Raw genomic sequence first — 72,089 nt, 5'->3', positions numbered from 1 at the left:
CTAAACTCACGAACTGATTAGCCAAAGTCTGAACATCTGATGCTAGCGGTCTCTCACCAATTGGAACATATGCAAGGCTACTCATACTGACAACCTTTTTTCTCAAGGCATCGACCACCATATTGGCCTTCCCAAGATGATACAAAATGGTGATATCATAGTTTTTTAATAGCTTTAACCATCTCCGCTACCCTAAATTTAGATCCGTCTACTTAAAATGGTATTGTAGACTTTGATGATCAGTAAATACCTTACAAGACACGCCGTAGAGATAATGCCTCCAAATCTTCAATATATGAACAATGGCTGCCAACTCTAAATCATGAACGTGGTAGTTCTTCTCATGGGGCTTTAACTGGTGTGAAGAATAAGAAATCACCTTACCCTCCTACATCAAGACACACCCAATACCAATTTGAGAATCATAATAATAAATCGTATGTGAAACCGATGCTGAAGCCAAAAATAGAACTAGAGATGTGGTCAAGGCAGACTTGAGCTTCTAAAAGCGCTCCTCACATTCATCAGACCACCTGAATGGGGCACCCTTCTGGGTAAATCTAGTTAAAGGTGCATCAATGGACGAGAAGCCCTCCACAAAACAATAATAAATATCCCAAACCAAGAAAACTCCAGATCTCAGTAGCTAAAGACGATCTGGGCTAACTCTGAACTGCCTCAATCTTCTTCGGATCTAACTTGATCCCCTCACTAAACACCACGTGCCCCAAGAATGTCACATACTCAAGCCGTATGTCACACTTGGGGAACTAGAGTTTCTTATCCCTCAACGTCTGTAGTACAATCCTCAGATGTTGCTCATGCTCCTCCTGGCTGTGTGGGTACACCAGTATGTCATCAATGAATACTATGAATAAACAATCAAGATATTGCTAGAATACACTGTTCATCAGATGCATAAATGTTGCTTGGAATTGGTCATCCCAAAAGACACCACAAGGAACTCATAATGACCACACCGGGTCCTAAATGTCCTCTTCCGAATGTTAGAATTTTGAATCTTCAACTAGTGATACTATTTACCATGAAAATGGTTACAACAATTAGATTTAAAAATGGGATTCTAAAAATACGTGATCTATTCTCAAGCTAGTTGTTTAGAGAATTTGATGCTAAGAATGTAAAGTTTAATGATGAAATTCAAGCTTAAAACGAGGCAGTAATCAAATCGATGGGTCTGCTTCCCGGATGTAGGACTGGTCGATGGGGGACCTTGGGGTCGATGTCCGGGCCGAGCTCAAGCTATCGGGGGCAATCGGGAATGGGATAACAATTAAGATATGATTAAGAAAGGCTCTTTATGGCCAATAACAGGAAATATAATGAAGAACAAGTAAGAAAGCGATAGATATTGAAGTGGCCTCGGGCCACTGAGAACGAGCAAGTTATAAATAAGAGAGAGAGAGAGAGAGAGAACGAGAGATTATTGCATTTGGAGAGAATAGTTGGAGCAACATCACCCTTTACAAAGTGGCATGGATTCCCCTTATATAGGAGAGGGAATACAATATAGTACATAGTGCATTAAATGTAAAGATACGGGGATGGGATGGCTAGGAATGGTACTAATGTTTACTAATTTTAGTTGCTCGCCTCGGGAATCCCCTATCCTCGGAACCTTCATTGGGTCACAAAAAAATTCATTATTCTCATAATCTTTGCTAGCTCGCGGAAGAACCTCGAGGGAGGGAGCTCGATCATAATCATGCAGCCTCAAGATCCTAATATGACTTCCTGAATGTACCTGAACCGTCGTCTCGAGGTCATTACTGCTGTGACGTCAACCGTCTAAGAGAATTAAATGCCATGCCCTAGAGAATCGTGCAAGGCCGCCATTAGATGCAGTAATCGAAAAACCCACGAACTGCCATCACCTCGTCTTTTCTTCTTCCCCAACAATTCCTATAAATGTGCTGGTTGCTAGATACTTCCCATTTTCACCCCACTTACAAGCCCGCGAATCAGAATTATGTGTTTGACACTCTTTCTTCTTTTCACAAAAGGGGTTTTACCATTTGATATGGCTAGGACTTCTAGGACGGTTCCCCGACGGAACGACATTGCATCGTCGTCCCGATTACCTGAGGAATAAACCAGATTGATTCTCACCTTGGAACAATGTACCCTGTTTATACCAAATTTTCCCTATATATTTTCAATACGCAAAATACCTTCAAAATAGCATATGTATGCATATATAAGCATGTCCAAGGGTTTTATTATTTTTCCATAATTTTAAAGGTTTTTAATTGATTTATTTCCCTTTTTTATTCATAAAATCCCAATAATTATTTTCCAAAATTATTATTTTTGATAATTTATCTATTGGATTTTTATATTTATGTCAAAATATGGCTAAGGTATTTTTATATACTTTTACAATTTTATTTAGTATTTTTAAAGCTAAATTGCACATAATTGTAATATTAGCCATTTTACGGTTTAATTGTGTTTTATACACATAAAATCGGATCCTGTATTTTTAAATTATTAATTGGGTATTATAAATCACATTAGTACTTTAAATTTATTTTCAAAAACTATTTGCTATTTTTATAAATTAAAAAGGAAAAACTGGCTATTTAAATAACAACCCTTTTTGTATTTCAATTGTAGCCAAATCAAACCCCGTTCCCAAAAGGAATGAGTTATCCCGTACGCAAAATGTCATGAACCTGATTATCCGAGGAAAAAAGGGTGCGCGACAGCATGGCGACTCTGCTAGGGATATTTAGGCTTTTACCATTTTATACCGTTTTGTGAATTTGTACCTTCCCTATGTGCAATTACATGTTTAATTTATTTAAGCATTTAATTTCTTTTTCAAATACAAAACTGACATATCTTTCTTGTTTCCTTCCTTTATAGCTGCTTTAAATTATAAAACTACTGTATTTATCGCTTTCTTAACGTGCAAATACATGCCAACATGCTTTTAATTATTGCATAATCATACTCAACATCATACTCCACTCGTTCCAAACAAATACTATAGCAATACTTGATGAGTGGTTGCGCCCTTTCTATATCATTACCCCTAAATTTGGAAAGGCATATTTGCGGTAAAACTAGTCGATCAGCGGTGCAATCGACAGTTCCGTGCCTTCCCCCTTGAGTTGTCCGCTCAAGGGTACCAGTATAAAACCCCATAGAAACCTTACTCTGTTTAAATTATGCATGCATCATGGTCAAACCTAGTTGGGTCAGTTATGTTGTCCACATAATGATCCTTTAAGATAGTCTTGTCCAAAAGTCCATTGGGTTTCCCTAGACCCAAACGGACGTCATCACGTTCTGTGCATTTATTTGGAGAACTAAATGTTTCATGCTAATTATTGATATTAAATAGTCGAGTCTGGTGGAAGTAAAGGCCTAACCTTATTTAACTTGCAGAAATATGAGGCACGAAGTCCCCAGATTCGGCATGGTCACCAACAGCCACCCAAGATTGCAAAGCTAGTGGAGAGAATTACATTCTAGTGACCAAACTCTCGTCAGAAAATATCTGGGCAATCTGCCATCTCTCCTGGAGATCCAACCTAACAACATGATCATAGAAGTTGCTACATTGTTTTGGGATTGTGAAAGGGTCGTGTTCCGCTTTGGGGATATCGAGATGACACCTTTGCTAGAAGAGATAGGAGGACTGGCCGGTCTAGTGTGGGAAACTCCGGGTTGGCTGATGCCTAAGAACCGCAAAGGCAAGAGTTTCCTTAAAATGATGGGTTTGAAGAAGAATGCAGAATTGGTATGCCTGAAGGAATCATACATCCCTTTTGACTACCTATATGAAATGTACGGTCACAGCAAATCATACCGTACCTACCCTCACGTGTTTGCCATCACGTCCTTGGGACACATTAATCGTAGGGTTTTTGTCTTCATGTTTTGCTTCCTGGGTCTGATCGTGTTTTCGATGAAGAAAGGATAATCCATACTAGGCTGGCTATTGTAACCAAAACCCTAGTGGAGGGGATTGGTAGGCAGACATTTATCATTATACCCATGATCATTGCAGACATATACTGAGCCTTGGAGAAGTGTCAACGAGGAGCAAAACATTTCGAAGGATGCAATCTACTACTTCAGTTTTGGCTCATGGAACATCTCCGAAAAGGCAAATACCAACAAGAAATTAAGCAGTGGGACTGGGACGACCACATCGCTTTCCACCATCCAAAACGAATGAATTACATCCCCGACATGTTCGCTCAGCTTGAGAATTCCAAAGGGGGGGTTGAGCTCTTTGATAATATGACTGAAGAATAGGTTCAATGGATGTTCGAGTGGTTTTTGACAGAGGAATTCATCGCCCGATCCAGAGATGCACCTTTCCTAATACTGATTGGTCTAAGAGGAACCTACCCGTATATTCCTCTTCGAGTTATGAGGCAAGCTGGTAGGAAGCAAGTTATACCCAGGGTCGACAAGATGAGCCATTTCAGAGCTGACTTCCAAAATGATGAGAGTCCCTACAAGTTCCAAACCCAACATATGTGGCACTACAAGATCGTAATGGGGAAAGACACCGTCGAGGCAGACAGATATCATGTTGGTTGTACTCCTTTATATTCATGTTGGTTGGAAGACAACCATGATGGTCTGGGCCATCCAGGGTTTGCTCGAGGTCACAAAATTATAGATGAAAAGGCCGAGGCACAAGTCAAGCACGACCAGCTGTGCAAAAGGATCCGTGAGTGTTAGAGTGAACACTGCGAGATACAAGAGTCCAACCAGAAGCTGATTGAGGAATGGAAAGTTATGGCTGTCAGTGCCAACAAAAGGCTAGGATACTTGGAGCGAGGCATAGTAGAATTGGAGAGAAACTTTCTCAAGAGGGTTGAATATTGTCAAAATGCTGAAGGGACCGAGGGCGGACATTTAGCCAGAGCATACTTATTGCTGGGACTTCGTGAGTTGGAGAAGCTGTTCGACCAAGCCAGGGATGCTGAGTTTGGGGAAGGTCCTTGTGGGACCAAGTAGATAGGAGTTTATCTTTTTCGCTTTATAAATGTAATAAGGCCAATGGCCATTAGTGACTTTTATTTCTTGTTTATTTAGTGTCGTTTTGGGATTCGTCTATTTTTTATCGATAAAATGAGGCATTTAGCATTCTAAGTTCTCCAAATCAATTTGTCGCTAGGCCTACCTCTGGCACAAAAAAGGTTCCCAAATTAGGACACGTTTTACATTCTCACACTATGTGTTTAAATATTGTAATACTTTTTATACTCCCAACTGACTTGATTACTTATTGTTTTTATTTTTGTTTTATTATTCCCCTCCCCAAAGGTTAGTTCGTGCACTCTAGCATCATCATCTTATTCCACGAGATCCAGGGGCCCTCCACCCACTCATTCTCTTAGTTCTATTAAAAGCAAGAGTAAGGGCAAGATGGAAGATTTGAAACACATCAGGAAAGAGAACCCAGCTGAACGGGTTGAGGCCACTAATGGTCAGGGTATTCGAGTTCCTAACGAGAATGTGTCACAACTTGAACAGAAGCTATTGAAATTTCAGGAAGAGCTCGATTAGGTTCAGAATCTAGCGAGCCTGTCATTTTCCCTCAGCACCCCAGATGTCAACTTCCCCAGCACTCAAAACCCTACACCTCCTCAAAATATCCTAAAAACATAATCATCTTATTCCTCACCATCACATTGATCCACCAAATAACCAATGTAACAACTGTCATACCGCAAACAACACTACACTGCTCATCCCAGAACCTCAGAACTCCACAAACAACCATTTCCACACCCATACATCAGGCCACCACAACACTCCTATCTACGTGGAGACCATGCCACACTCCACCCAACCTATCTCATGCACAACGGAGTTTCATGAAAAGGATCTGCTTATCAAGAACTTGGCCGAGGAACTTAAGAAACTGACCAACAAGATTTAGGGCATCGAGGGAAGCAAATGAATCGAGGGGTTGAACTATGAGGATCTTTGCATACAGCCTGATATCGAACTCCCCAAGGGGTACAAACCTCCTAAGTTTGAGATGTTCGATGGTACGGGTGATCCAAGGGTCCTTCTGAGGACATATTGCGGCAAGATGGTTGGAGTAGGGAAGTATGAGATGATCCACATGAAGCTGCTCATGAGGAGTCTGAAAGGAGATGAATTATCTTGGTACATCAACCAAGATCCCAAGACGTGGTCAAGTTGGGTAGGCATGGCATCTGACTTTATTGACAGATTCATGTTTAATACAGAGAATGCACCAGACGTGTTCTATATTAAAAATTTGAAGAAGAAGCCTACGGAGACATTTCGCGAGTATGCTACTCACTGGAGGTCTGAAGCTAATAAGGTCAGAAGAAGCTTATCAAATTCTCCGACATTATCAAATTGGGTGAAAGAATTGAAGAAGGTATCAAAAGCGGTATGGTTACAAACTTCGAGGCCTTGCAAGCTACAAATAAGGCTTTATAGTCCGGTAGTGTGTCCAAAAAAGGGACGTAGGGGCCGTGATGGTTGCACAAAGGACCAAATCGGCTCTCAAATACCAAACTTACCCAACACCTCCACTCACATCCCAGCCAACCCCAAACTACCAAGCACTTTCACCATCATACCAAGCTCCACCACCAACTTATCAGTCACCTCCACCTCCTACATATCAACCTACTTCACCCAGATATTCGCAACCCGCTCATGTCTACCGAACTTATAATACTCAACCATCCCACTATCAATCACTCCCTGCACGCCAAAACTTCCCTAGACCTCGACCTAATTTTGATCACAGACCTCCAAAACAATATACAGCTATCGCTGAACCCATCGACCAACTGTATGAGAAACTCAAAGCTGCTGGTTATGTCACCCTCATCCCTACTGCAACCCCTGAGAATCCTTCTCAGTGAGTTAACACAAACAAGTCCTATGCATACTACTCCAGCATGAAAAGGCACACCATCGATGAATGCCGCCCCTTGAAGGACAAGATACACTCCCTGATTGATAACAAGGTCATTGTGGCAAGGGAGCCCGCTCTAAATGTACGCAACAACCCTCTGCCAGACCATAAGGGTGGAGGTATCCACATGATTGAAATAGAAGATGACTGGGATCCCGAGGGATTAATCGGGTTGACCACAAAAGGTGATGACCCAAAGAAACCAACAATTACTCTCAATCCAATCATAGTCCAGGTCCAAACGTCTGAGGACGCTGAGGTGAATATGTCTATACCACTTGAGTTTGAAGCAACACCATCTGCAAAGACACCGTCACCAATTGAGTTTGAATTCATGTCTCCGGCACATACACCTGCACTATTTGAGATTGCAGTCTTGTCGCCCAAGGCACATGTTCCGTTCGGAGTAAGAATAGCCGCGCCGATCCCAGTGGAAATGTCTACCATGACACCATTCTACACAAATACCGTACCCTGGGACTATACAACTGAGGTAAGAAGGAAAGGCAAGGCCAGGATTGAAGAAATTGTCGCAGCATAGGGTATGACAAGAACTGGTAGAGTCTATACCCCTGAACATCTAGTAGAATTAAGCAAGCACGCCTTCAATCGGCCACCCTTCATTGAGACAGGTCCGGACGACCTTTGGACGAAAATATAGGCGAAGGAATATTCGGTCATTGACTAGTTAAACAAAACGCCAGCACAAATATCCATTCTCTCCTTGCTGCAAAATTCTAAAGCGCACAAGAATGCTCTGTTAAAGGTGCTAAGTGAAGCATATGTACCGAGTAACATCACTGGAGGAGAAATGGCTAGCATGGTAGGACAAGTGTTGGAAAGCCATAAGATCACATTTCATGAGGATGAGCTGCAACAAGGCACTGCACATCACCGTAAAATGAGAAGATTATTTCATTACCAGAATCTTGATCGATGGAGGTTCCATTCTTAATATTTCTCCGTTAGTAACACTCAAGAAGTTGGGTAAAGGGATGCATGAGATAAAGGATGGAGCGATCAATGTGAAAGCCTTCGATGGTTCTCAGAGGTCGATCATTGGTTAGATTATTCAAGGTTACAGATGGGACCAACCTGCTTCGAGGTCGATTTCCAGGTTATAGATGTGCCGGCATCTTACAACTTGCTGTTGGGATGTCTATGGATTCATGCTGCTGGGGCCGTAGCATCAACGCTGCATCAGGCAGTACTGTTCGAATGGAATCACCACGAAGTAATCATTCACGTCTACGGTAGCAACCCTATATACAGTTGCCAGACCATTCCGACAATCGAAGCGGAGAAGGAACCTAGGTGGAGAAACTTACCACCACATCGAATGGGTCAATGTTATCGACAAAGACAAATAGTGGGATAGAAAAATCGAGAGTATACTGAATTAGAGTGGGTACGAACCTGGCAAAGGGCTTGGCAAGAACCTCCAAGGAATCTCTAAGCCCATAAAACTCAAGAAACATGGCACTACATTCGGTTTGGGGGTATGAATACACCTGGGAAAAATTCAACAACTGGTCTCCACCATGGCACGATCCTTACTATCCCCTAGAGCAGCCAATACCACATCTGGAGCAGACTTTCCAACAGGCCTACATTATTTATGGGTCAGATGAAGAAGAAGCACTTGCAGCGGTAAAGAACTTGTTTCTGGAGGACAATGATATGGACTGTTGTGTTATTCTCGAGGAGAAAGGCCCTTCCATACAGGCTTTGAGCAGAGGGGCACGCGTCAATATATAGACCATCCGGACAACCAAAGCCCGACAGAACCTCGGGGTAGCAAATGCTAAAACAAGCATTATTCACTATTTTATTTACTAAAAGATTTTATTTTCGCATTTTTCAATTCCCGCAATAAGATCATCAATGTTTAAAGAAGTTATTCAATTTATCAAAAACATTTTGATTTTTTCTTATGAATTAATATTTATTATCATTTTCTCTCCTTACTTTACCCATACAACATTACTATTACATGTCTTGATGAACCAATGACTGTGACATGCAATGAGACAACGCAACAAACGAACATTGATTTAGAGGAAGATTACATACCTGACGAGATTGTCAAAAAAGTTGAGAATTTTGAGAATAGACCTGAGTCCAACCTGGACGAGACCGAAATTGTCATCCTGGGAGATGTAGAAAACGACAAGGAAACACGAATCAGCATGCACCTATCTCCATCAGAAAAGAAGGAATACACAGAACTTCTAAAAGAGAATACGAACATATTCGCTTGGTCATATGATGAAATGACTGGTCTAAGTACGTCCATTGTGGCTCACAAACTGCTAACCGATCCAATGTGTCCACCGGTAAAGCAAAAGCTCAGAAAGTTCAAGCCTGATATGAGTTTGAAAATCAAGGAAGAAGTCACAAAGCAGGTCAGAGCTAAGGTTCTCAGAGTAGTGGAATACCCGACATGGTTAGCCAACATTGTTCTAGTGCCAAAGAACGATGGGAAGGTCAGAGTCTATGTCGACTACCGGGATCTTAACTGGGCCAGTCCGAAAGATGACTTCCCTTTGCCAAATATACACATTCTGATTGACAATTGCGCCAAACATGAGTTACAATCATTCATCGATTGCTTCGCTGGTTATCATCAGATCTGGATGGATGAGGAGGATGCTAAGAAAATAGCTTTCATGAGGGACATGACTAATTTACTGTTACAAGATGATGTCGTTCGGCCTAAAGAATGCAGGGGCCACCTACATGAGGGCCATGACTACCATTTTCCATGATATGATACACAAAGAGATAGAGGTATATGTGGAAGATGTTACTATCAAATCCAAGAAGGCCACTGATCACATGGAAGATCTGAGGAAGTTATTCAATAGATTGCTAAGGTACAAACTGAAACTAAACCCAGCAAAGTGCACATTTGGGGTTCCTGCTGGGAAACTGCTTGGGTTTATTGTGAGCCGCCGAGGAATAGAACTGGATCCATCGAAAGTCAAAGTCCTTCAAGAACTACCACCTCCAAAGAACAAGAAGGATGTGATGAGTTTCTTGAGAAGGCTTAACTACATCACCCAATTCATAGCATAGTCTATAGTTATCTGTGAGCCAATCTTTAAGATATTAAAGAAGGACGTCGCTACCAAATAGACCGATGACCGTCAGAAGGCCTTCGACAAAATTAAGGAGTACCTATCAACACCACCAATTTTAGTCTCGCCCGAGCCAGGTAGACCCTTATTACTCTACCTTGTAGTGTTGGATGGAGCTTTCGGTTGCATTCTTTGCAGCATAATGAAACGGGGAGGAAGGAACAAGCCATTTATTACCTTAGTAAGAAGTTCACCCCGTACGAGGCCCGGTATTCTCTATTGGAATGCCCTATTGTGCTTTGACTTGGGTAGCTCAGAAGCTGAGACATTACTTTTGTGCCTATACTACATATCTCATATAAATGATGGATCCTTTGAAGTACATCTTGCAGAAGCCCATGCCTACCGGCAAGCTAGCCAAGTGGCAAATCCTGTTGAGGGTGAGTTCGAAATTGTTTAAGTAACTCAGAAAGCGGTCAACAGACAGGCACTGGCAGACCACCTTGCTGAAAACCCCGTGGATGGAGGAGGTATCATTCATAGGAGAAGACATTGCAGAATCCTATGACGATTGGAGAATGTTTTTCGATGAATCAGCAAACTTCGAAGAAGTTGGCATAGGAGCAGTCATAATATCAGAAACCGGTCAGCATTATCCGGTGTCGGCCAAACTCAGGTTACCCTACACCAATAATATGGCCGAGTATGAAGCCTGCATCTTAGGGATCAAAATGGCCATTGACATGAACGTTCAAGAGCTGCTAGTGATTGGAGATTCAGACTTGCTTGTACATTAGGTACGAGGACAATGGAAAACCAAGAACTCCAAAATACTCCCGTATCTACATCATGTACAGGAATTGAGAAAGAGGTTCACGAAGACGGAATTCCAGCATGTTCCCAAAGTCTAGAATGAGTTCGATGATGCATTGGCTACCCTATCATCTATAATACAGAATCCAGACAAGAATTTCATCGATCCCATTCTAGTGATAATACATAATCAGCCAGCTTATTGTGCCCATGTTGAAGAGGAAGCAGACGGAAAGCCTTGGTTTCATGATATCAATGAATATTTGGCAAAAGGAGAGTACCCGAAGCTTGCTAATCCCATTCAGAAATGCACACTTTGGAGATTGTCCAACAACTTCTTTCACAACAGAGGAATCCTGTATAGGAGGATTCCTGATTTGGGACTATAAAGATGTGTTGATGCAAAGGAAGCATCCAAGCTGCTAGACGAAATTCATGTTGGGACATGCGGTCCACATATGAACGGTTTTGTTTTCGCAAAAAAGATACTTCGGGCTGGTTACTTTTGGATTACTATGGAAACGTACTGCATCCGATATGTCCGAAAATGCCACCGATGTCGGATACATGCAGACATGATAAAGGTACCTCCAAGCGAGCTTAACACAACAAGCTCGCCGTGGTTGTTCGCCGCCTGGGGAATGGACGTTATTGGACCAATCGAGCCTACTGCTTCCAACGGACATAGGTTTATCCTAGTAGCCATAGACTATTTCACCAAATGGGTTGAAGCAGTATCTTATAGAGCAGTAACTAAGAAAGTTGTGGCAAACTTTGTCCGCGACAACATTGTTTGTCGATTCGGGATTCCATAGTCAATCATTACTGATGATGGCTCCAACATCAATAGCGACTTGATGAAAGCTATGGGTGAAACCTTCAAGATCAGACACAGGAATTCCACAACTATATGCCTCAGATGTTGTAGAAACCACCAACAAAAATATCAAGAAGATATTGAGGAAAATGATAGAAAAGCATAAATAGTGGCACGAGAAGTTATCATTTTCTCTACTGGGGTATCGCACCATGGTCCGCACATCAACCGGGGCAACCCCCTATATGCTAGTTTACAGTACAGAGGCTGACATTCCCGCTGAGATAGAAAATTTTTCCCTAAAGATCATACAAGAAGATGAGCTCGACGATGCAGAGTGGGTTAAAAGTCGTTATGAGCAACTAGCCCTTATAGATGGAAAGAGAATGAATGCAGTCTGCCGTGGTCAACTCTATCAAAACAGAATGTCCAAAGCCTTCAACAAAAGAGTCAAGACAAGACAGTTCTCACCGGGACAGCTGGTACTGAAGAAAAGTTTTTCGCATCAAGTCGAAGCCAAAGGAAAGTTCTCTCCCAACTGGCAGTGTCCACACATGGTTCACTGGGTTCTAATAGGAGTATCCCTCATACTCACAAAAATGGATGAAGAAGTCTTGCCAAAGCCGATTAATTCAGACGTAGTCAACCGTTACTATGTGCAATCTTTATGCTTTCCTTATATGATGTAACTTGAACTATGCCTAACCTAATTCCCATTTAAGAGGGGATATGCAGGCAGCCCCATGGGTTCGGTCACAATTCAATAAAAATTTCATTTGCCCTGCAATTGGAAATTAGGGCAGAATTTTGAGGAGGAACCTCAAACTTCCGAAGTAATTTCAGCCGATCGCCGCATGAGTAACAAGCAGAAGTGTCAATCCACCAAACTGGGGCAAAATTTTGAGGAGGACCGTCAAAATTCCGTAGCAAGAGAGGTTGCAATGTCCTGAACCACATCACAGTCGTCGGTTCATCTAAAAAGTTTTTTTTAATTATACATTTATGTCATACTTTTATAAAATCATGCACGTTTTTTATTGAAACTACTTTGTTTAGCAATGCTACCCCAATGATACAAACGACATCTCCAGATCGAACAAGTCAAGCAAAGCCAGCAGGGATACAAACTAACCTTCTCCCTTACCAAACTCACGATTTTTCTTTGGATGCAGGCACTAGGATTGCGAAATTGTTAAACATATTGTACGCTCGTGGAACAGACATTATTCAAGAATACGACTCTCCGAACCGTTTCACTTGCCAACATTTGCTATCAACACACACCAGTGATGTTCCATACGTCACAATGCTCCCATTAATCACAGCGCCGCAATCTGCTATCAGCTAAGAAATCTGTATTGTCATTTGTTATTTTATTTATTGCATAAGGCTACTATTTTGACTTCCGAGACTAAACGTTGTCTCCACCTTCATTCGCATCTTTGCATAAGGCTACCATTTTGCCTTCCGAGACTAAATGTTGTCTCCATCTTGGTTCTTGCATAAGGCTACTATTCTACCTTCCAATTTGCATAAGGCTACCATTCTGCCTTCCGAGACTAAACGTTGTCTCCATCTACATTGCATATGGCTACCATTCAACCTTCAGAGACTAAACGTTGTCTACATCTACATTATTGCATTGCTTAAGGCTACCATTCTGCCTTCCAAGACTAAACGTTGTCTCCATCTGCATTGCCTAAGGCTACCATTCTGCCTTCCAAGACTAAGCGTTGTCTCCATCTGCATTCTTGCATTGCATAAGGCTACTATTCTGCCTTCTAATCTGCATAAGGCTACCATTCTGCCATCTGAGGCTAAGCTCTACCTCCATCTGCATTCGCATCTTTGCATAAGGCTATCATTCTACCTTCCGAGGCTAAGATCTGCCTCCAATTTTCTTTAAAACTAAGTGCTATATCAAGCATTATTTATCTCGTTTTTCTTACGGGCTAAGCTCTGCCCTTCAATTCGCAAGACTAATCTCTGTCTGGTCCGCATCATACTACTGCATCTTTCATGGGCTAAAATATCGCCAACTCATCCAAAGGCGTTATCGTTTCCAGGCACCATCTTCAAAGCCCGAGAACACCATGTCATAGCCTTAGGATCTCCTACGATCTCTTGCATATCATTATTCAAAGGCATCGTGGTACGGAGGCACCATCCTTATAGCCCGAGAACATCATTTCATGGCCTATGAATCCCTTATCATACACTTCATGTCCCAGGACATCATGGTCTAAGGACGTCATCCTAACCATCCAAAGACAACATTCATGGTCCAATAGGAATTTGCATCATGTTTAAATATACGCACAATATATGCTTGTATTGCTTATTTGCAGGTAAGCCAGCGAGCAACAGTCATACCGGCTGGAGTGATCCCGCTCCAGTTCTTGCATCCATATCAAACCTAATCATTCCCATAAAACGTTCACTCACCCAGCCCTAGATATTGCATCCGTTCTTGAAATCGCCTCATCGGTATACTCCGTCGGTGAATCATGAACTACATATGGCATGATTCCTGTAAAACCAGGGATATGTAGGAAACTCAAAAGCCAGAGTGCAGCCTACACCTCTTCAAACCGTTTTGTTCGGTCAAAATTGGCCATCATTTCTTTACTCAGAAACTCTTTCATTCTTCCCGGGTAAAGAGGGGCAGCTGTTGATACCCAATTTTTTTCTATATATTTTAAATATGCAAAATACCTTCAAAATAGCATATGTATACATATATATATAATCATGTCCAGGGGTTTTATTATTTTCCATAATTTTAAAGGTTTTTTAATTGATTTATTTCCCTTTTTTTATCCATAAAATCCCAATAATTATTTTCAAAATTATTATTTTTGATAATTCATCTATTGGATTTTAATATTTATGCCAAAATATGGCTAAGGTAATTTTTTATATATTTTTACAATTTTATTTAATATTTTTAAAGCTTAATTGCAATATTAGCCATTTAAAGGTTTATTTGTGTTTTATACGCATAAAATCGGATTCTGTATTTTTAATTGGTTAATTGGGTATTATAAATCACTTTAGTACTTTCAATTTATTCTTCAGTAATTATTTGCTATTTTTATAAATTAAAAAGGAAAAATCGGAACAGCCCGTTTTGTATTTCAATTATAGCCAAATCAAACCATATTCCCAAAAGGAATGAGTTGTCCCATACCTAAAATGTCATGAACCCGATTCCGTGAGGAAAAAAGGGGGCACGACATAACCCACCCGATCTCGACACGTCAACGGATTTTGATGTCGAGACTACCTCATCTATGCCGGGCCATTGTGAGTACGTGTCCCAATATGTTAGCGTTGTGACCGATGTTAGCAGGGTGAGGGAGGATTGCCGATGGAGCAAGTCAGTGGAGGTGGAAATTCTCGGTCCCAACGATAATATTACTGACTTCAAGGTTGGCTTCCTTTATGTATACACTTACCCATTCACCCTGGGCCTTGATAAATCTGTCGATTCTCCCCCCTGGAAATTGACCCGGTTATTCATGACTTCTGCGACCGATACCAGGTGACACTTGGTCAGATCTAACATTCTTTTTGTAGAATAGTGTTGATGCTTAGACATTTCACCGAAGGGGTTGAAGGTGAGGTTTTTACCCTTAATCATCTGATTAGAATGTACAGCCCTCGACTGTATCGAGGTTTAATCAAGCTCCTCCATCGGTCCAAAAAAAAAATTTTACGAGTGTTGACGAGGGGAAGGACCGAGGATGGATGATCAGGTTTATCCGAGTAAGGACCTCGGATATCATCCCGGACTGGAGAATGCCCTTTCCGGAGTGGTGAAACGCCCGACGTAAGCGATTTTCCCTTTAGCCTCTTTTCAAAAACTCTTTCATTTGACATAATAATCTCTTTGTGCTTTTTGCAGTCGCTGCTTGGCATCCGGAGGCGGTCCCAGTTTTGTCAAGATGGATCGGACGGTTGAGCGAGAAATTCTCATACCGCGTTCAGTCTTGGACCGGCCTGGCTAAGAAGCATTGGGTGGCCAAGAATCATAGTGAGGTTCCTTTACCGCCTATGCTTCGTATTTTGTGGTTCCTTTTGAGCCCTTAGCGAAGGCGTATCGCGGTTATTGTGCTGGCGCATGTGTTGGCGAGAATATGCAGATGAGGCCGCCCCCTGATGGTGAAACAGGGGACTTGGATCCTGGCACTAACAAGAAGAGGAAAAGCAGGGCAGTCGTTGCTTGTCCTGCGGCAAAGAAAGCTAGGTCACCCGAGCTTCGAGCTACTGGTGGGACTGCTACTCTAACCTCAGGGTCGAATCCTGATATCGAAGGGGAGGATGATGATGGAAGTCTGTTAAGGAGGAGGACAAGGTCCAGTGCGAGAGACTTGCAGGCACCCCGGTCATAGGCTGTTGAGTCCGGAATGGCTGACTTCGGCCGGGCTCGTGGGTCGGGGGTCCTTGAAGAGGATGCTGATGTATATTTGAATCACACAGCCGGACTCGGTGAAGCTTATGCTAGGAGGATTATATGCATTGATCCTGAGCGATCGGAGCTCGGGGCCTTCCAGGAACGTGGGTTGCCACTTGGAGAAATCGGCGAACCGAACAACTTTATTTCGAACTTTCCGGTTTCATTAGGGGAACTGAGGGATGCCCAAGGAATAATCGGTACCACAGTTGGGACTCCTCCTAAAGGGGGAGACTTTATTGCCAATATTTTGGATGGCATAATCAATAGAGTTGATCTCGATATTTTTGGCACCGTTAAAGCAGCAGAGAAGTCCATGCAGCAGGTGATAGTCATTCCTTGCGTATTTCTTTCGTCGTAAGGCGTCATTCGTCGTCTTTCTAACTTTACTGTTGTGCTGCAGTGTAAGGATATGTACGACCATGCCATCCTTCGACTCCGCGGGGAACATTCCTATCACGAAAGGAGCGTAAGAAAATTTCTTCAAAGCTACAGGATTCGGAGGCTCGCTCTGCCCAGGGAGAAAAAGAACTGGGAGAGCTTCGGGCCGCTTTGGAGATGGCGCTCCGGGAGAAGGCCAATCTTGCTACTCAGGTATTTTTCCTTGCTCATACCCGACCTTTTAACCCATATTCACATACGTTTTGGATTCATATATTTATTGACTTGCCCTTCTCCCATAGGTCGAGCAGAGTGGCTCGCAGATTAGTCAGTTGAAAGCGGAGATCTCTGGGCTAAAAGAGCGAAACAATGTAGTGGCCGGGGAATTGGTGACATCCTGGGATCTTCTCATGGACACTTATAGGGAAATTGTTGCTTTGTCAACGGCTAAGTCCGAGGCCGAACGAGATGCTTCCACTTATCGGGAGGATGTGGCCACTGCGTATTCAATGGTTCGTGACATATCCATGACAGCTGAGAAGAAACTAATCATAGCTATCGAGCATGCCAAAGCGGAGGCGAAGAGGGAGACCCTGGAAGTACTCGGGGCTAGAGGCATCGAACTGTCAGTTGATCACAAGGAGGCCCGTGCAGCAGAGGAAAGATTGGCGCTATTGATTTCCCTTGATAAGGGCGAAGATGATAGTGACGAGGAGTAGTCTCCGAGTCCTTTTTGTATGCCTTCCTTTTTGCTTCGTATGCCCCCTCCCCCCGAGAAACGGATAGTGTACAAATGTTTTTTCTTTTTGTCAATTTATAAAACAAGCTTTCATTTTGTCAGCCCTTCTACTTGATTTTTGCTTTTGCGTTCCGGCACCGGCCCTTCGGGGCCTTTTCTTTGGAGAAATTAGGGCCCCGAGATTGGCCACATCCCGAGGTTGAAATGACAGCTCCTCCCAAACTGATATTTATGACATCAGGGATCTCTTGAGGTCCCGCAGTTTTTTGAGTCATGTGGGAGTCAGAGTGATTCTCCCAATACACTCCCCTAGGAGAGGTTGACGTTAACGCGGCCAGAAATAATTGGCCCTCTTGGGCAAGCGAGAAGTTGTCGCTTTGCCTCTATATATTTGCTCATCTACCTCTTAAGCAACGATTTTGTAATTCTTGGTAAGCCTATCTCCTCTGCAGAGCCTAGCGCTTTGTGCTAGTCCTTCCGCTTCCTTGTTTTAAAAACGTTTTGCCTGGATCCTCATCTTCTTCCCCCTATTTTGCCGTAGTCATGGCCACTGTTTCGACGCCTGATCCTCGGACGAAGGGGAGTCCCTCCTGTGCTCCACCTTTGGTTGGTACCAACAGCTCACCTCCAATGTTAGGAGAGCGAGGCTCGGGGTGCCCTGCCTCGAGGAGGGCTGTCACACCGGGAAGGCCTCCCAATGTTTCGGGCCATCGAGAGCATGTGTCGAGGATTATTTCATCGGTGAGGGAGGAAAATCTCGAGATGATCAGAAAAGAATGCGGATGGGGGGAATGTGCGATTTTGCAAGAACCTTCCTCGAGGAGAGTGTCATGACATACGTTGAGGGATTCTTGAGTGCGTATATTCATGTTCTTGCGTCGGGTTCCCCGGACGGGGTCGTGCTTGATTTTTGTAGAAGATATCAAGTAATGTTGGCATAGGTTAATCCCTTTCTTTGGAGAATAGTGTAGTCGATGAGATATTTTGATGACAAGGCCGGGATAGAATTCACCCTCAGCTACCTTGTGAGGTTATAACGGTCATTGCACTATCGGGGCCTGGTTATCCTTCAGCGCAGATCCACCCGAGATTTTGTAATCGGCAGCAAGGAGGATGAGGACTGTGGATGGATGAATCGGTTCGTTCGAATCCGAACGACCGATGTTATCCCTAGAGAATTTTTGCCATTTCCTAAGAAATGGAACTTCACACGTAAGTGCTCCGTTTGAACTGCCTTTATTTCAACATGAGGTTTGCCCCATAATGATATCTTACTGTTCTTTATTTATAACAACTCATTGGCTACCTGGTAAGGTCCCTGATTTAGCTGAATGGTCTCGTAAGTTGGCAGCTTGCTCAATTTATGATAGGTGCCGGTGGCGAGATCTATCTAAAGGGAGATGGGAGGCGAAGCATCATGGTAGGTGCATGTTGTTCTGCCCCCGTAAGAGATGGCTTCCTTCTTGATAGCTCATCTGATTTATCTGTTGCAGGTGTCGGGAGTCCTTTCGAAGCGAGGCTGAGTTCCCCTAGGGAGGAGGAGAGATTCCCCGATAAAAGGAAAGATGCTCCGGGGTGTGAGAAGGCTTGTAGTGTGGTGACTTCTTCGCAGCAGTTAAGGGGAAGCGATTTGGCCGATCAGAAACCTTCCGAGATTGGTACACCGTCGGACATTGCTTCGGCCCATGGCGAGGCTCATCGTTTTGGCCTTATGGTGAGTTTCGGCTACTTTAAGGATGTTTTGGCCCTACGCTCCTCTTTGTTTTATCTGGCTTTCTTTCTCAGGCTTTTGATAGGCTCAAAGCCGAACTACTTTATTGCGAGTCCTTGTTGCGGGAGACTCAAGATAGGGAGAAATCCCTCAAACTTCTTCGTGCGGCAAAGGAAATAGAGCTCGTCTCTTTACAACGTGAGGTGGATCAGAGCCGGGCCCAGGAGCCCCTCTTGGAGAAATAGGTACCCTGCATTTTGCGTTGTCCTACATTCCCTTTTTGTTTTGCTGTCTTGATGTTTTGCTAATTCAGTTGAAGGATAAGGTGGATCAGTTGGAACAACTCTGGGGCGAGGTTTGCAAAGATAAATGCGAATTCACCGAGCTGTAGGCGCATGTGAATGCCTATTTTGTGGCCAAAGAGAGGGCTCAGGTTGGGGCTTCCACTCTTGAGACGCAAATTCAGACCGTCTGTGCGAATGATGGCGAAGATGATCGCAAGACTCTAGAGGGCAAAAATCGAGGTGGTGAATGTCCGGGCCGAGGTTGTGATAAATAATACCAGGGCGTTACAGAAATTGCCGGCTTATTCAAGAAGCGCTGCCGCTACTAAAGCTGAGCTAAAGAAGACCCCTGGTCGTGCAAACAATAGCAAGGAGTATGTGAGGTACATATACCGGAGGGAAGTTCTCGAGGAGATTCATCAGAAGGGCTTTGATCTCTCAAGGGAGATCGAGCAAGCAAAATGAGAGGAGTACGATGCCAAGTTCCTACTGTCCGATGCTGAGGATGATGAGGAGGAGACCATCGGGCCATAGTAGCCGGAAAAAAGGGGGAATGTCTATCCCCTACCTTCTTTGTTGTGTATTAGCTTTCATTATATGTCGTAGGTTGAGATTGCGCTTCACTATCAATATGTAGAAATAAGAGGGGGAACCCCGCAATTTGTATCTTCTGTGTTTCTGCTTGTTGGAGTTTCAATTGGGTCGATTAGACCTTGGACTTGCCCTTTGGCTTGCGTGCTTTAACTGTTTTCAGGTTCTGTCTCCGAGTCGGGATCCAACTCAAACTTAATTTACTCTCGAGTTTTGCTTTTGTATAGGCTGGCGATAGTGGCTCTTACACCTTGGGTCGAAGCGACCTTCTATATATGTGGCCCTTAGGTATGTGTTGTTAACTATTTTGGATCCGGTCTCCGAATCGGGTTACGATTTGAGCTCATTTTAATACTCAATTTTTCAATTTGCAAGCCGGTGACAATGACTCTTACGTTGTTGGGTCTTTGAGACCTTTTAGTGTGCGGATCGGAGGCTCGTTTGGCTGGCAATAATGGCTCTTACGCTTTTTGCCCGTTGGCTTTTAGTAGACTTTCTTTTCCGCTCGTTAAGGTCTTTTTAAATGATTTTGCCTGACCCGTCATCGATTCTGGAAGTACCTCGATTTCAAGTCGTTAGCGGCGATGTTCGAGCACCTCGAAAGGTTCATACCTCATAGGTTGAGTAGGTCGAAGCCTTGTGATTTGGAGTTGACGTGGTCGAAGCTCGTTTGCCTTTTGAGGGAAGCCTGCTTTAACTGGTTCTTTCTGAAGTATATTTGAAGTAGTGGCCTGCGATTTTGTTTAGCGACGGTCGAGCATCCCCGAGTCGTGTTAATTTGGCTGTATTAGCCGCTTAGACCGTAGTCATATGTGTTTGGCTGAAGCCATTTTTTTATCCCAAGTGATAGTTTAGGCATCTACACCGAGGATATGCCCTTTCGGAATTCTTACAAATGCGACGTATGGCCTAAACTTTGGTATTTTGAGTTCCATGCCTGTTGAGGTCTTACAGTTTGTCATTCCTGTTGAGGTCTTACAGTTTTATCATGCCTGTTGAGGTCTTACAGTTTGTGTTGCTTTGTAGAATAGATCTAGTTACACCGAGTCTGCCCGCTCGGGGTCTTACAATTTTGGGTTCTCTAGTGCATGGCGATTGGCGATTGGCGAAAATCTCCGAGTCATCGAGTTTGCTTAGCCTCAAAGGTCGTTATTCGTGAGCTCGGAGTTACCTTGCTGGAGTTTTATGAGCCCGGAGTTCCGACCCTGGGGTCGTGCGGGTGCCGAATTGTTGCCGCTAAGTCTCCAAGTATTTTGGGATGCATTTGGCGGAAAGGCCTTTGCCATGAGCATGTTGAAATCCCTTTCTCTGGAGTCCGAGATGCTGAAAGATATTCTTTATTGTTTGGAGCAAATACATGCTGTGAATACATGTTGTTTTGTTGTTGCGAGCTCAGCCCTCGCAGGCTCAGCTCCTTGGACAGTTCAGTCTGGTGTATCATTCCCTATTAGGGCTTCGTTAGTCATTTCCTGGCATGGGGATGGTTGTAAAGAAAGTCCCGTAGGCTCGCTGAATCCTCTTGGGAAGTGAATCAATGTTTCCTCATTAAAAAACCTTGTCGGTAAAAACCCATTTCGGGATAAAAAAACAATCAAAGGAAAAGAGTGCAACGGACGCTTTGAAGCCTTAGAATCTTTGAGCCGGGGTGTCGTCCTGATTACTTTGGTCATTGACCTACACAAGAGTTATCGTGAAGCAAAAGATGGAAAGAGGGATGGGCGATTATACCTTGGTGGCGACGGTGCTTCTCGAGTTCTGACGCTTATTCGTCGGTAGCTAAGTGGTCCTTTATTTGAACGTGTTTGGGGCGATCATCAAAAAACCTTGTGGACGATGTGTTGAGGATCGTCTGCTTTGTTCCTTTTTGCTATTTCTCCTTCTTGTGATTAAGTTTTAGCCCGGTTGCTGAGAAGTTCCTGAAGGTGCCCGTTATGGAGCAATCGGGCCACTTCCTCTCGAAGCTGCCTGCAATCTTCGGTTCGGTGCCCGTGTGAGTTGTGAAACTCGCAAATCAAATTGTAGTTCCTGTGGGAAGGATCCAAATGTAATGGTCTGGGCCATCTGGCATCTCTGATTTTGCTAATGGCTAACACAATGTCTGACATGTCGACATTAAAGCTATACTTTGATAGGCGGGGTGCCCCCGTTGGCCCCGTGCATACGTCGAAGCCACCCCTGTAGAGGGGTCCCCGAGGGTTCTGTCCTTGGTATACTGATCGGCCGTTATGGGGAAGATTGCACTTTGGAGCATTTCTCCATTCATCGGGGTATGGCTGGTATCTTTCTTTATTCGATCTTGACTCCTTCGCCAAGAGCCTGCTCGGGTATACTGAGCTTGATGGGGCTCCCAGCTGGTCGTCCTTGACCCTGATCGTTGACTGGTATCGGTTGTGGACGTGCGACCATGTTACGACATGATACTCGATCAGATTCTCTTTCAGCTGCCTTGATGCCATCGAGCTTCATTCATTCCGGCCTTGAGTATAGTCCTACACTTCCCTATCATCAGAGACCGGGGGAGCTCCATGCGTTTTGTCTGAAAACGAGACACGAATTCTTGCAGCATTTCATTCTCCCTTTACTTAATCTTGAATATGATGCTACCTTGATGTCGCCGGCGTGTGCCCTTACGAAGGAGTCCGCCAACATGGCAAACGAATCTATGCAGTTAGGTGCCAAGTTGTGGTACAACATCATGGCCACTTTTGAGAGCGTTTCTCCAAATTTCTTCAGCAGGACTAACTCGATCTCATCGTTTTTTATGTCATTGCCCTTTACCGCGCACGTGTAGGAAGTAATGTGTTTGTTGGGATCCGTGGTCCTGTTGTATTTTGGGAGTTCTGGCATTCTGAACTTCTTTGGAATGGGTTTCGGAGAGGCTTCCTCTAGGAACGGCCGTTGCATGAACTTTCTCGAATCTACACCTTTCAGGACCGGGGGTGCTCCCGGGATCTGATCGACCCTAGAGTTCTAGGTCTCCACTTTTTTATCATTGTCGCTATCATTTTCTCACCCGATTCGATCCTTCTGGTGAGGTCATCGAGAATCTTTATTATGGAAGGGTTGGCTACTGATCCGTTATTGCTTGATCTCTCGGGCATTATCTCGATGGGGGGAGCTGTTTTCGGTGCTATCGTGCTGGGAGTCTTCGGATGGCTTTGCAACTGAGCAATGGCCAACTGTTATTCCTACAACATTTCAAAAATAATATGAAGACTAACTTCCGGTGTTTCCCGAGCCGGGGTTTTTTAGCTTCCTATCGGTCGTTATGCCGTATGCTCCTGTCGATGAGAGAAGTTTCGTCGTCTTGTTGTGCATCCTGTGTATCCATGTCTGCTAGAATCGGTCCGGGCGCGTTATCGGGATTCTGTGGTGGTGCTCCAGCGGCCAGGACAGCCACACCATTTTCCCCGTGATTTTCGAGGTTGTCGTTCTCGACTCCATTTACCGAGCCAGACATTTTGACCTAAAATCAAGGGATCTTGGGCAAGAAAAAGTGTTAAAGATGACATGTGTTTGTGCAATGAAACCAACAAGAAAATCACTATTATTTTTAGCCCCATGGTGGGCGTTAAACTGTTTATCATGAAATTGGTTACAACAATTAGATTTATAAATGGGATTCTAAAAATACGTGATCTATTCTCGAGCTAGTGGTTTAGAGCAGTTGATGCTAAGAATGTGAAGTTTAATGATGAAATGGAAGCTTAAAATGAGGCAGTAATCAAACCGAGGGACCTGCTACCCGGATGTAGGACTGGTCGATGGGGGACCTCGGGGTCGATGTTCGAGTCGAGCTCGAGCTATCGGGGGCAATCGGGAATGGGATAACAATTAATATATGATTAAGCAAGGCTCTTTATGGCCAATACCAGGCAATATAATGAAGAACAAGTAAGAAAGCAATAGATATTGAAGTGGCCTCGAGCCACTGAGAACGAGCAAGTTAGAAAGAAGAGAGAGAGAGAGAGAGAGATTATTGCATTTGGAGAGCATAGTTGGAGCAACATCAGCCCTTTACAGAGTGGCATGGATTCCCCTTATATAGAAAAGGGAATACAATATAGTACAGAGTGCACTAAATGTAAAGATACGGGGATGGGACACCCAAGCACCCTGAAGCTAGTCAAATAAACCATCAATGCACAGTAGCGGGTACTTGTTCTTAATTGTAACTTTGTTCAACTACCTATAATCAATGCACATCCACATAGTATCATCCTTCTTTTTCAAAAACAGAATCGGTGCAACCCAATGCGACACACTAGGCCTAATGGATCTCTTATTGAGTAGCTCATAAAGTTGTTCTTTCATATCATTCAACTCTGCTCGTACCATACGATACAGTTGAATAGAGATGGACTGAATGCCCAACACCAAGTCAATACCAAAATTAATATCCTTGTCGGGTGGCATGCCCAAGAGGTCTGCAGGAAACACATCAGGAAAGTCTCTCACAACTAGAACGGAGTTAATGGTAGGAGTATCAACACTAACGTCGCTCACAAAGGCCAGATATGCCAGACATCCCTTCCCAACCATCCGTTGGGCCTTCAAATATGAAATCACTCTACTGAGAACATAGCCAAGAGAACCTCTCCACTCAACCCTAGGCAATCCCGGCATGACCAACGTCACGGCCTTAGCGTGACAATCCAGAAAAGCGTGATATGGTGACAACCAATCCATGCCTAAAATCACGTCAAAATCAACCATACTAAGTAGTAAAAGATCAAATCCCATCTCCAATCCCCTAATAGTCACCACATAGGACCGATATAGACGGTTTACAATAATAGAATCACATACCAGCATAGTTACATGAACAGACGTAACTAAGGAATCATGTGGAATTTTCAAATAACGAGCAAAGTACGATGATACATATGAATAAGTGGAACGAGTGTCAAATAACATGGAAGCATCTCTGTGGCACGTTGAGACAATGCATGTGATCACTACATCTGAAGCAACTGCCTCTGGCCTGGCTAAAATGCATAGAATGTAGCCTGACCACCACCTATCTGGCCTCCCCCTCTGGGGCGACCTCGACTTATACGATCTTCGTCCCGAGCTAGATGAGTGGGTGGTATAGCAACTGGTGTAGGTGTCATAGACTAGCCTCCGTACTACATTAGTCCTCTGTAGTATTGGCTACAATACTTCCTCACATGCCCCAACTCTCCATAATCATAACAACCTCAAGTTGGAAATGACGGTGGGGCCTACATTGGACCTCAGGAACTAGAATAGCCACTGGAAAAACTCGGTACTGATGGACCCTAAACTGATGAAGCACGGGATGAACTATAGTCCAAGAGGCACTGAAAGATGACTAACCCAGACGAGCATTGTATGAACCATGACTAGCTGATGCACCACGATAAATCAGACGAATCATCTGAGCGGGCATGTAAGGACGACCTCTGCTATGATATGACTGACCTACAGATGAGGTACCACTGAAACCACCATAACACAGGAACTCTTGCCCTCAAGTTCCTCGCGCTCAAGCCTGCGAACAAACTTCAAGCACCTAGCAATCTCGACCACCTGGTCAAACCTAGCATCTGCTTCGCCCACTGGGGCCAAACTATAACATAGGCCACAGTTGAGGCCATCAATGAACCTCATGATCCCCTCGCTCTCTGTGGGAACCAACCATACAGCATGATGGGCCAAATCTACGAACCTTATCTCATACTAGGTCACACTCATATCTCCCTAGCATAGCTGCTCAAAATCATTATGTACCTCTTCCCAGCGAGTCTGTGGAAAAACCTTCTCCAAAAAGAGAATGGATAACTCATGCCATGAATGTGGCAAAATAATCTGCTCAACTCATAGGCCTTCCACCATCGGTAGGCTGCCCCAGTCAGCTGAAAATTGGTTAATACAACTCCACTAATCTCCAAAATACCCATTGTGCAAAGAAACTGCTGACACCGGTCTAAGTAATCCTGACCATTCTCTGACTCCTCTTTGTGAACTCTGGAGGCTTAAGCCTTCCAAACCTCTCTAGTCTCTTCTTCTCCTCATCACTCGTAGTTGGACCAACCTCGGCACGAGCAGCAGAAACCGACTGGGCTGGTAGTACCCCCGGTGTTTAGAGTGCCTGAGCTATCTGCACTGGAGTACGGGCGGTGGGAGTCTAAGCACCTCCCCTAGCCTGAGAAGTGGCTGGTGTTGCACGAACCAAAACCCCCTGAGCAAGGCTCGTGCATACAGTCAAAATCTAGGCCAAAGCCTCCAGAAGGCCTGGGATCATAATGGGCACAACTGGTGCCTGAGCTGGTCCCGCCGGCTCAACAACATCTGGAATCCTCTCCTCAGCTGGATAAATTGGTGGCTCCATAAGTGCTGCTCTAGCTGTAGTAGGAGCCACACCTCGGCCTCTATTGTGACCTTGGTCCCTTGCGGCCCTAGATGGTGGTACCGGTGGTCACCCGCTTGATCCAGTTGCACGTGCCCTCACTATCTGTGAGAGAATAGAAGAGTCAAGTTTCAAACATCATATTTAATAAATTTGCATGATAAGAATGCAAGAAAGTGAAGTTTCTTAATAGCTCGGTAGCCTCTCGAAGATAAGTACAAACGTCTTCGTAACGATCCGCAAGGATCTACTAATCTTGCTCGTGACTAGTGAGACCTAAGAAACCTAGTGTTCTGATACAAACTTTTCACGACCAAAATATTTACTAACTCACACAAAAGTTATAGTGACCAAAAACACATCTTCCTAGTAGCTTTTTTTATTCCACAATTTTTATTTTTTATTTTCTACTTTAATAAATAATAATGCAATTAAAATAGGATCCGACCTAACCCAATCCAATACTCGTATAAATAAATTAAAATAATATTAAAAGTGAATTATTTTTTCAAAAATACACGATACATGTATTTTTTATCAATCTTTTCAAGATTTTCATGCGTTATTGTTTCAACAACTCTCTAATTATCCATATGTTTTTTTGGTCAGAATCTCATGTAAAATACTCCAAATCATTTATGTCAAATAGACAATAGGTGATATATATATATATATATATATATATATATATATATATATGACTTTTTCAATTATTGTTTCCTTTTTTCGAGAATTTTGCATGTGATTCTAATAAAAAAGAAAGAAAGATATAATAGGTATGAATAATCAGAGAGCTCTTGATATAATGAATATCTTAATAAAAAATTAACAAATAGAAGTATCGTGTATTTTAAGGGGAGGATTAAATTTTAATAGTATTTTAATTTATGTATATGGTATTGGGTTGGATCATTCCTATTTAATTTGGTTATTATTTATTAGTTTGAAAAAAAATTGAAATAAGAAAATAATACCGAAAATTTGTATTTTTCGGTCAATTTGATTTTTATGTGAATTAGTGAAGTTTTTATGATTTATATGTAAGAGAATATCGTTATATGATTTTCATGAAAAATATCATAATTAAATGACCATTTGTGAAATTTACCCTCAATTTGTTGTAGAATTATTTGTTCCAGCCGATAAATATTCCAAAAGCCACCTAACACAACAATATAAAAGACTAAATTTTCACATTTTCTACGTTTAATATACGACTTAGGTTTTTCCATGTGGAAAGTTTTTCAGTAGCTTTAGTGAGAGAAACTCTACCTTGTCTCTAGCCTACAACCAATCTTCATCTTCTCAATTCAAAATACTGAAATGACTTCAAACATCAATTCTCATATTCCCCCTAAACCAACAGATAAGGATACTACCACTCAAAAAGAAGAAATCCAAAGTTTTAAAGACAAACATATCGAAGGAGTACAATATTCCCTAAAAAATTGTTGAGACCATATGTTGATACTACTACAAAGGTTCAAGAAAACAATGCCATACCAAACCACTCAATATTGGTGGATGACAAGAGAATTCATCTCACAGAGGAAGACAAAGAACGTATATATCAACCTTGGCGATATTCTCTCATTATCAAACTAATTGGTAAGAAAATCCAACATCATATCCTCAAAAAAAAATCATGAAGCTTGAAAAATTATGGATAATTTCCCCGTGATTGATTTGGGAGCAGACTACTACATAGCTAAATTCAAATGTGAAGAATACATGATTAAAGTCTTAAACGCTGGCCCTTGGTTCATATTTGGCCATTTCCTCTCTATTCAGAGATGGAAGCCAAACTTTGTGGAAACAGAGGTAAAAATCTCCCTCACAGCCATTTGGATCTGTCTACCTTAATTATCAACTGAGTTTTATGATGGTATTATATTGGGAAAATTTGGAAATGCCATTGGTAAATTACTAAAAGTAGATGTGTGCACTTCTTCAACTGTAAGGGAACGCTACGCCAGACTATGCATTGAGCTACCACTTGAGGTTCCGGTAGTCCCATTCATCAACAATGGCCACCATAAGCAAATCATCCAATACGAAGGGGAGAATACTCTATGCAAGCAATGTGGAAGACTAGGTTTTGTGGCAATGATGTGCCTCTATGTAAAAACATCACTGCCAACATACTACACTTCTGATAATAATAATCTCATCCCTAAATAAGTGAGCAATGACAGTGAAGTAAATGGCATAGCATGGCAAACGGTTAAGTTCCCAAAGAAGAAAGAACCAATGGGTGGAGTTCTAGAACCATTCAAAATCAAGGTATTCAATAAAAACCATCTCATCCAATACCAGGTAAGTATTCTTCTCCAACCCCTAATGTCACGACCCAAAATCCATTAAGAGTCCTGATGGTGCCAGACACCGTCGTCAGGCAAGCCAACCAAAATACTTGATTATGTTCTCATTTTAACAATTTTGAAAACTGAGATTTTCCTTCCATTTTACTAGTAACAGACAATCTTTACAATGTAAAGAAAAGAATGTTTGGAAGTAAATACAAGATACCTAATAATCATCCCAGAACCCGGTGTCACAAGTGCATGAGCATTTACTAAGAAGAAAATAAAATGCGACAACCGTCCGGAGTACAATATTGAACAGAAAATAAATACAGATAACAGGAAGAGACTCTACTGGCTGCGGGTCGCCTCGAGAAGTGCAGCTCACCCAAGTCTCTGTATCAACCATGCTACTATGCCCAGTAGGCCACTAGAGATACATATGCCTGTGCAACAAAGAATGCATAGAAGTGTAGTATGAGTACGAAAACAACGTGTACTCAATGAGTATCAAGTCTAATCTCGAAGAAGCAGAGACGAGAAGTCGACTTGATACTCACTAGGGTCAAACAATATATCAAAGTGTTATACTAAGAATGGAAAATCACTAATAAGCATCAGTTTATAGCAAGAAGTATAAGTCATAGTCTTCTATATATTCCAATTAACTATTTACCTTTCGGAATGTTAGCAAAACAATGCAAGTATAAGTTTCCACATAGATATCATTCCACTTGCCGAGGGTCGACGACACGCCTATAGATGCATCTATTCATACTGAGACGATCGGCCCGATCCACAAATAACAAGCAATATCAAGAATACACACGAAGGCACATTAATATTCAATAATGCCATACAAGAGTTCAACAAGTATACAAGTTCACTCTTATTCCCTTTCAAGTCTCTAGCGTATCCTAAGAGATCTCATTAGCAAGATAATATAGAGATTTTCATAAATAAAGAATGATGTGGGTCCTAAACTACCCGGACAATCAACATAATAGTAGCTACGCACGGACTCTCGTCATCTAGTGCGTACGTAGCCCCCGCATTTAGCAACAATTACCCAATTATTATTCCTATCGGGATAATTCCCTCTTACAAGGTTAGAAAGGAGACTCACCTCGCTTCGAAGATCCATAACCGGCATTTCACTCCCTTCCAAAGACTCGAATCGATGCACAACGCTCTAAAACTAGCCAATAATTATGTAAACCCATTAATATATGCTAAGGTACTCATTATAGTCCAAGTTGTAACAATTCCTAACCCCGATCGAAAAGTTGACCCCGGAATCCGAAATGTTTTGAAGATAAAGTTTACCCATAGCCTCACGAACTCAAATATATGATTTTCTCTAAATTCCATAACCAAAATCGTGGTCAAATTCCAAGAATACTAGTTTTCTAGGTTTTCCCTCAAACCCCAAGTTTTCCACAATTTTCCATGTCTAAATCTATATATAAACCTTGTATATACTCAACACTAGTAGAGATCACTTACCTCATGCTTGGTGATGAAAATGACACTCCAAAGTTGCTCCAAAATCAGCTCCCATGGAAGAAATGAAGTGAAAATGAGCAAAACTTCAATTTTTAAAAGAACCACACCGCCTCCAGCACTTTCTGCATCTGCGGAAAAATGACCGCATCTGTGGTCCGGCATCTGTGGAAAAATGACTGCATCTGCGAAAAAATAACCGCATCTGCGGTTGTGACAGCAACCAGCAATATTTTCCATCACGGAAATGAGCATAACTCCCTCATACGATGTCCAAATTTGACGATTCTTTTTGCTATGACTCCATAATTACAATACGGATCTAATGTTTCAATAAAAACTTAATTTGGAGCTCATTTTCTTAATATGGTACACCCCTTTATGTCCAAAGAAACGACGTTGAAATAAATAAGAGCGCGATACAACCTGAAACACACTCGAGGCCCCCGGGACCCCGTCCAATAAAGCCAACCCCCTCCATAACATAACACGAACCTGATCAAGGCCTCAAATCACACCAAACAATGCTAAAATGATGAATCAACCTCAAAATCAAGCTTTATGAACTTTAGAACTTCAAACTTCTACTTTCGATGTCGAAACCATCAAATCACGTCCGATTGACTTCAAATTTTGCACACAAGTCATATTTGACATTACCGACCTACTCCGACTTCCAGAATCGGAATCTGACCCCGATATCAAAATGTCCACTTCTGGTCAAACTTCTCCAAAAACCTTCAATTTCTATCTTTAGCCAAATGGCTCCAAGATGACCTACGGACCTCCGAATTCACTTCCGATCGCGCTCCCAACTCTAGAATCATCATACAGAGCTACTCCCAGACTCAAAATCCCAAAGAGACATTGATAACACTGAAATGCACTTCAAGCCAAACTTATGAAATTTCTTCCAAAATGCTAACTTCCACAATAGGCTCCAAAACGTTCTCGGGTCATCCAAAACCCGATCCGGGCAGACGCCCAAGTCTGAAATCATCATAAGAACCTGTTGGAACCTTCAGATCCTGATTCCGAGGTGGTTTACTCAAAAATCCAATCCTAGTTAATTCTTCCAACTTTAAGCTTCCGAAATGAGAATTCTCTTTTCAAATCAACTCTGAGCTTCCTGAAATTCAATTTTGACCACGCGTACAAGTCATAATACCTGAAATGAAGCTGCTCAAGGCCCCAAACTGCTGAACGGTGCGCTGGAACTCAAAACGACCGATCGGGTCATTACATTCTCTCCCACTTAAACCCACATTCGTCCTCGAACGTGCTGAGAACTACACTGAAGTACTCTGAATTCACTGCTTAACACCTCATGCACCTTTCCGTGCTACCACAACTCAGCTGAGCACATTAGCTCGATCAATTCTGAAGATATTCCCTTTATTCAAGCAAATAAGCTTAGGGCCTAATTCGAACATCCGAAATTCTCTGCCTAGCCTGCTCCAACATACGCTCACAGTATCAATAACTACACGCAGCAACAAAACATGACTATATACCTTAGCTGAATTCACACCTTGAACCACTTTACTCACAGGACCACATTAACGTTCTCTGATCACATTATTTGAAATTCCACGAATCTGATGCTCCCATTGCACCTTATGACCTACATAGGTCTTGCTCTAGCTCTTACAATACTGCCATGACAGAAATGATATGTAGAGATTCATAACCAACTGCCGAATCAACAAATCATTGGGTCTATACTCCTGACAAGAACCACCACCTCATTCTGAACCAAATATTGGTCTTAGCTCCTTAATATACTTCATATAACCAGATTGCACTGATCCTAAGCCCAATGATCTCGCCTCACCCAGTACGAACAGCTCAGGCAATAAGCCACCCAGACATGTCCAAAAATCTCATATGATGCCACAATGTGCCAATATGCTACCAATTCAAGCGCGATACAAAAGGAAAACTACTCTGAAAAGGAAATCCAATTACCCCGCTCGCAAATCATACATGTGACGCGGTCAACATGCTAAACAGGCACCCCGTTCGCGAATCATACATGCGACGCAGTCAACCTAATTAAACAAACACCTCGCTCATGAATCATACATGTGACGCTGGCACACGGCTTATATGAGATTTCCTCACCAAAAATAGAAAACCAAACACATAAAAACAAATACGGGGAATTGTACTCAGCATCACACTGTTGCGGCACGCAACCCGATCCAAATAACATAACCATGGTGGTGTGCCACCCGATCCACCCATAAAACTCACATAAGAAGATACACACCGAGCTAGATTGCTCAATGCAATGAATTACCGAATGTCAGACACCAGCACACTAAGTACATAATTCCATCCCTGGGGAGACTTATAGCGCCATAAGCTACAAAACTCGAGCACAACTAAGGTGCGATATATGATCTGAATCTCAAAGCCATCCTGCTCACATAACATCATCTCTATGCAAAATCTCAACACATAGGAAATTCACCAAGCCGTCTCACAACTCGCATGACGCAATACATCATTACATGAAATAGCTGACAACGAAATAACACCTCATGTATTAATACTCCTCCATAAGGAGCGCTATGTTGAAGTGAACACATTCAGCCTGATATACGGCCCATATTCACATTTAAATCCATCCACAAACCTCAACCTAATTCTAATCGCACTGAACTAGGCTAATAACCTTTCAAAGGTCCATAATAACTCTCTTTTTCTCATAACACGCAAGAACAACCATCATAATCGGAGTAATCCTCCACAGTCCACAACCCAATAACCGAGTGCCCTCTCGGCATCAATTCTCAATTTAACGGCATCAATACAATCTTCATACTTGGTTTAACTCTTCAATCAATTAAGTGAATACATGCCACACTTATATAACCTTCCCGTGGGGAACGCTCCCACAACCTTCCGTAACAGGTAATAGGTCTGTACATCGAAACCACCAACCGCACTGACGCTGAAAAGCGATCAAGAATCCTTAACCGGGATGCAAAGCCTTTTCATAAAACACCAACCTCAGGTGATGTTGAGGACAATACCAACTTACTTTGAACATCGAAACTCCCTTCCTACTCATCCGAGCTCGTGACATCCTTGTCAACACCGAACTGCAACCTTGATCGTCACTTCAAATTCCTTACCACTCACTACACCCTAACATGCCAATGAACGATAGAACACGATTTTTATCATAACTCCGTAACCACTAATAAATTGACACTTCATCATATAAAGCTTTTTAGTTAACTCATTTCAGGAACCATAGCAACACATAGGTGAATTCCCATAACCGTATATACAAATCTCTAAGTAGTGGACTAAGCCACCATAGCCCTTCCGGGATCTGCCTATACATAACAGGCCATAACAGAAGAATACTTCTGAACAATATCAATTACGGCAGCTGACAAGCCTCAACGTACCGTCACAAGTAACTTGCATAACTCTATCATGCTGAAGGAACTGATCACTACCAGCAATATGCCAATTCAACTATGGCTAACCAACCTATCTTCTTTCCAATTTGTCCTTGATTGCCTTGGGAGCAATAATGACTCCATTCAACACGTACACACTCCATCCGCACTCGTCCTGAGTGACCCTGAATCATGAGACCATGTTGTCTCAGATCCCACGAACCGTTTCTTACTTCCCTTGTGCACACATTTGCATCCTCGACTGGTATGCCCATTCTGATAATCTTTCTAAGAATCTGAAGTCCTTTCTCATTCTCCTCCCAAATGATGTACTACAAGTCAAAACATCATAGAACATCCCGGGCCTATTCTCATAAGCTACTACAAAAGCTTGATTCTTAACCGTACTTGCAGGATCAAAATCATTAGGCACTACACTTTAACTTTTGAATTCACTAGGACCATTGCTGAGAGCCACCCGCTCTGACTCGATCCCGAATATAATCAATTCCCTGAATCTTCTAGCACGCGAATACCCTCTTGACAGAGCACCCGGCGGAATCACTTCCCTTGAAACCTACATATGTACAAGGCATAAATCCTAAATCCTTTCCCAAGTCTAAGCATGAGCCAATAAGGCCAACCATAGCACACCTTTAACAATCCCTTTTGCTCAAATTACCACTTATGCTCTTTTCCCGTAGCTGAAATAACCCATCGATATGCTAAATACTAGAAACCTCGCAAGCAATTAACCATGCAACTCAATCGTAGGCGGTGGGACTCTCCCACTTAGCTTGAAGACACCATTACACACTCTAGAATTCACTAGAATTTCTTATCTCTTCTTGACATAACCATGCGCAATCGACCGTAACTATTCTCAGAATCTTTCTGTAAAACCCCTCTTTTTGTACATTGTATCATCAACCACATTTGCACGACCAATCTCTTTGGGGTCTAACCAATAGAATTATTTGCAGAAGCTTCGCAAACCACGCGACCGCTAACCTGCTCACATGGAATAACCCTCTGTGGGAATCACTCTTCGACATTCTCCAACGTCGCTGCACGAGGTACAATCACTACGACATCAATGACCCATCCTGAGTTTGAGCTCACTTTCTAGCTACACCAGTCCATTCACCTCTCGTGGACATCATTTAAATGTGCGACAATGTCCTTCCAATTCATAGTTATGCTGCATCCTTCTTCATTTTAAGTAGCTCCTTTTCGCTATATCAAATCTCCTGCCACATAATATTCCATATTTCAAATTAATATGTAGGCCCCAATCACCAATCTCTAAAATTCCCAAATCATTCCAAACTCTCTTCAAGGCACGAGGTCGTCCTTCCACCAATCCCATATGCAACTCCGCCACTCTCTCACCTTTGCGGAACCTATCCCTTTAATCGACTACTCAACTTTTGCTTCTTATACCTGACCTTCTAGAAATTTTAACCACCGCTTGACACTTCCCACATGTCCTTCCTCATCCTTTGCTGCTTAGTTGTTGCCTTAATACAATCTACCTTCGTAACATTTGAACCCACCAATCGCTACTAATTTCAAACCTTTCTGGAGATCATCTTTATCTAGTCGTCGACATTAGAAACACCGACTAAATCATGAACCACCGCACATCGCGATCTCTGACAGTCACCTTTCCATTATTATTTCACAATATCCTACCCCAGAGGCGAATTGAAGGAAACCATAACACCGGTGATCTCAACATATTCAATTGAAGGCGACGATACCACGTCACAGATAAAATTTCCACCACACTCGAAACTACCAAGCCTCGTTACTCCATCAAACCAAACTTGAACATTCTCAACTCGATTGCCTTTCCCCTGCCGGGAATAAAATACCTAATCCACTAGATCATGCACTGAGTAAACCTCCATTCAAGTCATTCACTACCCCGACACGTAGGCAAACATCCTACCATCATATCAACACACCGAAACAATCGTTCATAGCATCATGTCAACTTGTGCCTAGCCTCAGAGCTCTCAGAAGTACCGTTACTGAGCTGAAACAATAGAATATCCTTTCACAAGGCGACGATAATAGCTCAAACAACTATATCGGGAGAACATCCCGCACCACATCTGTAGTACCATTACAATCCTTCCATTCTCGATTTATAACCAACGGTTCGCATCACGTAAGATTGGGTAGGAAAGAAATAAAGGCATAAGCCTCAGAGGAATCAAATCGCACGATGAGGAAGCAAGAAGAGAAGTACTCCTAACAGCTCTGTAGCCTCCCGAAGATAAGTACAGACGTCTACGTACCGATCCGCGGGACTCTACTAGACTTGCCCATGACTCGTGAGACCCTAGAAAACCTAGTGCTCTGATACCATATTGTCATAAACCAAAATCCACTAAGAGTCGTGATGGCTCCGGACACCGCCGTCAAGCAAGCCAACCAAAATACTTGATTAGGTTCTCATTTTAACAATTTTGAAAACTGAGATTTCCTTCCATTTTACTAGTAACAGACAATCTTTACAATGTAAATAAAAGAATGTTTGGAAGTAAATACAAGATACCCAATAATCATCCCAGAACCCGGTGTCACAAGTGCATGAGCATTTATTAAGAAGGAAATAAAATGCGACAACCATCCGGAGTACAATTATGAACAGAAAATAAATACAAATAACTGGAAGAGACTCTACTGGCTGCGGCTTGCCTCGATAAGTGAAGCTCACCCAAGTCTCTATATCAACCATGCCGGTACGCCCAGTAGGCCATTATAGATACATATGCCTGGGCAACAAAAATACACAGAAGTGTAGTATGAGTACGAAAACAACGTGTACTCAATGAGTATCCCGTATAATCTCGAAGAAGTAGCGACGAGAAGTCGACTTGATACTTACTAGGGTCAAACAATATATCAAAGTGTTATACTAAGCATGGAAAATCACTAATAAGCAGCAGTTTATAACAAGAAGTATAAGTCATACTCTTCTCAATATTCCAATTCACTATTTACCTTTCGGAATGTTAGCAAAACAATGCAAGTATAAGTTTCCACATAGATATCATGCGCACATTATGCCGAGGCGATGGCTCGATCCAACAGAAATAGACTGTGCACTTGCCGAGGGTCGACGGCGCGCCTATAGATGCATCTATTCATACCGAGGCGATCGGCCCGATCCACAAATAACAAGCAATATCAAGAATACACACGAAGGTACATTAATATTGAATAATGCCATACAAGAGTTCAACAAGTATACAAGTTCGCTCTTATTCCCTTTCAAGTCTCTAGCATATCCTGAGTGATCTCATTAGCAAGATAATATAGAGATTTTCATAAATAAAGCATGATGTGGGTCCTAAACTACCCGGACAATCAACATAATAGTAGCTATGCACGGACTCTCGTCACCTAGTGCGTACGTAGCCCCCGCATTTAGCAACAATTACTCAATTATTATTCCTATGGGGATAATTCCCTCTTACAAGGTTAGAAAGGAGACTCACCTCGCTCTGAAGATCCATAATCGGTATTCCACTCCCTTGCGAAGACTCGAATCGATGCACAACGCTCCAAAACTAGCCAATAATTATGTAAACCCATTAATATATGCTAAAGGACTCATTATAGTCCAATTTATAACAATTCCTAACCCCGATCGAAAAGTTGACAAAAACGCCCTCGGGACAACGTGCCCGGAATTCGAAAGTTTTTTATGATAAAGTTTACCCATAGCCTCACGAACTCAAATATATGATTTTCTCTAAATTTCATACCCAAAATCGAGGTCAAAATCCAAGAATACTAGTTTTCTGGGTTTTCCCTCAAACCCCAAATTTTCTATAATTTTCCATGTCTAAATCCATATATAAACCTTGTATATACTCAACACTAGTAAAGATCACTTACCTCATGCTTGGTGATGAAAATGACACTCCAAAGTTGCTCCAAAGTCGGGTCCCATGGAAGAAATGAAGTGAAAATGAGCCAAACTTCAATTTTTAAAAGAACCCCACTGCCTCTAGCACGTTCCGCATCAGCGGAAAAATGACCACATCTGCAGTCCCGCATCTGCGAAAAAATGACCGCATCACTGGTCCCGCATCTACAAAAAAATGACCGCATCTGCGGTTATGACAGCAACCAGCAATTTTTCCCGTCACGGAAATGAGCATAACTCCCTCATACGATGTCCAAATTCGACGATTCCTTTTGCTATGGCTCCATTATCACGATACGGATCTAATGGTTCAATAAAAACTTAATTTGGAGCTCATTTTCTTAATATGGTACACCCCTTTATGTCCAAAGAAATGACGTTGAAACAAATAAGACCGCGATACAACCCGAAACATACCCGAGGCCCCCGGGACCCAGTCCAATCACGCCAACCCACTCCATAACATAACATGGACCTGCTCGAGGCCTCAAATCATACCAAACAATACTAAAATCATGAATCAACCTCAAATTCAAGTTTTATGAACTTTAGAACTTCAAACTTCTGCTTTCGATGCCGAAACCTATCAAATCACGTACGATTGACTTCAAATTTTGCACACAAGTCATATTTGACATTACGGACCTACTCTAAATTCCGGAATCGGTATATGACCCTGATATCAAAAAGTCCGCTTCCGGTTAAACTTCTCCAAAAACCTTCAATTTTCTATCTTTAGCCAAATGGCTCCAAAATGACCTACGGACCTCAAAATCCACTTCCGATCGCGCTACCAACTCCAGAATCACCATACGGAGCTACTCCCAGACTCGGAATCCCAAACGAATATTGATAACATTGAAATTCACTTCAAGCCAAACTTATGAAATTTCTTCCAAAATACTAACTTCAACAATAAGGGCCAAAACGTTCCCGGGTCATCCAAAATCGATCCTGGCATACGACCAAGTCCGAAATCATCATACGATCCTACTGGAACCTTCAGATCCCGATTCCAAGGTCGTTTACTCAAAAATCCAATCCTAGTTAATTCTTCCAACTTTAAGCTTCCGAAATGAGAATTCTCTTTTCAAATCAACTCTAAACTTCCCGAAATTCAATTCCGACCATGCGTACAAGTCATAATTCCTGAAATGAAGCTGTTCATGGACCCAAACTATTGAACGGTGTGCTGGAACTCAGAACGGCCGGTCGGGTCGTTACACCTAATACTATGCATATCCCCTTTAACACTCAACCTACGAGTAACAAGAAAACTTCGAAGAATCATTCCTCATCTCCTCAGGGGTATTTTGTAAACTGTAGTGACAAATTCTCCATATTGGAAAATCCGCCCACAGAAATAAAAATAATAGAAAACTATTTACTAAATTCTGAAATAATTCTAAATTAAGCATTGGTAACGTGGCTTTGCCAAATACTCCCAATCAAAACGTGTCTGACATGGAGGTCAGTAATTTACACAACATGCAGGCCCTAATTACGACCTTTAATCAAATTATCGAAGATAACCAAGCTACAAAAAACGACATTATCCTTGAAAGAAAAGATTCTTCTTCCCATAACCATTCACTAAACCTTCCTATTAAAATTAAGAATTCCTCTAACATCTGCATGGATGAAGATCAGGCCCCAAAACACATGTCCCACATGCCCCCACCTTCTAGCCATTTGGCCAAAAGAAAACATCACGTGCCTAACCCTACCGCTACACTAATTCAACTTAAATTCTCTTCTCCTACATGCAAAGAAAGCATGCAAATACACCAAATCATTAACACCCTAGATAATCCTTCTACTGAAATCCCTATAACTTCCAGTGACCAACCCGTTCGAACAAATATAAATCAACCCCTAAGTAGTCACTATGCCAAGAATTCCTATATCACAAAGAAGGAGATTCAGACTTGTTCAAATCCTAAAGCACCAAAGAGCTCACACAATGGCCAACTAACCCCCAAATTTGAACAACCAACAGGAAAACGAAACAGTTTTCTTCATACAACCACATTTCAAGATCACCAACCTCTATCATAGATAGAACAGGCACTGATGGGCCATGAAGTAGCTTTCAACATGATGCTAGATGGACAGGAAACAGTGATCATCCTCCAAAACTCTCACTTCCTAGCCCAACTTGTCTTCGAGCGAATGCACATGGCCATGAGCAACTACCACAATCATATTTGGCTAAACAATATACTTCAACCGTTGGCTCCCAACTTGAATGCACACCAAGCCCAAGTCATGAGGAACCAATGGAAACTTCCTCACCACTTCAATCCCCTCCAACCACAGAATATGTCATTGGATCTCCCTTTCTTTCCCCTAGGGGAGATCCAGAACTTAAACCCAATCTTCATGCCACGGGCAGCAGCCCCCCACTTTCAACAAAATCAAGCTCAAGTAGTCCCCCCAGTAAACAACCCACCTCTACAACCAGAAAATCCCAATGTGCAAGGACATGAAGAGTCACCGGTAGAGAATGTAGAAGAAATGAACTTACTAGGGTCGAAAGAGATAATAGAATTCTCAATTCTAAATGATGTAAAGGTCTATCTCTTTAGGGAGATGCAAAAGAAGAGATATGTGCTAAGTTGCCCCCCAGCCTTGTACAAGTTTTCAATGGATATCAGACCTCCACAAGATCCAACAGTGGGGAGCCATGCAATGATATTGGTTCCATCCATGATGAGGAACCCAGTGCTCCATGCAAGAATGGAGAATATCTCAACCAAAAATCATATTTCAATGATGTATAGTCCTACTAATATAATCATTTGGAATATTTATGTTGATAATAATGACAACTTCTGTATCAACTTCAGGGAGGTGGTCGATACTCACAAACCCTAAATAGTATCTTTGTTAGAAACCCGTATGGAAAATCATATCACCATCCTAAATGATTTTCCATTTACTAATATGGTCGAGGTCCAAGTAGAGGGTCAAGCTGGGGGTATGGTTATCATGTGGGATGGCTGCATAGTGAGAGTGCATGACTTTGTTAGGAGGAACCAAGAGATCCACGCCAATGTTGAGGTAACTCCTTTCAATACCATTTGGTTATTTTCCTCAATATATACGAGTACTAGCTTAGGAAAAAGATGTACCCTGTGAAATAATATTAAAAACATTCATATAAATAACTCCAAGCCCTGGCTCCTAGGGGGAGATTTTAATGACATGTTTAGTGCTAATGATAAATTTGGTGGAAATCCAATAAACCGTAGGAGAAGTAATAATTTTTGGAATAGTATCAACAAATGCAACCTACTGGACCTAGGGTATAAAGGATGCAAATATACTTGGACTAATAATAGGAGAAAATCTAGAGGCCTAATTATGAAAATATTAGACAGGATTTTTGTAAATACTGACTGGCTATCCCTTTTTCCAAAGGCTATGGTCACACATCTGCCCATAACCCACTCCGACCATAGCCCATTATTAGTCCAATTAAGTCCAAAAAATGTAAATTTCTCAAATAAACCTTTTAGACTTGAAACTATTTGGTGTAGACATCCGGATTTTATTAACATTGTTAAAAAATATTGGTCAAACAATTGCTTAACTGAAGCTCAATTTATTTTCAAAAACACGGGTGTGAACTAGAAGAATGAAATATTTGGTGACATTTTAAAAAAATCTTCTAGACTGGCTAAATAGAAGCCAAACCTCCCCATCTTACCAAAGAAATTTCTTTTTGCAAGACTTAGAATTTGAACTCCAATTAGAATACAACAATATTCTGAAAATGGAGCAAGACTTTTGGAAATTACGCTCCAGCATCTCTTGGTTGAACGATGGGGATGCAAATACAAGGTTCTACCATGTAATGGCCCCAAATCGTAAGCGTCGTAATGCCATTATGTATTTTACCAACAATAATGGTGATTGGATTACTGATCCTACATCTATATTAAACCATACTCTTGCTTTCTTTACAAATACTTTTACAACATCAAAAACCTCCTCTCACAGAAAGGTCATCCTAGGGGATCCTACATGCCACAATAGTATTGATTTATCTAGTCTTGACATGGCCTTACAAATGAGAAAACTACTAAAGCTGTTTTTTCCTTCAAACACTTCAAAGCTCCTGGACCGGATGGAATTCATCCTCTTTCTTTTACCAAAAATACTGGCACATCATCAAAAATTCAATAGAGTCCTACTGTCATAAGGTTTTTGATACACAAACTCTGCCACATGGTATAAATGAGAAATGTATTTGTCTAATCCCAAAATTTCCCAATGCAAACAACCTAAAAATTTTTAGACCAATTGGTCTTTGTAATACCTCTTACAAAATCATTATGAAAATAATTGCAAACAGAATAAAACCTTTTTTACCCTACCTCATTAGTCCCCTCCAATCTAGCTTCATTAAAAATAGGAGAGCTAATGACAATGCTATTATCGTTTAAGAGCTTATGAATAATCTTCGTAAACACAAAATATCTATCCCTGATATGCTTATAAAAATTTATCTCAAAAAGGCATTTGATAGATTAGAATGGTCTTTTGTCTATAGAACTCTTAGATTCTTCAATTTTCCCCCAAAAATCACTAATTTAATTATGCATTACATTACTACCAGCTCTATGCGAATCCTGGTTAACGGGACAACTACTGAATTTTTTAGTCCTAGTAGGGGTATCCGCCAAGGAGACCCCTTATCACCCTACATATTCATTCTTTGCATAGAATTTCTCTCAAAACTCATCAATTATCAGACGAACATTTTACATTGGGACCCAATAAAAATCTCTCAAAAAGAACCTTATTTTTCTCATGTTCTATTTGCGGATGATATCACCCTAATGGGTAAGGCACACAAAAAAACTAGAAACTGCATAAAATCTAGTAAGGATGTTTTCTACTCTCAATCAGGCTTATCCATCAATTACACTAAGTAAAAAATTATCCTTCCAAAATTTTGTCCTCCTCATATTTCTTCCTACTTCTCAAACCTTCTTGGAATGAAGGTTACTCATGATTTTGGAAAATACATAGGATTCTCAATTCTAAATCATAGTCCAAATCCTAGAGATTTACAATTCATAATTGACAAACTTCATAGCAAAATGTCTCACTAGAAATGTTCCTTTTTAAATATGGATAGTCGAATAACTCTCGCAACTAGCACTCTAAATACTATCCCTGCTTACTCCATGCAGTACGCTTATGTACCTGGTAAAATCCTAAAACAAATTGATAAGATACAAAGGGATTTCATTTGGGAGGAGCACTAGCACCTCCAAAAAAACTCCATTTAGTAAACTGGAATACTATCACTAAGAGTAAGCAGGAAGGAGGCCTTGGCATTCATAAAGCTTCCTCCAAGAACATTGCCTTACTAACAGGTCTTTCTTGGAGGCTTTTACAAAATTCAAACACCCCTTGGACTCAACTCATCTCATATAAATATGCCAACAAAAAATTAATCAACACTTCTTCTTTTATTTGAAAATCCATTCTAAAGGGAAGGAATCGTTGTAATGATGGTATTTTATGGAACCCAAACTCTCAATCAAATATGAACATTTGGTCTTCAAATTGGATTCACGACTCCAATTCACTAAGAAAGAATTTATGTGGTCCAATTAATAAAAAAGACCTTAACATCTTCATCAAAGATATTACAAAAGATGATAAATGGGACCTCACTGATATTTCTTTTGACGTTCCTATTACCCCAATAAAATAAAATTATGGCAACCCCTGCCCCTAATAATTTTTTTAAAAGGATATTATGATATGGGATATCACTTCTAGTGGTCACTTCTCCACTAAATCATGCTACACTCTCATAAATCCCTTTACCACTGCTAAATTAAATTTTGACTTGGGATTTACAATGCCCAAACAAAATCAAATTCTTCTTGTGGAAATGCATGCATAATTGTAAGCACGTGATTTTTGCCCTATATGAGAATTACTCCCAAAAATTCCAAAAAATAAAACAATTTTTTGTTTGTTTGCAATTGTTGTGAATTTTGTGCTATTTTTCTTGTATTGTTTGCATTTATCTGTGCATGTTTATTTGTTAAATTAATAAAAATACAAAATATGTCGCATTTGCATTTAGGATTTAAGTTTGCAATTATGAGTAATTAAGTTTGTTTTACAAGAATGAAAATTACAAAAATAGGTATCTTTTGCATTTTTAGCCTTTAATGTCCAAATTGTGTGATTGTATTTTAATTGTCATTTCATTTTATATGATAATTGTTGCTAGGAATTAATTAGTATTTTTTATAAGTTAATTTAGTTTGTAACTTAATTTAGAATTTTAGTTTTAGAAAGTAAAAAAAAAAAGCAACAAAAGAGGAAGAAAATCGGATTGGGCCACCTTCTAATTTAAATCAACCATGGCCCAAACCAAATAAACTCCTACCGGGTCGACCCGACCCAGTCTGCCCCATAACCCAAACTAATCCCAACCCACCCCCATTTTCATTTTTTAAATTTTTCCCAACCCTAAAAAAACCCTAAAACTATCCCCCCCCCTCTCTTCTTCTTCTTCTCCAAACCAAGCTCCCTCCCATGGCTGCCCCTTCCCCTTCACGTCCCAACAGCCCTCTAACCCCCATGGCAGCTAATGCCCAAGCTCTTTCGTCTTCTTCGTCATCGAGCCCCTCCCCCCTCGTCGACCTCCAGCCATGAACAACCACCCGTCGACCTCCAGTCATGAACGACCATCCCAGCCATGCAACCACCACCAGTTTCGTCCAAACGACCACCTCCCTACCACCTTCCTTCACATAGCCCAGCCTCATCGTCGATCCATCTCCAGCAGCCATTGTTGTTGCTTCATCTTCTCAGACGACCATCTTACAGTCCGTCTCCAAGCTCCAACTCCACTGTCAATGCCATGCCAGTCGACAACACCATCGTCGCCCAACCAGCAACCCCGTCGTCGTCGTCACGTCCAAACCACCATTGCTACTTCCCTACCCGTCCGCCATTAACGAGCAATAGTGCTGCTGCGTTGCTGCTCCTTATACTTCGTCCCCAGCTCAACCATGAACGACCACACATAGTTGTTGCTGCTTCCACGACCACACGCACACACACGGAGGAAAAGCGAAACAGTCCGGTTAAAGTCCGACGAAGTTCGTCAAGGTTTCGTTTGGTTTTTGTTTGAGTCCGTTTGTTGTTCGTCGTTCGGTTAGGTCTAGTTTTAGTTCGTCAAGGTTAAAAGAGAAGGTGGGTTTTCATTGAAGTCGAGATCCATTAGGTCGTTGGCAGTCTTGGTTCGAGTTTTCCATTTCCGTTCGAGTTCGTCGTTGGTCATTTCCGGTTAGTTGGTTTAAGTTTCATTTTTGTCCGTATTTCGTTTAATATCCTCGGATCTAAAATCATTATATGTTTGATTCTTTTCTTGTTTGTTGTTTATCATTTTTGATTATTTCTTCAGTTTGTTTTATGTTCTTGTTTAGTTTAATATAGAAATTTTTGGTTGTAATGTTATTAGATTTAATTTGAAGTCCAATTGATTATTGAGTTTAGAGATTTGAATCTACTTGTTTGTTATGATCAATTTGTTACTGTTATTGAATCTGAAAGTATGTTTGTTGTTAAAAATATTGTTCAGTCAAAAATATTGAGTTTCTAGCCTAAGTTTGTTTATGAAATTTGATTAGGAATTGGTTATAGCTACTGTATTTTGGTTAGATTGATTAGGTGAATTAGTTATAGCTGATGGGGTAGAATGGTAAATTGTAGTATTTTCAGGGGTAGAATGGTAAATTGCAGTATTTTCAAGGGCATTTTCGGGATTTTAAAGGAGTCTTAAAAAATAATTAATGAGTGTTCTGTCCACTAAGTATTAAATAATATTTAAATAATATTAAAATAATACGTAGTGGGGGACAAGACATAATGGTGGGGAATTTATACATTGTTTAATATAGTGGGGGACAAAATATGTGGTAGTGGGGCAATAAGTGATTTAAATAAGGGAAAGATATGTGTTAGTGAGAATTAATACATTGTTTAATATAGTGGGGGACAAAACATTAGGTAGTGGGAAGTTAAAGGGGGATGGGTAGAAGATAGTGAGATTTAATTTTAAATGCTGGAAGTTGGTAATTAAATAGAGGAGCTTGACACAAATAAAGGGAGGATTCCGAAAATATTGAGAGAGAATAGGAGATTTTCTGAATATTAAGAGAGATTGGAGGACGGATTCTTGAAGGAACTTTGAGGAAAAAAAATTCTGGAAATAAAAGGAGAGAGTAGGATACACCCGATATGCACTCTGAATACACTGGATATACAGAGTCAGAATTTAAGGGTTAAACATTAACTGGTCTTTCAATCTAAAAAAGACTCACTTTGTTTCTGCCCGTTGATTGTTATTGGTGTTTCTGGATTTTTATTTGATTTGTTCTTTGAGTTTGGTTGGTTATTTGCTAATCCTTCACTGGTTATTGCTGGATTTTTGTTTGATTTTAAAATCTGTCACTGGTTTCTCGTTGCTGGTTGTTACTGGTTGCGGGGTGTTGCTGTTGTTATATGCTACTGCATTTCTGCTGATCTTCCCCTTCTTTTGCTTCCAATATCAGGTACACAACTGACACGCTGGTTACTGTAAGCGGAAACATGAAGCATGAATATGAAATGAAAAGTTGAAGTTCTGAATTTATCTTAGTTATATTCTGAATTTTAGTTGTATATATACATTATTTAGCTTCCTCTAATCAGAATCATGTAGTTGTTTAATATATATAATGGAACATCTAACATCAGCTTAGTGGAAGAACTGTCTATGTATTGCTAAAAAATAAATAAATGGTGTAGTAGCTCTGTTCAGTTAGTTCGTTATTGTTTGATGATTATCATGTCTCAAAAAGCATGTTAGCTGATTTAGACTATTCTTATACATTCAACAGTTAGCTCATTAAACGAATAGACCATTTCGGAACTTGTAGGAATATGGTTTAGCTAGATACTATTGATTAATTTCAGCATGTAAATGGTTTAGGATTAAAATTAGATTGCCAAGTTTTTTTTTTAATTTGACAAACTGTGAGCATGCCTAGTATAATGTAACTAGGTAGTAACATGTGAATGAGATGACCCAGGTCCAGTTTTGTGCCATACATGTTGGGCCTGGGTCCACGTTGGCCAACAGGCTGTCCATATTATGTTTACTCTTGATTTAACAAATTGACTTCGGAACCCGACTATAACAACTCGTAAGCATGTAAATAAATTAGGACCCTTTCTCTTTCATTTTTAGAGACAAATTTAATAGAAAAAATATAGGCACTTTAGGATTATCCTTTAAAAATAAATGAGATGAGCCTCGCCCAATAAAATGCACAAGTTGTGGGGCCCTCAATAATTGGTTAATAATTGTATAGACTTCGGGATCGGCCGTTTAGCAAATTTCACGGCCTTACCCAAAAATAATAATACGCTAGTCGATTTAGGCGCGCCTTTAACAATTTATTTTCTTAAACTCGGGTGCACATTTATGTGACCCAAATCCAAATCTCAACAGAGTCGAAATATGTCGATAACCACGGGTACATTGATGTGACGTGGTTCAAGATATATTTTCACGATGTTGCAATTCTCTGTTAAAATAATAATAATGATAAAAGCGGTTAAAAGTTAAAATTCGCACATATGTTCAACATGTATTATATCAGATAATCAAGCCGAATATGACAGTTGAGCGACCGTGCTAGAACCACAGAACTCGGGAATGCCTAACACCTTCTCCCGGATTAATAGAATTCCTTATCCGGATTTCTAGCGCGCAGACTGTTAAATAGAGTCAATAATTTCCTCGATACGGGATTCAACCGGTGACTTGGGACACCATAAATCTCCCATGTGGCGACTCTGAAATAAATAAATAAATCACGTTTCGATTGTCCTTTAATTAGAAAAAAACTCCCTTCCGTGCCTTTTTCGGGATCGGCGCGGGCAAAAAAGGAGGTGTGACAGCTCTGGCGACTCTGCTGGGGATGAAGAACCCAAAACGTTTTGTTCAGGGTTCAGAATTCGAGCTTAGATAAATTGTTGTATTTGGTTATATATGATTTTCCTACATGCTTTGTGCAGAACGTGCTATTTGTTACCGCTTTGATATTATCTGAACTGTATATAAATTGTGCCGACACCCTTCTCTCTTTACCTCCGGGGATGTGCTTACTGGTTGAGACTCCCTATTCTGTTAGTGTCATACCTTGAAATAAGAAAGAGGCTCGGATAAGTTACTAAGTCGGATGGCCTTTTGGTTCCCGGAAAGTTGCCCCCTCCTCGACTCCAGTTGTCCGCTCGGGCACACAGTCTAGAACACCGACCCAGGTTTTGAACATAGAATAATGTGACTTCATGACGGATCCTTAGTAGGAACGCTTAGTTGCATCACGTTGCATTTGACTTAGGTGACTCAACACAGGGGTTGGGTCCGTCTAGGACTAGCAACCTGAAATGAAAAGACCATCCTGATGCATCCTATTTGTTTTCCGTGCATTTATTTGTCTCGCGCCCGCATGCTGATCGGCTTTTGAATATCAGGAATATTGTGAAATTGAGGAAAAGAACAAAAAGTGAGAAATAGCGGTTAGGGAGTTAATTGTTTATTTTTGAAAAATCCAATGCCCAAATATTGTCTAAACTCTACCGAAATTTTGAGAAAATGAAAAAAAATGTTTTATTAGTTGTTTTACTAAAAGCAAAGGAAAAATAGAAAAAAAAGTCATTGTTCTATCTTGTTTTCAAAAATAGAAAAGGAAAATAGTTTATCTTGCCATGAAAAATGAAAATGAAAAAGAGTTTATTTTTAAAATAGTTTTTTTATTTGTTTATGAAAATGCCAAAAATGAAAAGGAAAAGAGTCGTGCTTTGAAAGTGGTTTTGTTATTTGCTGCCAAAAATGAAAATAAAAAAAAAGTCCTGTTTTAAAATAGTTCAGTTAATTTGCTCGAACTACGCCGGTTTGATTCTCACAGGATGTGAGATACGTAGGCAGCCCTCATCGGGTCCAACCTCCCCTTTTGCAAAAAATAGCAAACAAAAAAAATGTGTGTCAAAATTTTAATTTTTGTCAAATATAGCCGAATGTTCCCGAAAGGGACGCCGGAAGGCTGACTTTGCATAAACGGCCACCTTAGGTCCCTTTTTAGTTTTCCGGCTGATTGACCCAAACAACCTTAAAATCTTCGTCCCCGAGACGCTGAAAGGCTGTGTCTGCAATATTGGGTCTTCTATTTTGAAAAAAAAATCATAAATAAGTCGGGTGATGCTGTTTTTGTCAAAAATAGCCGAATGTTCCCGAAAGAGGTGCCGGAAGGCTGACTTTGCATAAACAGCCACATTTGGGTCATTTTTTAGATTTTGGCCAATTGACCCACACAGCCGTAAAATCTTCGCCACCAAGGTGCTCAAAGGGCGTCTTTGCAAAACCTGGCCTTTTTATTTTGAAAAAAAAAGAGTCAGTGGTCAAGTAAATACCGCTTAGATTTTTAGTCAAAATAAGTCATTCCAGCTTCGGAGATGTATTAAATTGTTCTTGCCGAGATAGCCTTAGAGTATCTTTCAGTTATCGAAAGGCTATTTTCGTAAAAGAATGGACCAGTTTGTAGTGTCATAAAATAATCCTCCACGGCCTCAAAATTCATGTGAAATTAGGAAGGGGCCACGTTTGCAAAAACAACCATTTGGTTAAAATTAGCAAATAGGGAAAGGAATCTGGCCGTTTGTTTTTGAGTTTGTAATTCTTTTGATTAGGGTGTGGTATGTTTTGATTTTCAAGTCTGTAGGTCGTCTTTTCGTCAAAATCTGTTAGTATGGTCAGTGTTTAAACCGTTGTAATCATGTTTGTTTTAATTGAAAATTCAAAAAAATAATAAAATATTTTATTGTTGTTTATCTTTTTTGGTCCGAACTACGCAAGGTCTGATTCATGCGGGGACATGATACGTAGGCAATCAACATAAGATTCGACCACCATTAAAAAAAAGAGCACAATTACAAGTAGCCGGAATGACGCACGTAACTGAAGCAAATGCATGATAGAAAGGGTTAACGGCCTAGTTGCATTGCATCCTCAATGTGTGTTTTTCCTATCTGTGAAAAACCCTAACGCTAACTGGTTGCTCTCATTTTTGTTCCCTTTTCAATCTTTAGAAAGGTGGTTGGTTGTGGTTCTGAAAGTAATGCTTCCCTGCAACACAAAGGCAAAAGGCAATGGCAGAGAACAACAGAGATACGTGGGTTGGTACCGATGCCCGAAAGCGGTTGGTTGAACAGGACTATGGCTTGGTAGAAGAGGTAAAAATGTTGAGATAGCATGTGGCAGACATGTATCAGGCATGGATGACTGGGAAAGCACCACCCCCGCCACTGCCTAGCTTCTTGAACTCTGTCCTTACCCAAGCACCCAACACCATAATGGATGATCCCCCATACTCTCCATCTCAACCCACTTATGATAGCTTTCCCAGCCACCCAAGTACCTCCATCACTCGTCAACGCTACTCCCTTCCCCAACGCCACTTCTCTCAACGAAACTCCCAAAGACATGCTTCGCTTTCCAAATACCCAGCTCTATAAAATGCCTATCCACCCTAACAAGCCTACCGAAAGCCCTCTGGATCAGGTTTCCGGCCCAATCAAGCATTTAAGAATGAGAGATTGATGAAACGAGAAAAGGCTCTCACCCCAATCGGAGAATCTTATGCAAGTCTGTTTGAAAGGCTAAAGCATGCTGGTCTGATTGAGCCGCTCCCCGGATATACTCCAAATCCACGTGCAAGAAGCTTTGATCCTACTGCACGATGTGCATACCACTCCAATGTCCCAGGGCATAGCATTGAGAGTTGTCATTCGTTGAAAAGGGAAATAGAAAGAATGATTCACAAAGGAGTGATTACGATCGATAACAGTAATAAAGAGCATGGGATATTGACTAAAGCTGAAGATGTTGAAGCGGATGGTGGTCTTAGCAATATCGATGCGAAGCTCAGTGGTTAAGATGCCAGGTTTGATAAGTGGGAGGAAGCTCCGTTCCTTGGTTAGCAAGAAAGAAGCTTTTGGTGGCTGATCTTGTTGCCATTTTTGTTGTCCGGATTATTCTTAGGATTGTAATCCGGATATTATCTTGTGTCGAACTTTCTTATCTTTCCATTTTTGTCATAGCGGTTTGTTTAGTTTTGTCTAGGTTTGTTTCGGGATTTTATTCTGGTTTGTTTTTGTTCATATTATTATTCAAACCATTTCACCGTTAGTCTAATGCCAAATCCGATCTTTTATTATTTCCAGTCATCTTTTTGTTTAGTTCTTTTATCATTTTGATCAGCGCTGATTCTAGTGACATGACATGTGCACACGGTTTGGGCCTAATATTAAAAGTTAATCATAAAACCATTGAGAGGTGATCAGAACATTTAAAGGAAATAAGGACGGTTTGAGATTATTCGGAGCTCGAGTCATGTGGAACTGGGGCAAGTAAAACATAAAGAAAACCGTTAAAGGTAGGATTCGCCAAGTTGACATGAGGGTCGATAGTGAGAGTGTTGCCCAACGGTGCTTTAGAGATGATAAATGAAAAGGCAAATGTGTGAATATAATTGTCAAGTCCAGCACCATCGGAATAGGCTACAAATCTTTGTTTAATTGTGTTGTTTGCACTTGGCATGTTTTGAAGACTGGAATGACGAAGACATTTTGTTGTGCTACCTAAACACTTTATCCTTCGTTACCCCTTTTGAGCCTTATTCATTTTATTTCATACCCCTCGTTCGGAATCAGTAGCAAAGGTTGGAAACACAAACGAAAAAAAAAGGAAAAAAAAGGAAAAACAAAGCAACAAAAAAACAAGAAATGAGAAAAAAAAAAGAAAAAAAAAGAAAATAATAGGTAAATGAAAAAAAATAAAAAAAAATAAAAAGGAATTGGGAACTACGTTTGACCTGATTCCTTAAAGAGGATACGTAGGCGCTTCACGGCTCGGTCATAGTGTGCATAGTGTGCATAGTGTAATGTAGTGTAAAATGAAAAAAGAAAAATCCCCAAGCAAGAAACTGGGGTAGAAGTTGTGCTTGATGTAGAGAAAGCCGGTTCCGAAGGTTGTAAATTTTGAACCCAAATTGATTTGTTTTGAGCCGCTAATACCCTTTCTTTCTAGCCCTATCCAAAACCCCACGTTACGGTCCAAAGAAAGACCTTTTGACCAGTCTTCGAAAGATGCCAAGTCATACAAATGGAAGTCGGGGATAGCACCCCGATTCCCAACCGAGAAAAGGATCATGGACTGGAAATGAATTGATAGCCGAAAAGAATCCCCAGCATAAAGAGTCATATCGGCAACACTCCAAATCCCCAGCTGGAAAGTGATACAAATGAGAGAGTCTTATCGGTGAAAATCTTCACGGGAACCATAAGGCGATGAAAGTTGAGAGAAAAACCAAAATGAGAGAGGCTTGACAGTGAAAACCCTTCGGGCACTACAAGTCGAATAAAGATTGAGAATCAGATGGAAATCACCAGACGAAAGTTGTGAAAGGCGATTAACGACAGAGGATAGGCCATATGTGCATGTCATGACCATTAGAGTTGGTATCCGCATTTGATAGGTTTTTATTTTATAGTTTCCTCATTAGAGAGTCATCTATTTCCTTTGTCTTTTATTATGTTCCTTTTTATCTTTCTCCTTTCATAAAAAAAATTCCCCAGTAGAGTCTGTTTGGTCAGAACAAGTGAGAAATGACTTCAAAATCTGCCATCAGCTTTCCAATTATGCAAGACGAGATCTGACTAGTACATCCAAGTGGTATAGTCAGCAAGGAACAAGCGCGAGGCCAGTGTCAAGAAAGATATCCCCAGCAAGAGGGAATTGACAAAAGGATGGACGAGTGTCAAGAGGGATATCCTCGCCGAAATCAAAGGTTATAGACCTCAAGGCCAAGGCCCGTGGACAAATCAAGAAAGAACAACGCGGAGAGCAATAGACTAAAAGGTTGGGGAAATGCCAGTTTCCGAGCTGTGCCACAAAAGAAGAGGGATATCCCCAACAAAAAAGGTTGTTTTCAGTGACACGAATAAACAAAGAAAGTGGTTAATCAATGAACATGCAAGATCTGCAAGTGAACTCAGCTGTCATGAAAATACATGAGACTGGGAAAATGGTCAAGAGGTTTGGGAATAAGGAATCGTCAAGAAGGTCGGAAAGTATCAGCCCAAGCTTCAAGATGGACAGACAACGCATAGATGGAGAATGGTTGATGGCATCCCCAGCAGGAGTATCACAACCAACCACCACATTCTAAACTGCCCAAATTTTCTTTGATTTGAAGCAGGGACAGGGAATGCTACCGATGACGGAAAGATGCGCCACAAGAAAGATTGTCAAACTGGGGCAGAAAATTTTCGTTCATTTCGAAAATTTTCGGGAAGTATAACACAAGTTTGGTGAAAAGCGGTATTCCCAGCAGTTTTTCGGGAGAAGGCAAAACGAGTTTTAATGAAGTAGTCTTCGAAGGAAGAAGATAACAAAACAAAAAAAATAAAAAAAAAAAAATAAAGAAAGATTTTTTAAAAAAAAAATGAAAAAAAAAGAGAAAAAAAAAAGACCAGTTTTGCAAAAGGAAACAGTTTGCAAAGGAATGAAACATCCTACTTAAAGGAAGTAGTCTTGGAAGGAGTAAAATATCATATTTTACTCAGCAGAGTTATCCTCAGCAGTGTTATCCCCAGCAGTGTTACTCAGCGGTTTGCAGTGTTATCCCCAGCAGTCCACAAAGAAGACAGTACAAGTTTTAAGGTAAGTAGTTTTGAAGAAAGATAATTCAAGTTAGAAGGAAAATGTTGTTGAGGTCAGGAGCCCCCCTGAAGAACTGAATGGCCATTTATTTTTCAAAGTTGTTGTTTGAATCTCGCCCGCCTGAAGAACAGAATGACGATTTATTTTTAAAGTTGTTGTCGAGGTCAGGAGCCCCTCTGAAGAATAGAATGGCGATTTATTTTTAAAGTTGTTGCCGAGGTCAGGAGCCCCCCTGAAGAACAGAATGGCTATTTATTTTTAAAGTTGTTGTCGCGGTCAGGAGCCCCCCTGAAGAACAGAATGGCGATTTATTTTTCGAAGTTGTTGAAATCTCGCCCGCCTGAAGAACAGAATGGCGATTTATTTTTTAAGTTGTTGTCGAGGTCAGGAGCTCCCCCTGAAGAATAGAATGGCGATTTATTTTTCGAAGTTGTTGAAATCTCGCCCGCCTGAAGAAAGGAATGGCGATTTATTTTTCAAAGTTGTTGTTGAGGTTAAAGCTCGAAAGGAGCTTGATTTATTTTTAAAGTATTAGAGTTGAAGTCAGGAGCCCGCCTGGAGAATGGAGGTGTTAAAATTTAAGAAATTGTTAAAGTCAGGAGCCCGCCTGGAGAATGGAGGTGTTAATATTTAAGAAAGTTGTTGAGGTCAGGAGCCCCCTGAAGAACAGAATGGCGATTTAAATTTCAAGTTTTGAAGTTGGGAGCCCGCCCATATAACAGAGGAATACATTTCTGTCTTTAAATTTCAAGTTTTGAAGTTGGGAGCCCGCCCATATAACAGAGGAATACATTTCTGTCTTTAAATTTCAAGTTTTGAAGTTGGGAGCCCGCCAATATAACAGAGGAATACATTTCTGTCTTTAAATTTCAAGTTTTGAAGTTGGGAGCCCGCCCATATAACAGAGGAATACATTTCTGTCTTTAAATTTCAAGTTTTGAAGTTGGGAGCCCGCCCATATAACAGAGGAATACATTTCTGTCTTTAAATTTCAAGTTTTGAAGTTGGGAGCCCGCCTATATAACAGAGGAATACATTTCAAGTCAGTAAAGCAGAGGAATACAGCCGAAATCCCCAGCAGGAAACAACAAGAATCCCCAGCAGAGGAAGGAAGTCCAAGACTCGATGGAAAAATAATGCGAATCTCCCGAAAAGGAAATAAGCAGTTCGAGATCGGCAGTCAAGGGAGAATACAAGACAAATCAGAAGTTAAGAAATACAAGAGGAGTCACCGAGACATCAAAGCAACAAGAGACACAAGAGCATGATCTAGATAAGATTTTGTAATTCATAGACTATGGTCTAGTCTAGCTTCTTGTTTTCTTTCAGCATGGTGTAATAAGGAGGTCAGCAAGTAGTAAAAACAGCATGCAACAGCAGAAAAATTGCAGTCCCATGGTAGTCCCAGCTACCAAAACTTTCCGAACTACATTAGCCTGATTCCCTTCTAGCCAGGGATATGTAGGAAACCTTTGAAGCAAAGGTTCAGTTAAATCTTTTTAAAAAAAAAATGCTTCACACGGAGTAGTCGGATGGGCAACAATCGCTCACTTTATCTTTGCACAAAAACTCTTCATGTTTTCGGACAAAGAGGGGAAGAAAGCACGTGATTTTTGCCCTATATGAGAATTACTCCCAAAAATTCCAAAAAAATAAAATAATTTTTTGTTTGTTTGCAATTGTTGTGAATTTTGTGATATTTTTCTTGTATTGTTTGCATTTGGCTGTGCATGTTTATTTTCTAAATTAATAAAAAATATAAAAATATGTCGCATTTGCATTTAGGATTTAAGTTTGCAATTATGAGTAATTAAGTTTGTTTTACAAGAATGAAAATTACAAAAATAGGTATCTTTTGCATTTTTAGCCTTTAATGTCCAAATTGTGTGATTGTATTTTAATTGTCATTTCATTTTATATGATAATTGTTGCTAGAAATTAATTAGTATTTTTAATAAGTTAATTTAGTTTGTAACTTAATTTAGAATTTTAGTTTTAGAAAGTAAAAAACAAGAAGCAATAAAAGAGGAAGAAAATCGGATTGGGCCACCTTCTAATTTAAATCAACCATGGCCCAAACCAAATAAACTCCTACCAGGTCGACCCGACCCAGTCTGCCCCATAACCCAAACTAATCCCAACCCACCCCTATTTTCATTTTTTCATTTTTCCCAACCCTAAAAAACCCTAAAACTATCCGCTCCCCCCCCCCTCTCTCTTCTTCTCCTTCTCCAAACCAAGCTCCCTCCCATGGCTACCCCTTCCCCTTCATGTCCCAACAACCCTCTCACCCCCATGGCAGCTGCTGCCCAAGCTCCTTCGTCTTCTTCGTCGTCGAGCCCTCCCCCCCTCGTCGACCTCCAGCCATGAACAACCACCCGTCGACCTCCAGTCATGAACGACCATCCCAGCCATGCAACCACCACCAGTTTCATCCAAACGACCACCTCCCTTCACACAGCCCAGCCTCACCGTCGATCCATCTCCAACAGCCATTGTTGTTGCTTCATCTTCTCAGATGACCATCTTTCAGTCCGTCTCCAAGCTCCAGCTCCACTGTCATTTCCGGTTAGTTGGTTTAAATTTCATTTCTATCTGTATTTCGTTTAATATTCTCGGATCTGAAATCATTATATGTTTGATTCTTTTCTTGTTTGTTGTTTATCATTTTTGATTATTTCTTCAGTTTGTTTTATGTTCTTGTTTAGTTTAATATAGAAATTGTTGGTTGTAATATTGTTAGATTTAATTTGAAGTCCAATTGATTATTGAGTTTAGAGATTTGAATCTACTTGTTTGTTATGTTCAATTTGTTACTGTTATTGAATCTGAAAGTATGTTTGTTGTTAAAAATATTGTTCAGTCAAAAATATTAAGTTTCTAGCCTAAGTTTGTTCATGAAATTTGATTAGGAATTGGTTATAGCTACTGTATTTTCGTTAGATTGATTAGGTGAATTGGTTATAGCTGATGGGGTAGAATGGTAAATTGCAGTATTTTCAGGGGTAGAATGGTAAATTGTAGTATTTTCAAGGGCATTTTCGGGATTTTAAAGGAGTCTTAAAAAATAATTAATGTGTGTTCTGTCCACTAAGTATTAAATAATATTTAAATAATATTAAAATAATACGTAGTGAGGGACAAGACATAATGGTGGGAATTTATACATTGTTTAATATAGTGGGGGACAAAACATGCGGTAGTGGGCCAATAAGTGATTTAAATAAGGAAAAGATATGTGTTAGTGGGAATTAATACATTGTTTAATATAGTGGGGGACAAAACATTAGGTAGTGGGAAGTTAAAGGGGGATGGGTAGAAGATAGTGGGATTTAATTTTAAATGCTGGAAGTTGGTAAATAAATAGAGGAGCTTGACACAAATAAAGGGAGGATTCCAAAAATATTGAGAGAGAATAGGAGATTTTCTGAATATTAAGAGAGATTGGAGGACGAATTCTTGAAGGAACTTTGAGAAAAAAAAACATTCTGGAAATAAAAGGAGAGAGTAGTATACACCCGATATACACTCTGAATACGCTGGATATACAGAGTCAGAATTTAAGGGTTAAACATTAACTGGTCTTTCAATCTAAAAAAGACTCACTTTGTTTCTGCCCTTTGATTGTTGTTGGTGTTTCTGAATTTTTATTTGATTTGTTCTTTGAGTTTGGTTGGTTATTTGCTACTCCTTCACTGGTTATTGCTGGATTTTTGTTTGATTTTAAAATCTGTCACTGGTTTCTCGTTGCTGGTTGTTACTGGTTGCGGGGTGTTGCTGTTGTTATATGATACTGCATTTCTACTAATCTTCCCCTTCTTTTGCTTCCAATATCAGGTACACAACTGACACGCTGGTTACTGTAAGCTGAAACATGAAGCATGAATATGAAATGAAGAGTTGAAGTTCTGAATATATCTTAGTTATATTCTGAATCTTAGTTGTATATATACATTATTTAGCTTCCTCTAATCAGAATCATGTAGTTGTTTAATATATATAATGGAACATCTGACAGCAGCTTAGTGGACGAACTGTCTATGTATTGCTAAAAAATAAATAAATGGTGTAGTAGCTCTGTTCAGTTAGTTCGTTATTGTTTGATGATTATCATGTCTCAAAAAGCATGTTAGCTGATTTAGACTATTCATAAACATTCAACAGTTAGCTCATTAAACGAATAGACCATTTCGGAACTTCTAGGAATATGGTTTAGCTAGATATTATTGATTAATTTCAGCATGTAAATAGTTTAGGATTAAAATTAGATTGCCAAGTTTTTTTTTAATTTGACAAACTGTGAGCATGCCTAGTATAATGTAACTAGGTAGTAACATGTGAATGAGATGGCCCAGGTCCCGTTTTGTGCCATACATGTTGGGCCTGAGTCCACGTTGGCCAACGGGCTGTCCATGTTGTGTTTACTCTTGATTTAACAAATTGAGTTCGGAACCCGACTATAACAACTCGTAAGCATGTAAATAAATTAGGACCCTTTCTCTTTTATTTTTAGAGATAAATTTAATAGAAAAAATATAGGCACTTTAGGATTATCCTTTAAAAATAAATGAGATGAACCTCGCCCAATAAAACGCACAAGTTGTGGGGCCCTAAATAATTGATTAATAATTGTATAGACTTCGGGATCGGTCGTTTAGCAAATTTCACGGCCTTACCCAAAATAATGATACGCTAGTCGCTTTAGGCGCACCTTTAACAATTTATTTTCTTAAACTCGGGTGCACATTTATGTGACCCAAATCCAAATCTCAACAGAGTCGAAATATGTCGATAACCACGGGTACGTTGATGTGACGTGGTTCGAGATATATTTTCACGATGTTGCAATTCTCTGTTAAAATAATAATAATGATAAAAGCAGTTAAAAGTTAAAATTCGCACATATGTTCAACATGTATTATATCAGATAATCAAGCCGAATATGACAGTTGAGCGACCGTGCTAGAACCATGGAACTCTGGAATGCCTAACACCTTCTCCCGAATTAATAGAATTCCTTATCCGGATATCTGACACGCAGACTGTTAAACAGAGTCAATAATTTTCTCGATTCGGATTCAACCGGTGACTTGGGACACCATAAATCTCCCAAGTGGCGACTCTGAAATAAATAAATAAATCTCGTTTCGATTGTCCTTTAATTGGAAAAAACTCCCTTCCGCGCTTCTTTCGGGATCGGCGCGGGCGAAAAAAGAGGTGTGATAATAATCATATCCCATGCAGAGCTTTTTTATCCCACATTGGAATGAACATACACAAGGTTTGCACCATTTGTAGAAATAACGTTGAAAATGCACAACACATTTTCATCTACTGCCCCGGCACTCAATCTTGTTGGGAAAATATGGGCATCCCAATTTTGCAGTTAAAAGAAGGTATCCAGTGGTTATTGAGCCTAAAAGAGATTTTTACTCAAAATTTTTTTATTCAAATAACTGAAGGACTATTCTCCCCTTCGCCATTTGAAATATCTGAAAAAATAGAAACAACAACAACAACATAAATAACCTTAACTATAAGGTTCATCACACCGACATTCTACAACAAGCTTGGAATATAACTTCTTCACAAACAAAAAACCCCTTCAAAGAAAGCAGGATTTTAATTGAGATCAGATCGAACAAACCACCCCAAAATATAATCAAGCTGAATGTTGATGGAGCTTTCTCCAAATCTACACTGGAAGCTGGCCTTGGTGGTGTTTTCAGAAACAATAATGGAGACTGGATCTTCGGCTACTGCAAGTCAACCTATGCTTCATCTGTCACACACTGTGAACTAATGGCATGAAGGATTGAAAATTGCTCAGGAACTCGATCTTTCTAACATTGATATAGAGACAGACTCAACGGATGTCATATCATTACTTAATGAAAATAACCCTAACTTCTCTAATCTAATTTTTGAATGCAGATCATTAATGCACCAGTTGAAGCACCCAATCCTTCAAAATGTATTTACCATGCACGTCCACCTTGTTTTGCTGAACCTCAATTACTAAAGGACAAGTATGACTATAGTATTAGCTCTAAGTATGTTGTTACTACTGTTTGTGAAAAACTAGCCAAGTTTGGCAATGAAAATGTCCTTAGGGACTATGTAAGAACTTTGTAATGTTCCTCTTATTAGTAATATAATATCTTTTGCTTCAAAAAAACGTTTTTTCCACGTAATTTTTTTTCTTTTCTTTCTCTGCTCCAAACACCCCCTCCCCCTCCCCCCCCAAAAAAAAAAGCAAACTTACCTTTTCTTCCTATCCCATTTCTTGGATCTTTTATATCTTGCCGAGAAGCCGATAAATTAGACACAAGTAAAGTAGTCATTACCAACCTCTCTGAGTTATTAAGTCAATTATTCCAATATGGAAGTCTCTTTCTTCATTATCATCTTTCTCTTTGTCCTACCTTTACTGATTGTATTATTCATCAAAATAGGGCAAAAAAGATTGCCTCCAGGACCATGGAAACTCCCACTCGTTGGAAATTTACATCAGCTGGCTGGAAGCTCTCTGCCCCATGTTGCACTCAAGGAATTAGCTGAGAAACATGGACCTTTGATGCACCTAAAACTAGGCGAGCGTTCAACTATTGTCATATCATCTTATAAAATGCTGAAAGAAGTGATAAAAACAAGCGATACCACGTTTGCATATAGGCCGGAGATCCTTGTCTCGAAGACCATTACGTACAATAATAGAGACATGGTTTTTGCTCCATATGGTGATTACTGGAGGCAAATGCGCAAATTTTGGATGTTAGAGCTCCTAAGTCCGAAAAGGGTTCACTCGACTTATCCTCTAATGGAGGAAGAGATTTCGGGCTTAGTTAGATCTATACAGGTCTCAGCTGCTGGTGGTACGCCAATCAATATGAATGAATGTCTTAACTCGCTCACTTGTGCTATTATTTGCAAAGCTTCAGTTGGAATGGTCTGTAACAATTCGGACTCATTAATTTTTGCAATAAAAGGAATAGCAAGTCTCGCAGGAATTTTCAATATCTTAGATTTGTTCCCGTCCCTCAAGTTTCTTGAGTTCATCATAGGATCCAAGCAAAAGCTAGTTAAATTGCATCAAGAATGTGATCTCCTACTTGAAGAAATTGTTCGTGAACACGAAGCTAGCATAGAAAGAAATAACGGTGAGCCCATTGATAAAGAAGATCTTTTGCACCTTCTTTTAAGGCTTAAAGACAAGGAGAGCCACAATTTTAAAATCCCTATAACAAGAGATAACATCAAAGCTATACTCTTGGTAAGTACTACCTAGATCTTCATGTCAATCTCTTCCCCAACACCCTTTCTTCTTCTTAAGAAGTATTATTATTTATTTATTATATTTGGCTACAAATGAACCCTAAAATTGCTTATCGATTGGGCACCTACAGAATATGTTCGCTGCCGGAACTGTGACATCAGCAACTGCATTGGAATGGGCCATGTCTGAAATAATAAAGAATCCGTCTGTCATGAAAAAAGTGCAAGCTGAAGTCAGAGAGATCTTCAAAGGAAGAAAAATAGTTGATCAACGTGATATTCAAAATCTGAAGTACCTGAAATTGGTAGTTAAGGAAACTCTAAGGCTTCATCCTCCTGGTCCATTGTCTTTACCTAGGGAATCAATAGAGCAGTGCGAGCTTAATGGGTATATCATACCTAAAAAAACTATAGCCCTTGTGAATATGTGGGCAATGGGAAGGGACCATCAATATTGGCATGATCCAGAAAAATTTGAGCCCGAGAGGTTCAATAATGTTATCGAAGTATCAATTCCTTTTGAGTTCTTGGGATTTGGATTCGGGATGAGAGCTTGTCCGGGAATGTCATTTGGTACAGCAACCCTTGAGCTTACTCTAGCTAGATTACTATACCATTTTGATTGGAAACTTCCAAATGGTATGAATTCAGAGGAATTAGATATGACTGAGAAATTTGGTGCTAATGTTGTAAAGAAAAACAACTTGTACTTAATTGCTTCACCATATGATTAATTATTCGACTGATACGATTTGGTTTCCACAAAATTAGTTGCCTAGTGTGTTAAGTATAATAAAGACAAGTCGTTGAGTACTTTCTCTTTTGGTTTCTTTATTTTTCCTTAGTACTTGTACTCCTCATGTACTGGCTAGTTGATCATGGTGTAATAAACTGCAATTTTATTATATGAGGTTGTGCATGTAATATTTATTATCTTTGTTTTATGGAATTTGCCTTTGTGATATAGTATTTTCTTAGTTATCGTCTACAAAGGGAAGGATCAATGCACGAGAGTCTTCTAATTGATGTACTCAGGAATGGGACATAGTACTGGCGAGTCATAATTCATAGTACACTTACTTTTAATTTGACTACTATTTATTTTCTTTTTCCAAAATAAAAAAAAATAAGGTCTAAAATTTTCTCATGCACTTATGCATTCCTAAGACCGTCCCACATAATAAGTTCACAATATAATCCTTAAGAAAGTCTTATTTAGGGGTAGAATTATTTATTTTTTTGATATTTTTGTAGTCTCTTTTATGTAATAAATTGTTCATATGTAGGTCAATTGATTAAACCAAGTTAATTATTATGCATTTTTCGAAAGAAATAAATACCCCACCAAAATGCAGAAATATATTCGTTTTATCTCAGACTGATGGGTGAAAATCATGTTTTCCTTCCAACTTTGGCTTAACAATCAGACATTTCCTCCAACTTCAAAGAATCGACATTCTTGTTGTAATGTCCGATCGGTCGTTTTGATTTTTAGAACTATGTTCCCCTAAATAAAACTTTCCATATGTGCTTTTACTGTTTTATGACTTGTGGAGATGGTTAGTTCGAGATTTTGAAGGGTTTCGGACTGAAATCGGAACACTTAGTTCCTTAGTTTGGCTTTAAAAGTCTAAGTTTGACTTCGGTGATCAACATTTTGAGTACATGACATCGGAATCGGGATTTGACAGTTCCAATAGGTTCGTATGATGATTTTGGACTTAGGCATATGTTCGGAAGCGTTTCAGCGCCTAATGGTGAAAGTTAGCTCATGGAAGGTTTTAAAGTTCGTTAAATTTGGTTTGGTATAGCTTTTGGTGTTATCGAGGTCCATTTGGGATTTCGAACCTGGAAATAGTTCTGTATGGTGATTTAAGACTTGCTCGTAAAATTTTGTGTCATTTTGAGTAGTCTAAGAATGATTCGGTGCGTTCGGAGTGAATTAAAAACTTGAAGTTCATATTTTGATTCAATTTGGTTTTAGGGTGCGATACTTAGTTTCGTCATTATTTTACGCGTTTCGAGAGTTCGAGCAGGTCCGTATTATGTTTATCAACTTATTGGTGTATTTGGATGGGGTCCCGAATAGTTCGGGTGGGTTTCGGACCGCCCAGAGCTATGTTAGAAAAACCAGAAATTCCAGTTCCAGTTTCCTTCTTCGCGAACACGGAAGGACCCACGTGTTCGCGATGAAGAATGTGGGCAGTGGGGTAATTTGTTCATCACGTTAGCGATCAAGAGGCCGCGTTTGCGAAGCTTTGAGATCCCAGGCCTACGCGTTCGCGTAGAAGAAAGGAGCCAAGGCGGGTCAGTACCCGTTACGCTTCGTGTTCGCGTAGGAGCCCTCGTGTTCACGTAGTGTAGGCCAAGCATGCCTCCACGTTCGTGATAGGAATTTTTTTGGGCCTGGGGAGCTTTGCCTTCACAAACGCGAGGCCCATTCTGCGTTGGAGTAGAAGGGGCAGGTGGGCAATGTTGTTTTAAATTGGGACTCAGGCCATTTTTGAGTTCATTTATTACACTCTTGGGGATTTTGGAGATTTAAAGATGTGAATTTCAATCTAGCTTTTGAAGGTAAGTAATTCCTACCTAATTTGACTTTAATACATAGATTATGGGAAGATTTTAACCGATAAAATTGTGAAAATTTTGAGTTTAGATAAAAATTTAGGGTTTGATAAAAAATGGGATTTAACCACCAAAATAGTTATGGAATTGGATGAAAATTATATATTTGAGTTCGTGAGGTTATGGGTAAGAACTTTCTTCAAAAATTCCGGAATCAGAGCCCGGGGGTGAATTTTAGAAATCTTCAATTGGGGTTGGGTAATCACTCTAATAGCTAGAATATGAACTTTTTAGCATTTATTGATTATTTTATATAATATTTGGCTAGTTTTAGATTGTTCGGCACCGAGTTGAGACATTAGGAGTAAGTTGTGACCGGAAAGTATTGAGACAAGGTAAGTCTCTTGCCTAACTTAGTAATAGGGAATTTACCCCATAGGTTATTTAGATTGATATTTCCTTCTATTTGTGGGGATTACGTACGCACGAGGTGACGAGAGTCCGTGCATAGCTACTAATTATGCTTATGTACGGGTAGTTTAGGACCCAAATCATGAAACACTTGTAATGTTTGTGACCTACTTGTTAGTTAAATTGTCTAAATCATATTGAAAGTTAATAAAGGAATTGTAAAAGACCGAATTTAACTTACTTGAGTTTTTGGCCGGTTACTTGACCGTTAATGGAACTTGTTTACATTATGTATTAGCCTTGTAAGAATGTTAAGTCAATTGCTTATAAAGTATCCTAAATTTTTGTGGCACGAGCTGAACGCCTTGGCAATAGAATAGATGCATCTCGAGATCGTGCCACATGCCCCTCTACAGTGTACACGTTATACTAGATCAGATCGTACGACCTTGGCATAATTCGTACTTAATAATACTCGGAGCCTAATCATGCTTGATATTATTTGTGGTTTGTGAGGTTATAAGTATTAATGACAGGAATTTACTTTGAATTTAATTATTTTTGAAATAATTACTTGTTCTTGCTTGCCAATGAGTTATTATTATTATTTAGATATCCCATGTTCATTTAGAATTTCTGTATTTAGATTATTAGCCCATAGTAAGTGTCGAAGTCGATCCCTCATCACTACTTCTTTGAGGTTAGACTTGATACTTACTGGGTACATGTTGTTTATATACTCACGCTACACTTCTACACTGACCGTGCAGATCTGAGGCAGGTGCATCTCCCGATCACATCGGACGCACCCTTGTTATCCGGAGGCCTAGTGGTGAACTACTTTCCTGAGCCGTTCCGCAACATCCTAGAGTCTCTTCTTTACTTTCATTCCTGTCAATTTTTGATTTCAGACAGTAGCTAGAGTTTTGTATAATCTATTAGTGCTCATACATTTGTGACACCAGGTCTTGGTACACACTAGTAGACTTGTGGTTTTGGATTATTAATATGGTTATGATTTGCACTCAGTTGTTTTTGTTCTATTCATTAAAAGCTATTGTTTCTTAAATCATTTAATGAAGGAAAAACCTAATTACTTGAATTTTTTTTAAAAAAGGGACATCACATGGTTAGTTTACTGTTGGCTTGCCTAGCGCGGCGTTGGGCGCCATCATGGCCTATAAGAGAATTGGGTCGTGACAATATGGTATCAGAGCACTAGGTTCATGTAGGTCTCAAAAGTTATGAGCAGGCCTAATAGAGTCTTGCAGATCGGTGAGGAGATGTCCGTACTTATCTTCGAGAGGCTGTAGGGTGTTAGGAAACTACTCCTTTTCCATCTCATATCGTGCAATTGATGTGGTACTAAATCTCTTTCTCTTATTCTCTCATAGATGGTGAGAACGCGCGGAGGTGATGTTCCAGATTAAGGAGGAGTTTCTCCCCCTATTGCTAGAGGCCGAGGCAGAGGCCGAGGGAGGGCTCCTACCTGTAGTAAAATGACGTCACAGAGTTGCTCCGGCTGTTCCACACGTGGATCCAATAGATGATCCTATTATTGAGGAGCACAGTGAGGTACCTGCAGCAGAGCCAGCCCTGGTAGATTTTATGTCAGCACCGGAATTTCATGACGTCATGGATCATATGCTACGGTTCATGGATACTATGACTCATATTGGTTTATTTTCATGAGACTTGCCATATCACAAGCGGGAGGGAGAGCGCAAAACCCTACCGCTCAGGCTCCAGGGCATGCAGCTGTCGTATATCAAAACCTAGGTGAACTATCCGTGGGCAGAGCCCAGCCAGTGGCAGTGGCTATACCCGAGCCTAGACCAGGTGAGGCCGATGAGTCGCATAAGCTATTGGACAGATGCACCAGGTTACATATTCCATTCTTTGGAGGTGAGCAACATGAGGATGACCGGGACTTCATTGATAGTGCATGGATAGACTGCACAACATGAGGTTATTGGAGTCCCATGGAGTGGACTTTGATACTTTCCAGCTGGAGGGTAGGGCCCGTAAATGGTGGTAGTCCTATCTTCTTGGCAGACCAGCAAATTGTCCTCCCATGACTTGGGACAGGTTCACCCATATTTTTCTAGATAGGTATATTCCACCCTCTTAGAGGGAAGAGTTGCAGTTTCAGTTTGAGCAGCTCCAGTAGGGTCAGGTGTCAGTGATCGACTATGAGGTGAGGTTCTATGATTTTTCTCGCCATGCACTTATGATACTTCATACTGATGCGCAGAGAGTGTGGAGGTTTGTTGTGGGATTGCACACTGGTAATCCGGCCACTATGGCCTAAGAGGTCAAGATGGGGACTTCTTACGAGCTAGTTATGGAGATATCTCGAAGGATCGAGGGTGTACGTCAGCGTAGCCGAGAGCAGGATATGAGGGAGAAGAGATTTCAAATTATTACGGAGAGTTCAGAGATGCCCCAACTGGGGGTAGAGGTCAGATCGTGAAGGGTCAGTCCATCAGGCCCACATATCCAGCACGGCCACCACCTCGAGATGCTCTAGTAAAACCCTATTTCAGTGCCATGCCAAAGAGTTCTTACTGACCAGCAGCCATCCACGGTTCCTTCAGTGGGTTTTCAGGCCATCAGGGTCAGACTTCAAGTCACCATTCCGTATATCGAGAGGTCGTTTATATTGCCGGTACCTCAGTCACGTGCGGAAGTTCTACCCTAGGCTTTGGGGCAAGGCATTATAATAGGGTCAACAACCTATGATTATAGTACTAGCTATCCCACTAGTCGTCCGGTTGCTAGAGGCAGAAGGAAAGTGGGTAGGGGCCGTCCTAGAGGTGGAGGCCAGTCAAGTGGTGCTCCAACTAGATTTTATGCTTTTCTGGCCGGACTAGATGAAAAGGCCTCAGATGCTGTGATCACAAGTATTATTTCTATCTGCGGTAGGGATGCTTCAGCACTAGTTAATCCAGGGTCTACACATTCATATGTCTCATCTCTATTAGCTCATTTCCATTGAATCCTTGGGTGCTCCTATTTTTGTGACCACACCTATGGGTGATGTTGTGGATCAAGTGTTGTTACATTCTATGGCTACGAAACTAGGGCGGATCTTTTATTTCTTGATATGACCGACTTTGAGGTCATCCTATGCATGGACAGGTTGTCTCCATATCACACCATCCTTGATTGCCTTGCCAACACTGTTACCTTGGCGATGATAGAGTTTTCTAGATTGGAGTAGAAGGGTTCGTCTGTCAATACACCTAGTCGAAACATATCATTTCTGAAGGCTCAGCACATGGTCGAGAAGGGTTGTTTGGCTTATCTAGCTTATGTTCGGGATACTACTGCAGAGACTCCGACGATTGATTCAGTGCCTGTAGTCTGGGAGTTCTCCGATGTGTTTCCTTCTGATCTTCCAGGCATGCCACCAGATCGTGATATCGATTTTTGTATTGATTTGGCTCCAGGTACCCAGCCTATATCTATCCCATCATACTGCATGGCCGCAAAAGAGTTGAAGAAGTTGAATGAGTAGCTTGAGGAGTTGCTAGCAAAGGGTTTCGTCAAACCGAGTGTATCACCTTTGGGTGCACCGGTGTTATTTATTAAGAAGAAAGATGGGACAAGAATTGATCCCACTACCCTCCGAAGTCAATCACACATGCTCTAAGCATATACTCCATGATCTGAACTGTCCTCTCTGACTTCCCGTCAGTCTACGGATGAAAGGCTATGATGAGCTCTACATGGGTCCCCAACTCACTCTGTACTGCTCTCCAAAAATGCAAAGTAAACTGACGGCCTCTATCTGAAATAATAGAAACAGGCACACCATGCAACCGGACAATCACCTGAATTTAAATCTAGGTCAACCGATCTGAAGAATACGTAGTCAAGACCGGAATGAAGTGTGCCGACTTGGTCAACCTATTGACGATGGCCCAAACTGCATCAAACTTCTGTAAGGTCCGCGACAACCCAACTACGAAGTCCACAGTAATGCGCTCCCATTTACGCTCAGGTATAGTCATGTGTTGGAGTAGGCCGCCTGGACTCTGATGCTCATACTTAACCTGCTGACAATTTTGACACCCCACAACATACTGAACTATGTCCTTCTTCATCCTACGCCACCAATAATGCTGCCTCAGATCGCGATACATCTTCATAGAATATAGATGAATAGAACAATAAGAACTATGTGCCACCTCTAGGATCCTCTCCCTCAAGCCATCAACATTAGGAACACATAGGCGACCCTAGAGTCATAGAACACTATCCTCACCGAGAGTAGCCTCCTTGGCACCACCCTGTATTACCCTCTCTTTGAGAACCAACAAGTGGGATCATCAAACTGGGGAGCCTTGATCTTCTCGAATAGTGAAGACTAAGCAACGACACATGGAAGGACGCAGCTGGGCTCTGAAATATCCAACCTCACAAGACAGTTAGCCAAGGACGGAATGTCCAAAGCTAGTGGTCTCTCCTCTGCTGAAATTAATGCCAAAATATCCATGCTTTCTGCCTTTCTGCTCAAGGCATCCGCAACTACATTCGCCTTGCCCGGATGATAAAGGATGGTAATATCATATTCTTTTAGTAGCTCAAGCCACCTGTGCTACCTCAAATTAAGATTGATCCCTCTATTTAAACAAATGCGGCAAGCTACGATGATTGGTATAAACCTCACAGGACACCCCATAAAGATATTGTCTCCGGATCGTAAGAGCATGAACAATCGCGACAAACTCCAAATCATGTACAGTGTAATTCTTCTCATGAGGCTTTAGCTGACGTGAAGCATATACAATAACTCGCCCCTCCTACATCAATACACAATCCAAGCCAACGCCTGAAGTATCACAATACACAGTATACATCCCCGAACCGAAAGGCAATAATAGGACTGGTGCCGCAGTCAAAGGTGTCTTGAGCCTCTGAAAGCTCGCCTCACAATCATCGGACCAACGGAACAGAGCACCCTTCTGGGTCAATCTAGTCAAAGGTGCTGCAATAGATGAGAAGCCCTCCACAAACCAGCGATAATAACCTGATAACCCCAAGAAGCTCCTGATCTCAGTGGTAAAGGTTATTCAAGAGCGACTTCGCGAAGCACGGTCCAAAGATTTTGAGCTTGCCTTGCCTCCCAGTCCATCGGGAGTTCATCCACTTTTCCACGTACCTATGCTTTGGGGATATCATGCCGACATGTCACATGTGTTAGACTTCACCATGATTCAGTTAGATGAGAGCCAGGGGTATGAGGAGGAGCCAGTTGCAATTGTTGATAGGCAGGTTTGCCAGTTGAGGTCCAAGAGAATTTTTGCGATAAAGGTTCAGTGGAGAGGTCAACCAATCGAGGAGGAGACTTGGGTGACCGAGGAAGACATGTGGAGAAGATATCCACACTTATTCGGCACTCCGCGTATGATTCTAGACCCGTTCGAGGACGAACGTTTGTTTAAGAGGCGGAGAGTGTAACAACCCGACTGGTCGTTTTGATTTATAGAACCTCGTTCCCCTAAGTAAGACTCGTTGTATGTTCTTTTACTGTTTTACGATTTTCGGGGATGGTTAGTTTGTGATTTGCAAGGGTTCGGGTTGAAATCGGAACACTTGGTTCCTTAGTTTAGCTTTAAAAGGCTAAGTTTAACTTCGGTCAACGTGTTAAGTAACCAACCTCGGAATTTGGATTTGACGGTTCCAATAGGTTCTTATGATGATTTTGGACTTGGGTGTATGTTCATATCGGGTTTTGGATGAACCGGAAATGTTCCGACGCCTAATAGTGAAAGTTGGGTCATAGAAGGTTTTAAAGTTCTTTAAATTTGGTTTGGAGTAGGTTTTGGTGTTATCGAAGCCCGTTTGGGATTCCGAGCTTGAGAATAGTTTCATATGGTGATTTAAAACTTGCATGCAAGATTTGGTGTCATTCTGAGTAGTCTAAGTATGATTCGGCGCATTCAGAGCGAATAGGTGATATATATATATATATATGACTTTTTCAAGTATTGCTTCCTTTTTTCGAGAATTTTTCATGTGATTCTGATAAAAAAAAATAAAGATATAATACGTATGAATAATCAGAGAGCTCTTGATATAATGAATATCTTAATAAGAATAATAACAAATAGAAGTATAGTGTATTTTAAGGGGAGGATTAAATTTTAATAGTATTTTAATTTATGTATATGGTATTGGGTTGGATCATTCCTATTTAATTTGGTTATTATTTATTAGTTTGAAAAAAAATTTGAAATAAGAAAATAATACCGAAAAATTGTATTTTTCGGTCACTGTGATTTTTATGTGAATTAGTGAAGTTTTTATGATTTATATGTAAGAGAATATCGTTATATGATTTTCATGAAAAATATCATAATTAAATGACCATTTGTGAAGTTTACCCTCCATTTGTTGTAGAATTATTTGTTCCAGCCGATAAATATTCCAAAAGCCACCTAACACAACAATATAAAAGACTAAATTTTCACATTTTCTACGTTTAATATACGACTTAGGTTTTTCCATGTGGAAAGTTTTTCAGTAGCTTTAGTGAGAGAAACTCTACCTTGTCTCTAGCCTACAACCAATCCTCATCTTCTCAATTCAAAATACTGAAATGACTCCAAACATCAATTTTCATATTCCCCCTAAACCAACAGACAAGGATACTACCACTCAAAAAGAAGAAATCAAAAGTTTTAAAGACAAACATATCGAAGGAGTACAGCATTCCCTAAAAATTGCTGAGATCATATGTTGATACTACTACAAAGGTTCAAGAAAAAAATGCCATACCAAACCACTCAATGTTGGTGGATGACAAGAGAATTCATCTCACAAAGGAAGACCAAGAACATATATATCAACCTTGGCGATATTCTCTCATTATCAAACTAATTGGTAAGAAAATCCAACATCATATCCTCAAAAACAAAAATCATGAAGCTTGAAAAAGTATAGATAATTTCCCCCTGATTGATTTGGGAGCAGACTACTACATAGCTAAATTCTAATGTGAAGAACACATGATTAAAGTCTTAAACGCTGGCCCTTGGTTCATATTTGGCCATTTCCTCTCTATTCAGAGATGGAAGCCAAACTTTGTGAAAACAGAGGTAAAAATCTCCCTCACAACCATTTGGATTTGTCTACCTTAATTACCAACTGAGTTTTATGATGGTATTATATTGGGAAAAATTGGAAATGTCATTGGTAAATTACTAAAAGTAGATGTGTGCACTTCTTCAACTCTAAGGAGACGCTACGCCAGACTATGCATTGAGCTACCACTTGAGGTTCCGGTAGTCTCATTCATCAACAATGGCCACCAGAAGCAAATCATCTAATACGAAGGGGAGAATACTCTATGCAAGCAATTTGGAAGACTAGGTTTTGTGGCAATGATGTGCCTCTATGTAAAAACATCACTGCCAACATACTACACTTCTGATAATAATAATCTCATCCCTAAATAAGTGAGCAATGACAGTGAAGTAAATGGCATAGCATGGCAAACGGCTAAGTTCCCAAAGAAGAAAAGAACCAATGGGTGGAGTTCTAGAACCATTCAAAATCAAGGTATTCAATAAAAACCATCTCATCCAATACCAGGTAAGTATTCTTCTCCAACCCCTAATGTCACGACCCAAAATCCACTAAGAGTCCTGATGGTGCCAGACACCGTCGTCAGGCAAGCCAACCAAAATACTTGATTATGTTCTCATTTTAATAATTTTGAAAACTGAGATTTTCCTTCCATTTTACTAGTAACAGACAATCTTTACAATGTAAATAAAAGAATATTTGGAAGTAAATACAAGATACCTAATAATCATCCCAGAACCCGGTGTCACAAGTGCATGAGCATTTACTAAGAAGAAAATAAAATGCGACAATCGTCCGGAGTATAATATTGAACAGAAAATAAATACAGATAACTGGAAGAGACTCTATTGGCTGCGGGTCGCCTCGAGAAGTGCAGCTCACCCAAGTCTCCGTATCAACCTTGCTGCTACGCCCAGTTGGACACTAGAGATACATATGCTTGTGCAACAAAGAATGCATAGAAGTGTAGTATGAGTACGAAAACAACGTGTACTCAATGAGTATCCCGTCTAATCTCGAAGAAGTAGAGACGAGAAGTCGATTTGATACTTACTAGGGTCAAACAATATATCAAAGTGTTATACTAAGCATGGAAAATCACTAATAAGCATCAGTTTATAGCAAGAAGTATAAGTCATACTCTTCTCAATATTCCAATTAACTATTTACCTTTCGGAATGTTAGCAAAACAATGCAAGTATAAATTTCCACATAGATATCATTCCACTTGTCGAGGGTCGATGGCACGCCTATAAATGCATCTATTCATACCGAGGCAATCGGCCCGATCCACAAATAACAAGCAATATCAAGAATACACACGAAGGCACATTAATATTCAATAATGCCATACAAGAGTTCAAAAAGTATACAAGTTCACTCTTATTCCCTTTCAAGTCTCTAGCATATCCTAAGAGATCTCATTAGCAAGATAATATAGAGATTTTCATAAATAAAGAATGATGTGGGTCCTAAACTACCCGGACAATCAACATAATAGTAGCTACGCACGGACTCTCGTCACCTTGTGCGTACGTAGCCCCCGCATTTAGCAACA

The 72,089-nt window shown here is 40.6% G+C and overlaps 1 protein-coding gene and 1 long non-coding RNA gene across 2 annotated transcripts; one reads left to right on the top strand and one right to left on the bottom strand.

Moving 5' to 3' along the window:
• Nucleotides 1-59,432: 59,432 nt before the first annotated feature.
• LOC107765463 (cytochrome P450 71D7-like) lies at nucleotides 59,433-61,362 on the top strand. The gene is made up of 2 exons (XM_016584116.2): nucleotides 59,433-60,455; nucleotides 60,589-61,362. The coding sequence occupies exons 1-2, from the start codon at nucleotides 59,565-59,567 to the stop codon at nucleotides 61,189-61,191; spliced, it is 1,494 nt and encodes a 497-aa protein (XP_016439602.1). The 5' UTR covers nucleotides 59,433-59,564; the 3' UTR covers nucleotides 61,192-61,362.
• On the bottom strand, nucleotides 60,330-60,881 carry LOC107765465 (uncharacterized). The gene is made up of 2 exons (XR_001643438.2): nucleotides 60,754-60,881; nucleotides 60,330-60,664 (listed from the first exon to the last, which is right to left on the bottom strand). It is a non-coding gene; the product is annotated as an uncharacterized LOC107765465 (long non-coding RNA).
• Nucleotides 61,363-72,089: the final 10,727 nt, after the last annotated feature.

This window comes from Nicotiana tabacum, chromosome 5 (genome assembly GCF_000715075.1).
Source record: "Nicotiana tabacum cultivar K326 chromosome 5, ASM71507v2, whole genome shotgun sequence".
Classification (NCBI taxonomy): domain Eukaryota; kingdom Viridiplantae; phylum Streptophyta; class Magnoliopsida; order Solanales; family Solanaceae; genus Nicotiana; species Nicotiana tabacum.
The sequence above is the reverse complement of the archived record's forward strand: the minus strand, read 5'-3'. Positions and strand labels throughout refer to the sequence as shown.

Bases quoted from the DNA above. Each gene is read 5' to 3' on its own strand.
- LOC107765463 (XM_016584116.2), top strand. From the start codon at position 59,565: ATGGAAGTCTCTTTCTTCATTATCATCTTTCTCTTTGTCCTACCTTTA. The intron at 60,456-60,588 runs GTAAGTACTACC...GGGCACCTACAG, and splicing joins ACATCAAAGCTATACTCTTG to AATATGTTCGCTGCCGGAAC.